Source organism: Cyprinodon tularosa, unplaced genomic scaffold (genome assembly GCF_016077235.1).
Source record: "Cyprinodon tularosa strain WSP-4 unplaced genomic scaffold, ASM1607723v1 ctg195, whole genome shotgun sequence".
Classification (NCBI taxonomy): Eukaryota; Metazoa; Chordata; class Actinopteri; order Cyprinodontiformes; family Cyprinodontidae; genus Cyprinodon; species Cyprinodon tularosa.
Genome location: NW_024038707.1, coordinates 920,304 through 980,000, shown reverse-complemented (window position 1 = coordinate 980,000; position 59,697 = coordinate 920,304). Strand labels below are relative to the sequence as shown.

At 39.3% G+C, this 59,697-nt stretch overlaps 1 protein-coding gene across 1 annotated transcript; it reads right to left on the bottom strand.

Moving 5' to 3' along the window:
* Positions 1 to 5,885: 5,885 nt before the first annotated feature.
* On the bottom strand, positions 5,886 to 55,890 carry mfsd8l2 (major facilitator superfamily domain containing 8-like 2). The gene is made up of 11 exons (XM_038283522.1): positions 55,473 to 55,890; positions 51,907 to 52,092; positions 51,582 to 51,644; positions 48,124 to 48,243; positions 47,807 to 47,886; positions 47,183 to 47,453; positions 34,906 to 34,979; positions 21,527 to 21,740; positions 20,531 to 20,653; positions 20,274 to 20,404; positions 5,886 to 6,476 (listed from the first exon to the last, which is right to left on the bottom strand). The coding sequence occupies exons 1-11, from the start codon at positions 55,546 to 55,548 to the stop codon at positions 6,396 to 6,398; spliced, it is 1,419 nt and encodes a 472-aa protein (XP_038139450.1). The 5' UTR covers positions 55,549 to 55,890; the 3' UTR covers positions 5,886 to 6,395.
* Positions 55,891 to 59,697: the final 3,807 nt, after the last annotated feature.

Below are 59,697 nucleotides of genomic sequence, written 5' to 3'. Positions count from 1 at the left end.
AGGATAAAATAAAACTTATTTGTGAGGAAAAAACTCTAGATTTACAAAACAAAATAATATGACAGGCAAAATAACAAGCCTTGCAGAGGAATATAGATTGCATTTAATCATTTTCATCGCGTTTTTAAACCCTTAATTGTCAGGTTTGTAGAGGTTAGATGGAGACCCAAGTGCAGAGACTGAGGCTGCTGATGTTTTGGAGATTTATTGGTGGAAATGGTAAGAGCAGGATAAATCCAGAGTGAACTGGGACAGGAATCAGACCAGCGAAGAGCACAGAAGGTAATGAAGTAATGACGACAATCCAGCGAAGACAAACTGCAGAGGAGGGATATATATACACTGAGGAGGAGACTAACAGGACAATGATCTAAGTAATTATCTAAGTGGTAACAGGTGTTCAGAGAAGGAACCAGAAGGAAACTAAGATGGAAGGCGGCACTAGGGGGAAACGGAGAGTAACTGGGAACCAAGATGAGACAAGAAGGAAAAAATGAACTATGGGAAACAGACTTGATCAACTAGAAAACTAATTTGTAATTGGGGAGCATAATCTAAAGATGATAGAAACAATAAATGTGAAAAACTAGACCAAAAAATAAATACACATAAAAAAATAGATTTAAAAGATAACTGAAAGAAATGAAAAGGTTTGGCAACAACACAGGATGACATAAATCAAAGCATAACTGAGAACCAAAAGGTCCAGAACGGCAGATCATAACACTAATGTGGAAAAAAAAGAAGAAAAACAACATTAGGAAAAAAATCCTTTTTGTTTTGCCAGTTTTGGGAACTCTAGCCAAGCTGAGTTTGCTGAGTTAAACTGAGTTTTTTGTTTACCTGAGTTTTAATCTTGCTGTTTTTGTCTTTACCTCTCGGCAGGAAGTCATCCTGCAAACTGGATGTTTCGGACCTTCTCTCCCCTGGAAGGATCTTCTGAGAACCAAACTGAGCTGAGGATTCAAGTTTGTGGTTTGGATTAACCTTCCCCCACCAAGGATTGGCTGGGGCTTCTTTCTGAGCAGGGGATTCATCTCCACAATAACGTATTCAAGTACCGCAGGAAATCTAAGTGGCAGTCAGCTTCTCACCAAGGAACAACCGCAGTCTGGGTAAACCCTGTCTTGTTTGATGGTGGGTAAACCGACCATCAAACAGGACAATCACTGGAACATCCCACACAGACTGGATTCCATAAAGGACACCTTTTTCTGGAAACGTAAACTTCAACCTATTCCTCCTCTTTAAGTCGAAGAATCTAATTCCCCACTGAGCCTGAACTAACCGCAGTGTCTTCCCCTCACTTTCCAGTTCCGGTTTGACAGTGTTTAAAGCAGCACTGGACTCATCTCATTATACTAAATAAACCTGTTCAACTTTTCCCTGGTCTCTCTGTTTGGTCTTCTGCATTTGGGTCAGATCTTTAGTTAAATCATGACACAAGTATTTCTATTAGCTTGCTGGTATCTGAAATCTTAGATGCAGGCAGATGTATTCCGATATTTGTTTCTATTTTGGATGACATTGCAACAATTTCTGATATTAAAATTGAATCGGGACATCCCTAAATGGGTGTCGGTCATGTAAAGATGTCTGTAGGGCTGAAGGCTATCTGGTTGTAGCACAGCAGTCAGCAGCTTCTTTCCTACCCTGGATAGAGTTTTTTCCTGTTGACCCTGCAAAAGGTGAAGGGAAGGAGCTATGAACAAGAAGCCGGAGCTACAATCTGAGGAATTCAGAGGGAAACTGCATTTTGGCTACTACAAACACCACAACATGGCTCACTAAAGCAAAGCAAGAAAACAGGAAATGTTTAATCGGGGACTTTGTTAAGGATTATTTTAATTGGATCCTGAGATGAGACCTTCAATTGAATCTATCATCCTGTTAGAGTTATTGTAATTGATAATGTGGGGGTCTGTTATGCCCTGGTAATACCTGCTTGTTGCGTGTCAGAACTAATGTTTTCCCAAGTAGTTTCTCTAATTGGGACAGTTCCTCTGTCAGGATAAAAGGTCGTATTCATTCTGTATGTGGTAAAGATTTGGGAGAGGAATGAGAGCGGTGTCCTTTAGCTAAGAAGAAAGCGTAATATTTTGATAAGGCTGGAGCCATGGATGTCTCCTCATCTGCAAATTTGTATTATGTAATGATTTGATGATGTGGCTACTTACTAGAGTTGTATAAAATGCTTCTTTAACTGTGAATCATGCCCTCTTCAGGAGATGTGAGCCCAGTTGGCAGAGGTGTCAAGTGACAAAGTACAAATTCTTTCATACTGTACTTAAGTACGCTTTTTAGGTATCTATACTTTACTCCATTACTTAATTTGCTTCCTATTTCTGACTTCTACTCATTACATTTTCACACAAGTATCTGTACTTTCTATTCCTTACATTTTTAAAACAAATGTTACTCGTTACTCATAGCTTCGGTTTAATGTTTATAAATATTTATTTCCCGTCATGTGCTCCATCCAATGCAGATCATTGGCTCCACCCACATCTAGTGAAAACTAGTGTGAGTGGATGAGTCATAGAACGCAAACACTCACTGGTTAGCTAAAGGAAATCATCAGAAGCAAGCAGGTGTTCTTCAAACTGCTAACGTGAATTGTCTATGCCATGCTACAATGTGGGATTCAGAAAAAGATGCTGAAATGTCTGAAAGGTCGGACACAGGCGAGAGCGTATCGGGAGACGGAGACCAACAAGACCTTCCTCATCCTTGGCTTTATTGAGCTTCCAATTCATATAGTGGCATCTGACGTTTTTTTGTTTTTTTTTACCTCTTAACATGCACCTAATTTTGGGTAATCCTCGCCTATTTTGCATACCTATTTTGCAATTAAAACTGGGTAAGTAGAACACAGGCCTGCATCAGTTCAAACATGAATCAAAGTTGTTGTTTTTTTATTCTCGGAAATGATAGATCTTTTTTGAATAAAAGTAATAAAGACATTCTCGAGAAAAAGCAGGTTGTATTGTATTATATTTGTTCTACATCATGTCAACCACAAATGCAGAAAATTCCAGACCTCTATAGCTACAACGGTTCCAGAGCTGTGGGGTTTGGAAAATTTGGTGTCAGCTTGGAGCTGCGCGCAATGGCTCCACCTGCTGGTAAAAATTTACCGGTGGAATTTTATGCATTCTGAGTTATTAAAGAGGTTAAGGTTACTTTATACTTTTATACTTTAAGTAGTTTTTGGAGCACATACTTTTTCACTTTTACTTGAGTAAATCGATCAAGTTGATACTTCAACTTTTACCAGAGTGTTTTTAAACTGCAGTATCTATACTTCTACTTAAGTAACAAATGTGTGTACTTTTTACAACACTGCTGGTTGTTAAGCATTACCTTCTGCAACTTCTCTGATCTGAGTAAGATTACAATTTCTATGAGAATCTATTTTCCTGTCTCACGGTTATTTAATACATACACATTATGAAGTTATTTAAAGAGTTTGTTCTGAGTAATCTCTTCTAAAGAAAAGAACCGGAGAGAGAAAGCTTCAAGGGGTAAGATGCTGGTGGAGATTCTCAGTCAACCAGGAAACAGTCATTCCAAAAAGTTAAAGTTAAAAAACAAACCACTGGACTTTGTTTTGTTTTTTTTAAATTTGAAGACGTTTCACTTGGAACTAAATGCTAATCCGGACATTTCGAATTGAAAAAGTTTCCTGTTTGGGAAGCGAAACGTCTTCAAACTTGGAAAACAAAGTCCATTGTCTTTTTTTTGTTTTTTTTTACTTTAACTTTTTGGAACTTCAAGATTTAAACCCAGAGCTTTCCATAACAATCACCTCAACAGAGATCCATACTTCAGTGTAACAGTTCCCTTCCTAAGTGAAATAATGTGCAAAAAAACACGTTGGTGATTTGTGAGTTCTGTTTTATTTTCCGTAAAGTAAGGCAGTGTGAAAAAAAAAGCAAACAGAAAATAAATGCTGTTTATGGATTTATTCTAACCTTCCAAATAAACCTAACATGTTTTACAGTACATTGTGATGGGCTACAGACTGGTGTTAAAACCACTTAAAAGATGATCAATTATAATGCAATAGAAGAAATATGCGCTTTGGGCTCAGCTTTAACAAACCATTAGGCCAGGCTTTTTTTTTTCTTTTATCAAAACTAATAGAAATACAATACTTATCTATAGAAGGTTTAAAAAATACAGTGATTTACAACTTTTCTGCAGAACCTACTTCATATAAACCCAACTTTCTTCTTTTAGTCCCCAAAGCTTTGATTTCAGAGTGAAGCTGACTTCATTTGACCTGAGATGACAGAAAACAATGTGAGCTTTTAAAATAAGTGGAAAAGCAGCAGCAGAATCAGCTCTGGTTATTGTCTTTATAATAGCACAATATGTTGAAATGTTCCTCCCAACAGGGGAAGGTATGACCGGCTGCAGCGAATGGTAATTACTGCACCGTTTTTTTTCCTGCTTCGTCTCCATCGCAGTAACATGTTCCAACGCTCTGATCCACCAAAACATCCTCCCCGTCCACTCTTCCCTGGCTTTGCCATCTAAACTTCCCCCTTTGCACGGTCCCATCTCCATAGCGACGCACGCTTGTCCTTGGCTAACAGAAATAATTGGTTGCCCCTACATCAAATGGTTGTTCTGTATATCTTTAAAAATTTTATCACAGTGGATGCTGAGTTGGCTGGTATGTTTCAAGTAAAAGCACAGGGCCTCCAACCTCTTTATGTCTTCCTTCGTTTGGGGTGATATAAAAAAAACTAAAAAAAACACCCCATACCGCCTTTAGAGACATTGCATTGCTTTTTATTTAGTCACAAAAATCTTTTCTAACTGTAACAGAATAGAGAAGAAAAACCTCAGCAGTGATGTTGCTCAGCTGCAAGATGAATCCAAGGTTTGTTAACTACCTTAAGCTTCTGTCATAGCAGAGTGAGTAAAGCTGCAGCAACAAAACCCCTGAGACCTGAAAAAAAGCTCAACATTAACTTCTTATTCGCAGGAAGTGTGTTTTTGTCTGAGTTTAACGTTTTCATGCGCTGCTATCTAGCTGTGGTTTTCCCTCTCTCTCTCTATCTCTGCTTGTTTACTCATAAATATCCAAATGAAAAATAAATCCCCGCAGATTAAAATTTCCGGTTAGCTTTAAAAATGTATGTTTTAGTTAGTGGAAAAACATAAAAGAAGAGATTCATCCAAGAAGACAGAGCTGCTGTTCAAAGTGAGTCAATTCTGGCCTGACCTGAATCCGTGCACTCTGTTATCTCCCCTGGAAATGTCAAGCACCTCAATACGCTGATCAGGGCATAAAAGTACTTATATATATTATGTCCTTGAGTCCCAGAGATTAGAATTTCCATTTCAGGCAAAAAAAAAAAAAAAGCCTCTAGAAAGGCAAACATCACATGCTGAGCGTGGAAAACTGGAAAGGTTACTGAGCCTTATCTGCAATTATGCAAAAACACAGAAACTGGCCAAACCCGCAACTCGTTTCTACAAAGAGAATCTACAATGCCTTGATGGTGCTTACAGCATTCCTCTCTCATCTGCTGATGTGTAGCAGGCAGCACATCCTAGAGGAGAATACAGGCAAGAACAGCTGACTATACACTACTCACACCTTGTCAAATTGTAAATTATAAATGGATGCCATTAAAATTTTAATCTCTTCCTGTAGTTAGAAGATAAAGTTAGTAATTTAGCAAGTTTATTTGATTTAGTTTTACCTCATGAGTGTCTCATATGTGCCAGCTGAAGAAGAGGGAATAGGGATAACAAGATGCTTTAATTATAACAAAGCCTTTTTGTCTTGTTTTTCCTTTTTTTAAAGCGATAAAGGGATCCATAAATCTGTGAAGAATCACTGTCTTTGACCCTCTCCTTCTGTCAGGTTTTTTTTTTTTTTTTTTGAAGTGAAGCTGCTAAGATGTTGACAACTCCATTGCTGCGCTCATTGTGTCAGAGTGAGCTTCCCTCTTCACAGGAAGAGAATAAACCACATTCTGATACATGGGTCGCACAGAGAGAAAGAAAAAGCAAAAACAAAACAAAAAAACAACTGCTTTATTTCCACTGATACCTGCAAACATAAATAGATCTGCTTTAGAAAAAAAGAGAAAAGCTTTCATCTCTAATTATGCCTCTGAGTAGTCAACATGAGAGCAATGGTGCCCCCTTGTGTAAAATCTAATTAATAGTCTAACAGTAATTTGAATTAGTGGTTCTAATACAGGCTGGTAGCAGAGGACGTTTGCAAAGCTTCAAATAAGGAGAGTTTTGATGGTTTTTATTCCACATTCATACGCTTTCTTTTTGAAAATAACTTGGATTTATTCTCTGTGAAGTGAGAGGCGTCCATCTTCACCCTCTGCTGCTCGCCATCCATCCTGTGTCCTGCAGCCCTATCCTCCACTGTCAAGGTTCTGGGCACACTGCACCACCCTGGGCTCAGCCAGTCGCTCGTAGGACAGGACTGTCATCACCTGCAAAAAAAAAAAAAGAAATAAGGACAGCAGGATGTGGCTTCAGAGAACACAGACCGCTGAGTAATACTTGCGAGCTATTAAAGACCTGCTGAGTAAAGAAATTTACCTAAAGAAAAACTCTGTGGATGCTGCTTTTTAGCTCACTGGGTTGCAACATCTTTCCCACATAGACAAAGGGATATTGATTGAGGCAATTAACTATTAATCACAGAAAACCAGTTAAAGCTCCAATGAATGGGATGTGTAACCAGTAACACAGCAAAATGATTTAACGCCTAGAGCAGAGGCTCCCTCAGAGACCGTGTTCGGCCTGCAGGTCATGCTCTAAAAATAGAGCTCGACAGCATGCAGCTCTGCAAACAGCATTTTAATTAACCTGCTATTATTTAGAATTGGCAACATTTGCATTCTTGTAAAGTTGAGCCCAAAACTATTCATACCCCTGAGATACCCTTGAAATGCAGCTCCCTGCAAAGACTCTATCAGCTCTTAAGTCATAGAGCTACAGAACCAAGGAGAATAGGTCAAAAGTATATACAGTAGATCAATTCAATAGTAATATTTTTAAAAATGTTATAAATATTAAATGTTGTTTTTTTAAAGTCAAGCAGCCCCCCCAAAAAATTGTATGAACTTTTCCCCCTTAATTTTCTAACAGAGCATTTCACTCAAAATCAGTGCAGCATTCGATACTGTAGATCACTCCATCCTGTTAAAACGCCTGGAAAACTGGGTCGGCCTCTCTGGTACAGCTCTCAACTGGTTTAAATCCTACTTAAAGGACAGGGACTTTTTTGTGTCAGTAGGCAACTTTATATCAGAGATGACAAAAATCACATGTGGGGTTCCCCAAGGGTCCATCCTGGGTAGATGTGCGGCTGACCAGCGGTGTTGTAGAGGGCCGCACTGGGTTAACGCGGTGATTTCATGATCTGTCAGACGCGCGCTTCAAAACACTCCAAGCCACTTCTTGTATTTGCAATCATCAATTTATTCCATTTGGCCGTCATAATCCAGACTTTACATTGACTGACACATACTGACCAGGCTAAACCATTCTATGATGCCAAAATTAAAGCGACAATATAGCACGGTCAACAGAAATTACGACCACCACCGGCGCACCCGCTTCCTCATTCATAAATTCAGCGCGCCAGAATGACTCCCATTCATACCTTAGTGACACTCACGCCCACCTTAGACACACCCAATCACATGTGGGGTTCCCCAAGGGTCCATCCTGGGTCCCCTCCTATTCAATATCTACATGCTCCCTCTCGCTCAGTTAATAAAAAACAACAACATCAGCTACCATAACTATGCAGACGACACACAGCTTTACATCACCATGTCACCAGGTGACTATGAACCAATTCAAGCACTGAGGAAATGCTTAGAAGAAATCAATGCCTGGATGTGCCATCATTTTCTTCAACTGAATAAAAACAAAACTGAAGTAATAATCTTTGGACCAATAGAGGAGAGATCTAAAGTTAGCACACAGCTTCAGTCGCTTCAGCTAGTAACCACTGATCAGGCCCGAGATCTAGGTGTAGTGCTGGAATCAGACTTGAACCTCCAAAAGCATTTAAAGACAATTACAAGGTCGGCTTTCTATCACCTGAAGAACATTTCCAGAATTAAAGGACTAATGTCTCAGCATGATCTGGAAAAACTGATCCATGCGTTTATTTTTAGTCTTATTGATTACTGCAACGGTGTTTTCACAGGTCTGCCTAAAAAGTGGATCAGACAGCTGCAGCTCATCCAGAACGCTGCTGCCCGTGTCCTCACTAAGACTAAGAAAGTAGAGCATATCACCCCAGTTCTAAAGTCCTTCCACTGGCTCCCTGTATCTCAGAGAATAGACTTTAAAATACTTCTGTTAGTCTATAAATCTCTGAATGGCTTAGCACCTAAATACATCACAGACTTGCTATCAGTGTATCAACCCTCCAGACCACTCAGGTCTTCTGGCTCCAGCCTGCTCTGCATACCTAGAACCAGAACTAAACATGGAGAAGCAGCATTTAGTTCCTATGCTCCACTTATCTGGAACAAACTTCCAGAAAACTGTAAAAGTGCGGAAAGCCTGAGTTCCTTTAAATCAAGACTAAAAACACATTTGTTTAGGATTGCCTTCGACTATTCTAGTTAAACAGTTCAACTAAAACATATTTTCTTTAGTCCAACTGTTTTTATTATTCTTTTTTGTTTCTGTATTTTTTATTTTATTTTTTTCTATTTGCTTTGATTCTGTTTTATCTTCCTTTATTTTAATCATGTAAAGCACTTTGTATTGTCTTTGTATTGAATTGTGCTATACAAATAAATTTGCCTTGCCTTGCCTAAATCTGCAGGTTTACTAATGGTTTAGTTTTTTATTTCTAAAAGTACAACTAGAGGCAGATCTTTCAGTTATCAGATTTTTCTACCAACTTGAAACTGTAAGTCTAAGGCAAGGCTTAAAACGTTCATAAAGCTTCTAGTTAAAGTGGCTCAGGTTATCCTGAGCTATCTCTATAGTTATGCTGTTTTAGGCTTAGACCGCTGGAGGACATAGGGACTACTTTTCATTATTCTGCTTCATTCTATCACGGTTCTCCAATTCTGAAGTATTTGTTAGATCAACACCAAACTTTATGCACTCTTTCCCTTTTCTCCCCATAGTAGCTTTATCTGATCTTTTCCTATTTGGCTGTGACACCATCATCGAGTGAAAATATCATCCGGGCTGCTGGATGTGTTTATCAGTGCATAGTCCTGTTTCTCTCCAAAACACAGCTCCGCTTTGACTGTGACTAATTGTATGTGACCTCTTTCATCCTTTTTGACGTGAAAACTTTCTCAAACCTCATCTTCATAATTGCGTCTTTTCTTGACAGAGCCACTTATGGAGCTAGTTTCCCGTTATTTTTGCTAATATGGAAAGTATTTATGGATCAGTGTCTCTATGTTCGTTTTGTATGTCTGCTTCTGTGGAATCCCCAGTCAGCCACAGCAGATGGCAGCTCAGATTAAGCCTGTTCTGGAGGTTTCTTCTTGTTAAAAGGGAGGTTTTTTAGCCGTCACTACATGCATGCTTGTGAGGGATTTCTGTAAAGTCAACGACACAATGCAGGTTAATGTCTACTGTCACCACAAGCTCATCTGGGAGGACTAAAACCTGCAAAGATTTCTAGTTTTCTCCGGGTAGACAGTGCAATATTTTTAATAGGTAGAAACCTTGTAACCAATCTGATTGGTTGAATTAAATTGTCTCTGTAAAGCACCTTGACATATGTTGTAATTTGGCACTATGAAATGAATGGGGTTTGAATTGAATGGTTAGTTACAAGGTATATCAGAAATTAAAAGGCTTTGAGGAATTAAACTGTTTGATTCAGGTGTGTTGGAGGAGCATTAATCTAAAAGTCGAAGCATAGGACTTCACTTGGGCACCACTGGTTTAAACCTAAATCTGGATGGGTTAATAATAATCTGAGTTTTTACTGTAAACTTGAAAGTGACAGTGATGAAAACAAAACTTTACTGGAAAAAATGGTTAACAGAATGTTCTGGTTTGTGTATAAACTCAGGTTGACACAACTGCAGCAGGGATCTAGCAGTGTTACAACATCCATCCATCCATTTTCTCCCGCTTCACCCGTCAGGGTCGCAGTGAGGCTGGTCCCCATCTCCAGCAGTTTATGGTCAAAAGCGGGGTTTGCCCTGGAGAGGTCCCCAGTTGTCCAATCACAGGACAACACAGAGTATGGGAGAATTATCCTGCCATAACAGAGACTCACAACCATGCACCCACAAACTCCTAAGGACAATTTAGAAATGCCAATTAGTCATGTTTTTGGACAGTGGTATGAAGCCAGAGTACCCAGAGAGAACCCAGGAATGCACAGGGAGAACATGCAAACATTCTAACTGCAAGGCAGCAGTTCTACAAACTGTTCCACTGTGCAGCCCGTGTTAAAACATGTACACAAAAAAATTAAACAAATAGATGCTACTTCACTGCAGTTTTTGTAATAATATCTACGAGACTATGAGCTTTTGACACAATAAGCCTATTTGATATTTCACTTTAAGTGGATTCTCTCCCTCGAAGGACAGTCGCTGTCGGGGTGTGAATTTGCACGCTAAAGCAAGGTTAGCATCAGTCCTGGTTTTGAGCGCAATATACTTTACTATGTGCTCTAAGCCAGTGTTTTTCAATCCTGGTCCTCAAAGCACCCTGCCCTGCATGTTTTAGATGTTTCCCAGCTTTCACACACCTGTCATCAATTGATAGCAGATTATCAGGCTTTGCTGAACTGCAATCATCTGAATCAGGTGTGCTGAACCTCAGAAACATCCAAAACATGCAGAGCAGGGTGCCTTGAAGACCAGGATTGAAAAACACTGGTCTAAGCTAAATAATCTGCGGAATTTTTGCCCAGTGGCGCAGAGGGAAGCACTGCTGCTTTGCAGCAAGAAGGTTCCATGTTCCATTCCCGATCTGGGGTCTTTCTGCATATAGAGTTTGCATGTTCTCCCTGTTCATGCGCAACATATTCTCATTATCAGTTCGTATGAAACCGTACGAAAAGTTATGCACAGTATTTCGTGGATTTTTGACGTTTTTCTGTGAAAAAACATATCAGTGCGCATGCGCAGCCAGCCAGACGAAAAAAGCAGATCAGTGGACGGACGTAAAACTGGAACGGACAAGCTTTCGACAGTACAATAATTACTTCATGATGTCTCTCACTAGGTTGCTTGCTGTCTTGTATGTAGGGTTAGGGTTAATTGTATGTTAAATTGTATGTTATTGAATGGTGTGTAAGATGCGCAAGGATATCTTGTCTATACGACGAAAAAAACGTCAAAAACCTACGAAATACTGTGCGTAACTTTTCGTACGATTTCATAAGAACTGATAATGAGAATACACTGTCATGCGAGGCTTCTCTATGGGTACTCCAGCTTCCTTCCACAGTCCAAAAACATGGCTGTTAGGTTAATTGCCTAACAGCATAACTGATTGCTTGCCCTGTTTGTCTCTCTGTTGCCCTGCGATACACTGGCGACCTGTGCAGGGTGTACGCCACCGCCTGCCCGTAGATAGCTGGAGATAGGCACCAGCACCCCTCGTCGTGACCCCAGCAGGGATAAAGCATGATGAAAAATGGTTGGATGTTTGTTAGAAACTCTAATTTTGATATATTTGAGTTGCTCTGTTTTGTTTACAGAGGATACATGTTGGATACTCAGTAGAAATATTTATAAATGATTCATAAGCGCCGTGAGCTACTCCAACAGGCTGTTAGCTTCTAATGATGCTATAAATGTATTTGTTTTTCTTTTAGAGAATCTGAAATTAAATTTTTCAGATGGTCAAACCTGAACTGTATTTGTGAATAACATAAATAACATAAAATTGTGAGTTTTCTAGTTGTGAACACAGTATTCTGATGGATGGCAATAGAACCCATAACGTCACCTTAAAACCATCAAGTTTCCCAGCTGCTGCAACCTTCTCACTGCTGCCTAAGGGCTGGGCTAAAGGCAGGGTACTAACCTCATTGTAAAGTGATTATTATTATGTTTTTTTCCCCCCATTTCATGAGCTGGTTGCACTGCCACACCATCTGTCTTTTCATGATAATTGGGAGGATGTCTTCATTTTCCCCCCACAGTGAAAGTAAAGCAGGTTTGTCTCATTTATGACTCTGACATCAGAGATAAAGCACAATGAGGACAGATCTCAGTTTGTGAAAACATGGTTTCCATGTTAACTACACACCCTGCGCTCTGTGGACGACAGTTTCAGCCATCATTATCTGAAACCCGTGAAAACGTTTTAAAGATACACATTATTTCTGCGAATTAGAAGAAATTGATTAAGGTTTGATTCATAATGACTGTGTCAAGCCTTGTATGCGAATGTGATCGTTACATTTAAAACAATAGTTAATGGTGGCTGAATACAAATGTCAGCTTGGAGGGTTTTCTATATGTTTGTTTGTGTTTCCGGAGCTCCTAATCAGTAGACATTAGAGAGGAGACATTAATTGGATCAGATACAAATTTACTTCTGGATTTCACTGATTATCTGCTCTATTAGTTCCTATTATTTCAATAATTGTTTAGGTTTTAAAATCTCAATCCTGATAAAAACACAGTCATCTCCTTCCTTCTATTTATACAAGAAAGAAAAAAAGACGAAATCCCTCCTTTAAGCTATTTTAGATAGATTATGATTAAACTGAATAGTTTATGAGCCTCCATATTGTTTTACGGTAGTTTAAGTAAAACTACAATTATTTGGAATTCTAGTTTAATTGACAGCAAACTTGAAACGTACCACAATGAGCCAACCTGCTCATTACTGAATGCAAAGCCTTCCCAACATGACCAGTGCATCCTCCACTGGCAGCCAGTCTGTGTAAAGCTGACTGTCTTTTTTATCATGTATGGGGTAAGATAACTACCAATAAAAATGCTTGCATATGTGTTTGAATTTGTAAATGTTATTCGATGAATATTAAATGATTTCTTTTTCCTGTCATAATACATGTGACTTCAGAGGTTTTATCTGTCAGAATACTAGGAGAGAATTATCCTGCCATAATGCAAGAGCACATAATTTCAAATTGAGAAAAGAATTTCATCTTCTTGCACTCAAAACTTATAATGCTCACACTCAAAACATGCGCTCTCTCTCAAATATTTCCTCTTCTCTCTCAAGTCTTTGTTTCTTCTCTCAGATTTAATGCTTCTTGCACAAATATTTTCTCCTCTCGCTTGCCTCCTTCTCTTCGGGCACAAACGGCGCTCTGCTCGAGTCTCAGTTACGCTCGCAAACCCATAGGCTCTGCTTGCAGATTTTTTTTGCTCTCTCAGATTGGATCGGATCGTCGCCTAGCAACCTTTCCAGCCAATAGAACGACAGCCTTAGAAAGGGTGCGCTTGTCTAACTCTCCTGAGTGTGCAATAAAATGGCCTTTTAATTTAAAAGCTATCTATTTTCAGACGTGACGTGATGTGAACAGAAAACTCCCGCCTCAGAGTTGCTCGTCAGAAAAATAAATAAATAAATAAATCACAGGCACACTCAGTAGAGTTAGACAAGCGCACCCTTTCCGAGGCTGTCGTTCTATTGGCTGGAAAGGTTGCTAGGTGACGATCCGATCCAATCTGAGAGACATCTGAGTACATTCCAACTTTCAGGGTTTGGTTGTGGTTCTTGGGGACCCAAATGCAGGTGAGGAGGCAGAGGTGAGTTTTTTGTAGTTTTAATGGAGTTCTCAACAGGTAACAGAGGCAGGAATCCAAAAATCCAACACAAACCAGAACCATGAAGACATCAGGGGAAACATGCATGAAAAGCTGAGGAACGATGATGAACCAGCACAGGGAGAGTATTTATGGCTGAATGAACAAAGGCAGGACTAATGAGCTGATTGGGAGCAGGTGTGAACAGAGGCTTCTAGAAGGAGCTAAGGAAAAGGAAACCGACACAAGAGGGCAACAGAGGGAAACAGAGGGCAACAAAGAAACACCTAAGAACTCAAATATATCCAGAAAACACAACAAAATGGGAATTAAACCAAAAAATACTAGAAAACATGGAGAAAGGTAAAACTGAATACGCAAAATAAAACTTAACAGAACCAAGACCGTGACACTAACAACTTTTACACAAGAAGAAGAAGACGAAAAAAGAAACCATTGATCGAATGTTATATTTTGCTTAAATGTTGTTTTTAACACCGAATAAAGTTTGTTTAAAGGCGATGTACCTTTTTGCACCATGTTTTTTTCTCCCACACTGTTTACATTTGATCACTGTTACACTTTATGAAATGGAAATGTTCATTTCACTGCTAAGCTGCTGTTCATTTACTGTCTGAAAGCTGAAACAAACTTTCCTTTTGCATACACTCTGGGCCGGATCTATCAAAGGTTTGCGTGTATAAAAATGTGAGCTATTTCACTGCGCACGCTAAAAAATGTACAAACTGATCTATCAACAGGGTGCTAAAAGGATTTGGTCTTTAAAACGTGCTAAATAGCGCCTCTTATCGATTTAGTACTTTTTCTGCAATGAATATGCAATATGGGGCGTTTACACGCAAAAGTGCGTCTTGTGGGAGGAGAACATATAAATATATTAATTTAGCACTCGCAAAGTGATTTATCAAACCTGAAAGCATTTTTGCTAACGGTATCTGACTCTATATTTAACACGTTTCAAAAGAAGGTGCAAATGGTCTGTATGAGTAATTGCGCACACATGGCAGCGGTTATTGCCGCAAGAAGGAGACATCGAAATGAAGCAAGGAGACGCAGAGAACGTATTTTTTCACTCCGTGTGAATATTTTTGGAATGAACGAGGAAACGATCATCAAAACATATCCTTTAACCAGCATTGACATTTTGGAGCTGTTGGGGGAACTCCGAATGGATTTGGAGCCAGCCACAAGGAGGACGCACGCAATACCAGATATCACAAAACTCCTTGCAACATTGGATCTCCCAATCTAGTTTTTCAGAAGTGCTGTCCGACGTTCTAAAGGCCATGTCGCCCTGACGCCCTAACGGTGAAACCAGACCTCCCCCCTGCGCCTGTGGAGCAACATGCCAATGCTGCGGGGATGCGTACGCGCAGTAATCTCATCCACAGTCACTTCTTGTGAGCCATTTGGTATGTGCATTTTTCTACAGGCCAATACACCTGTTTTTTTATGTTTTTTTACTGCAGTGAAGTAGAAATTCAGCCACATACCACCTTAGGGAATAAAGGTTGCCAAAGTTTTTTCTTTATATATATATATATATATATATATATAGGTAAGTAATGACAATGGAAAAGATTTACGCCCCAGAATGCAAAACTGAAAGAGTTTTAGCCACTATACATTTAATCTAGAAATTACGGGTGTTTAAATATATGCATCTAATATTAGCAAAGGCTGTAGGAAAGAATAGTTTGTCTTTATTTAGAAAATATTGATGTTTTGCTTGTTAATTTTCCTGTTGGAATAGTGTAGACACACCCAGAGGTTCTGGTGCTGATCTGCTTTCAGCCACCCCTAAGTGTACATTGGTTATTGCCTGGCCACTAGAGACTGACACGGGAGTGGATTTTCACTCCTGTCCCGTCCCACTCCCACAGAAATAAATTATGTCCCGTCCCGATCCCGGGCCAGAGTAGAAATCTAAATCCTGTCCCGTCCCACTCCTGGTGAAATTACTCCCGCTCCCATCCCGCATGACTCCCGCACCCGCACCACTCCTATTCTTGTTGTTTTTGAGCGCGGGTGGAAAAACTCAGAGCGGAAGCACTGTTGGTTTTTGGGTCGTGTAGTTTTTTTGACTCGCATTATAGTGTAGGCTTCAAGGAAAAAAACTACAAAATGGCGGCGCCAGTACTGGATTTTTTTTCTTTCTATTTTATCAAATTTTTTTGGGCATCGATCCTAGTTTTTTTTTAGTTAGAATTGGTTTGCTCCCGCTCCCCTCTGCTCAAAGTCAAAGTCAAAAGTCAAGTCAAAAAGCCTTTATTGTCATTATATTCTGCGACAGATACAATGAGATTTGGGACTTCCATAACAGCTACCGTGAAATAAAAATAAAAATAAAAAATATCTAAAAAATATATAAATATATTAAAAGGAAAAGGAAATGTAAACAGTTACAAAATATATATATATATAAATATATTAAAAGGAAATGTAAACAGTGAAAAGCAAATGTAAACAGTGAAAAGGAAATGTATGAAATGTCTGCCAGGGAGGGGAGAGGGCGACCGATAATCCTCTGCGCTGCCTTTATCACCCTCTGCAGCCTCTCCCTGTCGGCAGCGGTGGAGCTGCCGAACCATACTATGATGCAGTAGGTCAGCAAGCTCTCGATGGAGGAGCGGTAGAAGGCCAGCAGCAGATCGGAGTTGAGGTTATACCTTCTGAGGATTCTCAGGAAGTGTAACCTTTGCCGGGCCTTCTTGATGATGGTGGTGATGTTCTCTGACCAGGTGATGCGGTCAGAGATGTGGACGCCGAGGTATTTGACGCTGTGAACCCTCTCCACCTGCTCGCCGTTGATGAAGAGGGGAGCTGGCTCAGGGCTGTGCCTCCTGAAGTCTATGATGAGCTCGTTGGTTTTCTTGGTGTTCAGAGTCAGATTGTTCTCTGAGCACCAATCAGCCAGCTTCAGGACCTCCTCTCTGTAGGCGGCCTCGTCGCCCCTGGAGATGAGACCGACCACAGCGGTATCGTCGGCGTACTTGATGATCCGGTTGTGGTTGTGGATCGGTCTGCAATCGTGGGTGTAGAGGCAGAAGAGGAGGGGGCTCAGCACACAGCCCTGTGGGGAGCCGATGCTCAGCGTGCGGGTGGAGGAGATGCTACGTAAACAACCACACAAGCCGCCTCTCCCGAGCCTGTTTCTCTCCAACGCCAGATCCCTGCTGCATAAAATGGACGACCTGGATTTACACCTCACAGGAAATCGCTACGTCCGGGACTGCTGTGTGTTTATCATTACCGAAACTTGGCTTAACCCGGACATTTCCGATGCCAGCATGCAGCTAGCCAGCCGTTAATGTTTAATCCTGTACCGTCCCAATCACGTGATCGTTACTAATACTGACTCCCATCCCACGGGAATCCTGTGACCCGTGGGATTCCCCAAAAAATGTCAGTCTCTACTGGCCACCCCTATAAACATTTTCTGGTTACGCCTCTGCTGGTGGATAAGGCTGTTATTCAAACTCAGGAATTTTTTAATTTCTACTTGTAAAATTGTGATCCATAACTCATAAATTTGTGTGCCGTACTGGTGAATTTGTTATTCTTCCTCGAAAAGTTGGGATCTGTACTTTTGTATTTGTGATTTGTACTCATAAATGGTAAATGGCATGTACTTATATAGCACCTTTATTCAAGTCAGGAGACTTGACCGAAGCTCTTTACACTACATTCATTCACCCATTCACACACACACTGATGGTGGCAAGCTACATTGTAGCCACAGCTGCCCTGGGTCTCACTGACAGAAGCGGGGCTTGAACCGTCAACCCTTCGATTTCAGGGCAAACTCCTACATCCAACGCCACTGTCACCCCAGTATGTTATCCATACTTTATAAATTTCAGACTTTTTATTGTAAATTTGTAATGCATACTCAAAAAATGTGTTGCACATTTTTTATTAATGTTTTATTTGTAGAGGGTAGGGTACTCTAGCCAAACTGTATTTGTAGAGCTGTAGTGCTACAGAGTTGTAACATCAAAGCTTCTAAATTTTAACTCTCACACATCTTACATTTACAGTACATTTAGGTACATAACAGCACATTACACTTCAGACACATACATTTTTTTGACATAAATCTTACCCATAGAAATCACTCTTATTGTGAAGACAATGATGTATTTACATGTATTACAATAAATAGGCATAATTTGAGTATCTGTAGTATTTGCGGCGCGCTAAAACGATTAATCCTGCAGAAGCTTTGCATCCCATTGTTGTCACGTCAAATTAAGTCTATGCAAGTCAGAGTGGGACACCTTGCTGTTGAAGACGCTGGATACTTGGATTTTAGGTTTTTAACAGACATAACAGAAAAATTAACCTTTTAAGGTTGAAGCTGAATTGTTAGTGTTGTTATAGCATTTCCAGGTGGTGTAAATGTGAAGAGATGTGAAACGCTTGAAGCTTTTCTTTTTACGTTCTCTTCACTCTTGCAGAAATGGCCATTTGTAGAATAATGCCAAATATTTAATGATATTTAAATGTTGAAAGGACTGCAGATGATTCATATGTTATACAACTTGAATTTGCAGTAGTGTCTACTGATCTATATTTATTCACTGGATTTCTGTGATTGCTGTGTCATATACCAGCCTTATGTTTACATTTGATCACCATGTTTACATTTTATCACTGCTGCTTACATTTTATTACTCCTGCAGTTTAAAAATGGAAATGTCTTCAGAGCTGTACTGCGTGAAATTTCTTTTTGTATACATTCTGTGTGTACAAAACGACAATAAAGTCTGTCTATGTCTAAGTCAAGTCTAAAGTGAAAGGTGGTTGGTAGTACACGTTGCTGTGAAGTCACCTGCCGCCATATTGGTACTCCCTATTTAAACCAGTCGGAATGTAAACAATACGTTAACTACAGCATAGAAGAAGAATGATGATGGGGCTTAAGACTTTTAAAATAAAGATACATTCATAACTTTGATACGCACCTTCTGATAGACAGATAGATAGACTATGCAACTGTCAATGGAGAGAGAAAAACTGTCTATGTTGGATAATGAGGATTTTCTTCCTCTTGGAAGGAGCTCAGCTTTTTCATCAATAATTTAATGAAGTTAGAAGGGAACTTTTATTTTATTATCTTACAGCCTATTTTATTTCAGACAAACAGGTAAAGGAAGAGTGTAGAACTGGGTTTAAAGGAAAAGCATAGCTGTGTCTCCTTCCTGTAGCAATGGAAATTGTTAGGAATCCAGTTTGTGTGTGTTGTTTTCGTGTTTTCTTTTTCCACCACTAGATGGTGCCCTGTCCTCGTTTGGGCCTCCTCGCACACCTGCGGCTCGTTGGGTCTTCACCAGAGGAGTATTTGAGCAGTGGGCTGTCACTACCTTGACGCCAGAGTGTTTGCCAGTATTGGGTACTCTAGCCAAACTGAGAGGGTCGGATTTATCAAGATCCAATTTTGCGTGCAGTAATTTGCGCTCGCAAACTGGAATTTTGCGCGAGGGGCTGAACCATGGTTTGCGGGTGATTTAACAAGAGCAATTGCGTAACTGGTTGCAGGTGCAAAACTGTTGGAGACGCCCTATTTAGATGATGGGTTTGCGCATTTTGTGGTTTGCGGCAAAGTAGTTTGTAGTTTGTGCAAACTAGTGCATTAAGAAATTTTAATCTTACAGTGACACCCCCACCCCCTCCAAAAAAAAAACAGGTGTTTTGTATTGGCCTGTAGAAAAATGCACATACCAAATGGCTCACAATGGGACTGTGGATGAGATGACAGCGCGTACGCATCCCCGCAGCATTGGCATGTTGCTCCACAGGCGCAGAGGTCGAACGTCGGACAGCACTTCTGAAAAACGAGATTGGGAGATCCCAGATGCAAAAAAGTGCAATGTTGCAAGGAGTTTTGTGATATCCGGGGTATTGCGCGGGTCCTCCTTGTGGCTGGCTCCAAATCCATTCGGAGTTCCCCCAACAGCTTCAAAATGGCAATGCTGGATAAACGATATTTTTTGATGATCGTTTCCTCGTTCATTCCAAAAATATTCACACGGAGTGAAAAAATGCGTTCTCTGCGTCTCCTTGCTTCATTTCGATGTCTCCTTCTTGCGACAATAACCGCTGCCATGTGTGCGCAATTACGCATACAGATCATTTGCACCTTCTTTTGAAACATGTTAAATATAGAGTCAGATACCGTTAGCAAAATTGCTTTCAGGTTTGATAAATCACTTTGCGAGTGCTAAATTAATATATTTACATGTTCTCCTCCCACAAGACGCACTTTTGCGTGTAAACGCCCCATATTGCATATTTATTGCAGAAAAAGTACTAAATGGATAAGAGGCGCTATTTAGCACGTTTTAAAGACCAAATCCTTTTAGCACGCTGTTGATAGATCAGTTTGTACATTTTTTAGCGTGCGCAGTGAAATAGCTCACGTTTTTATACACGCAAACCTTTGATAGATCCGGCCCAGACTGTTTTATACCATCTGTAGATTAGCAAGTTAAAGGCCTTAAAGGCTCTTGTTCTACTTACTGTGACCATGATGAGCAGAGCCAGCATCATTCCCAGCATTATGTACAAATTATTGGTCAGTCCTCCAGCCCACAAAGGACCCAGGATGGTAGCCAGGCCTCCAACCGAGCGCCGAACACCTTGGCTAAACCCTTTTAGGGAACAACACAAAAAAATTCCAGTTTCTATTTCTCTTAGGAGGTTTTATTGTTTACTTTTTGGAAAATGAAAATCTATAATCGATAGCGTGTAAATCTAGATGGCAACAATGAGCAAACCTTGTGTTTTCTCTGCAGTGACTTTGGAGAATAAAGACACCTGAGACACGGCCACGAAGGGAAGCCCCAGGAGCTGCAGAAAAACTCCCACGATGAAGGCTGAGAGCTGCCATTCATATCCGCCTGCAAAGCATGAAGAAAACGGTGAAATACAAAAAAACACATCTATGAGTTCCCTGTTTATATCTTTGGGAATAAAGCACATGTTTTTTTCTGCCTCTGTTTTTTATTTTTATTTCAGCCAAGTGTCAACGATCTGAGCAGAGTAACAGCCAGACTTCAGTTACTACCTCTCCCCTCACCTCCCACCCCTCGGTTTCTAGGTTTGCCTCCACAAACGCTCTGGCTCCTTCACAGAAAGCTCTGTCTGCGAATGAAACCGCTGCCAAGCTGGCAGTCACTCATTCCTGTTCTGTTGCCTTGCATCATGCACATGCTTGTATGAATCTGTGCCCACTCAAACGGTTGGATGTTCCTGTTTGAGCTGAACGTCTGTAATCACATGATGAAAAGACCATTTCCACAAATGAAACTGGTTCCCTCAGAGCTCCACTGCTGGAAAACAGGTACGGTATCTGTCTGCCATAAGTTTGATGCTTTTGTTTGTTTAAGTGGAACTGCAACAAATGGGGAACAAATGCAGGCTACGCTCTAACAAATAGCTTTTTTCCCTTTAATTAGGTTACTGTAATCCTGTTAAATGTACCCAGGCTGTACCCGGCTCCAGCACCTGTCACTGTTAATCAGAGCGATAAACGTGACGAGATGCAACAGACGCAGGCCAACATGAACACACAGGATCCAGCCTGCCTTTGTGATCACCACCAGAGCCTGAATAATGTCATTTACAGAACGCATTCATTTCATCTGATGGGTTACCCAACGTGACTGGGCTATACTCTGCACGGCCACACACACACACCCACACACAGAACAAAACAGCCGGCTCAGAAACACAGACAGTGCATTTGTGTGTTATCATGGGCAGGTTAGCACCTCTGGGCTTGCAGAGGAAAATTAGGCACCAGATACAGGCGGCGGAGCAGATGACCAGGCCCACGGCCAGAACCACACGGTCTGCAACCTTGTTGCTCAGCCAACGCACGAAGAAGAAGCCCACGATGACCTCCACCCCGCACAGGCTGTACATCAGGCTGTTGCCCAGCTCGCCGAAGCCGAAGTAGCGCTGCGTCAGAGGGGTCACCATGGTCTGCAGGTTTTTAAAAGACAGACAACCAGGTTAGATCTGGAGGAAATTCAAAATAAAAAAACTGAAAAATTAGCTCAAACAGGATTGCAATTTAAATTAAAAGGTGTTAAAAAACAATGAATCCCCCTTTAGAATTTAGTGTTTTAAGTATTTTGTGAAACTCTAAACCAAAACTATGGTTTTTTTTTTCAAACTTTAAGAAATATTTTCATAACTTTTGTGATTATACTATTTGAATGACCCTTCTGTCATGGCCTGAGGGCGTCTGTATCACTTTCACCTTAGAGAGAGGTACTAAGCAACTCTGAGTAGGGTGGCTGTTAACCTGACTCCGCCAGATGGATTTGCTCCGCATATCCATCTGGAAACCTTCCGTTGAAGTAATTTTGGGAAGGGGCGAAAATACTGGTTAGCTGATTGGCCTATGTTGGTGATAGACGGGCCAAATAAACCAATCAGATCAACGAAGCATATGACGTACTAACAGAGCGACGACGAAAACACAACCACATGCCAAAACTAGTCGGGAGAAGAGTAAAAACATCTTTTCCTCTGAGAAAAGCCTCCAGAGCAGTGTTTTGCTCTTCTTTCAGTGAAGAAATACTCTGTAATTCCGATAAAACTTGCTCGATAGCCACGCTAACGCTAGTTTCATCGGCTGAAGCCGCCATGTTCTTTAGACTGAACTGTCGCGCTTCTCGTTGCGTCACACCTCAACCCGCCTCAAAGCCAACACTGATTGGACGTTCGTTTGGTGAACGGATCCAAATTTTCTTTAACGGAGAGTCTCCAGACTGATCTGCGAATGAAACCTTGAAAGCTTGCGAGATCAGGATGGTCTCACAAGGCTAGGTGGCTGTAACCCTGACACACAAATCATCTATAAATTTATGCCATACATCCCCTCCCCCTCTCCCCGTTCGTCATAAAGACGAAATCCACCAAGTAAAGATTGGTTGAAAAGACATTGAAAAAATGACATCATTTACATCCAGACAACATCTACATTTGGCTGAAAAGTGAAAGGTTAAAAAGCCGTAATTTTCAGATTGTTGAAAAGACGTAGAAAACTGGGCTTGCAACGTCTTTTCAACGTCTATTATTAGACTAAAGTGAGACAAAAACCAGACCAATAAAACGCAGCACAATTTTTAACAACTATTTCTGGACGAAATCAAGACAACAATGGACCGGCCAGATTTAGCCTAAAAATCAAGCATTAATGCCTCTAAGGTTCTGTTGTACCACAAAAAAATTATTTTTTTTCACTCTCCGAGTGTTTTTCATGAATTTCTTATAGAAGCACTTTTGTCATTTTTCTTAATATATTCAGGCAAGTTGGCGTTTCTTTTTATTACATTGATATATATTTTTGCCATCAAAATATTTATATATTTTGATTTTCAAAATATAGTGCCCTATAAAGGGTCAACCCTTGCTTGTCAGCCACCTAAAAGGGCAAGAAAGGCAAGGATGGGGTCAATCAGAGAAGGCCTCTGGAGAGATTTACAGCTCATGTAGAGATTATATTGCCTACATATGTATTCGTATTAGCTTTGTTGTTCTATCAAAATGTAACTTTTTATATATAATTTCTGTGGGTTTCAGTGGGAAAAAAAAATCTGTTGTTGACAAGACAACGAAATCATGGTGTTCTGGTCACACGAGACAATAGAAATATTCTGTCCAACATCCAGATGACCTTGTGGATCACCCTGAATGTAAACAGACGGATCTGAAAGCGTGTCTGTATTTGAACGGTGGCAGATGGAGCTGGTGTGGAACAGGAGTGATGTGCTCTGGTGATACGATCATCTGAGGACGGAGGCAATTAATGTGATGTAGATGAAAATTTGCCAACAGGCTGATGTTATTAACAGGAGAGGGGGAAAGATAGACAGACTATGCAGCTGTCAATGGAGAGAGGAAAACTGTCTATGTTGGATAATGAGGATTTTCTTCCTCTTGGAAGGAGCTCAGCTTTTTCATTAATAATTTAATGAAGTTAGAAGGGAACTTTTATTTCATTATCTTACAGCCCATTTTATTTCAGACAAACAGGTAAAGGAAGACTGTAGAACTGGGTTTAAAGGAAAAGCATAGCTGTGTCTCCTTCCTGTAGCAATGGAAATTGTTAGGAATCCAGTTTGTGTGTGTTGTTTTTGTGTTTTATTTTTCCACCACTAGATGGTGCTCTGTCCTCGTTTGGGCCTCCTCGCACACCTGCGGCTCGTTGGGTCATCACCAGAGGAGTATTTGAGCAGTGGGCTGTCACTACCTCAACGCCAGAGTATTTTTCAGTATTGGGTACTCTAGCCAAACTGAGATTAGCTGAGTCTAACCTTTAGCCTTGTCTTTCTGAGTCTAAGCTTGCTTTGTCTTTGTTCTCCGGCAGGAAGCCTTCCTGATCCACTGGTTAAGCCTGGACCTTCTACCCCCCTGGAAGGATAAACTGAGTCACAACTGAGCTAGAGGAAACCTCCACTTGATCCGCTCAAGTCCTCTTCAGGAAAACCCAGTGACAGTCCGCTCTGTTGCTCCTCTGGACCCAACGTGAGTCTGCCTGTCCGCCCTCCAAAGAGTACTTTCATCTCTGGATAAGCCCCCACAAACTGGATCCAAAGATTAACCAAGAGTTCCCCAAACGTGAGTGCTTCTCCTGCAAATTACAAGCCTCGGTCTTCAGCACTAAGTAATATTTAAGTCGCACTCCCCCTACTGGTCCTTTTGAAAATAGCACTGTTGTAAACACTGACACACTCTGGAATAATGCACCACAGTGTGACTTTTCCTTCCAGAGTCAGCAGAGGAAGATACCTTGTTTTGCCCGATTATGAAAGACCGGTGTATCCTATGTAGTCTTGAATATCCCATGATTGATTTTGAGTCCAAGCAAGCCGGTTGCTCCGTTCTCAGAGGAAGAAGGTCAATGGCACAGAATAATGGGGAATATTGGAAGTGCAGTTTAATATAATACAATGATGTGAATAGTTCCATCTAAAAATGAATGAAAATTGTTTTTTTTTTTATGGTTATTTAGTCAGATATGTCGCAGGTAATGTTTGGTTTATTGAAATGTTTTATCTGTCCCTGAATTGTATGTCAACCGTCATGGTTGCTAGGCGGAACAAGGAGAAGGCTGGATCTGTTTGAATCCATAGCCAAAACCCTTCCGTCGTCCTTATCTTCAGAGACCTGGAGGATGCAGCCTCTCAAATCAAACCCATTATCTGACTTCATATGAGTTGGTATCCGACTCCCCCTAGTGGTCAGATGCTTTTCCATTTTGAGACACAACTTTCCAGCATTTTTTTAAACCAGTTGATTGCATTGACTCATTGACTTGAATGCAATCCCTCACATTAAGCATGCTTGTAGCGACAGTGGAGAGGAAAAACTCCCTTTTAACAGGAAGAAACCTCCAGCAGAACCAGGCTCAGTGTGAGCTGCCATCTTCGGATGCCGACTGGGATTTAAGAGACAGAAAAAGAGATACAGAAAGCAGCTGTAAAAGGCGGCCCTGTTGAGGAAACACACAGCCAGGCAGACGAGCTCCGAGCCAGCTCCCATTTCAGAGGATGAAGAGAGCACATCCAGCCAGTCACAGTCAGAGAAACAGGACTACACTGGAAAACAGGCCAATCTCCAACATCTATACACAAAGGTGTTGATGGCAGTAGCACGGCTGACATGTCAAAACATGCAATCTAGAAAAGGCTACCTTCAAACCTAAGATAATTGGAGCAGCTTTGCTGAAGAGAAGTGGGACAAAATCCCTGCTGAGAGGAGCAGAAGTCTCACTGACAGCTACAGGAATTGTTTGATTGCATTGATTGATTCTTGGGTTGTGCAGCAAAGTATTAAGTTGGGAACCATAATTTTTGTCCAGACCTGTTTCATGAGATTATTTTTAATCATTCTCCTAAAGCATGGTTGAGAAGCAATGTCTGCTTTGTTTTTTATTCATTTATATCTATTTTTTTATTATTAGTTTTTTATCATTGTAGTTATTTCTGTGACCATTGTTGTTTTTTTCTTTCCAAAGCAACAATGGAAAATTTAATCCAATCGTGCGCCAAATCAAATTAGGTGCCCGCACGTGGATGCACTGTGTATACTGTATATATCCCATTGACCTTTTTCTTTTTTGGCCCCTTCTTTTTCTCTTTTTGACTATTTGAGCTGATGTAACGAGTAAATTTCTCCACTGTGATCTCAATAAATCAATCAATCAATTTATATTACAACGATTTTAGTTACCTTATTTTACTTTTACTGTGTTTCTTTTGTTTTTGCTAATTCCAGAGTTTGCATTGATCATATATTCGCTGTGCATTTACACCATATTGTTGAATAAGATTTGCTTTTGTGAGTATAGAAGCAATTTTTCCATTTTCAGTTAAATCTTACAATTGAAATTATTTAGTTTGATTTGCTATTTACAGTTGGTTTTTTGGTTAGTAATTCATTTAAATATTTCATAAATTTTAGCTTGGGATGTGGGTGTTTTACAGTATAAAAGGGAAGGTTTTAGTTAGCTCATTATGCACGTGGGTGGTCAAATTTTTTTTTTTTTTTTACCATTTTTCAGTCTCAATCAGTCAGCTAATCAAATAATAGGTGCAGGAATCAGAGTGAGAGCAGTAACAGAATCGTGCGAAGCCTGTATCCTGTCTTTGTATAAACGGAGAATAAAACAAGCAAAGAACTGGATATTGACCCTTTTTTTTTATCTTTTTGGACTGCATAAGCCAGAATCAATGGTGCATCAGGTGACTGTCTGAGTTAAACTCACCTTTTGCTTTTATCACCTTTAAGTCTTAAGTTTTTTATTTATTTATTTTTAGTTTTGTACAAATCGTCACTTCAGTAAGTATTTTGCTGAAAAATGTGTCTTTACTGATCCACGTGTGCAAACAGCAGAAATGTTCCAAAATAAAGCTGCAATAAAAACAAAAATGTCAACTAAGGGATCTTAATACAAAATACAGTTTTCAGATGTGGCTTATTGGATGTTTAGAAAATAATATGATATTATCATTTTACTTTAAAGTTATGCAGTACTTTGTTTTTATTTGTCATATCAAATCCCAATAAAATGAAAATGGATGGTTGATTATAACCTCATCTGTGCTGGAGACTCTGGTCACTCTGCTTCAGAAGGTGAACAAAGAAAAGAAAGAAAGTAGATTTTCCACTTGAATAAAATTGGACAAAGAACAAACGCAATAAATAAATATATAAAAACAAAAGTTAAAAGGAAACTTGCATACATGTGTTTGTAAACTGCATAAAGCTCCAGTGAAATCTAATCAGAGAAAGTCCGTTGTAGAGTTTACCAGCGAAGCGAAGCGTTTCTACAGACATCATGTGAAGAGGACTCGATGTACTGTGACTAAATAACTGTGTGGCCTCCAGAGAGCCACTTATCTGGGAGACAAATAAAAAAAAAAGGTTTCATTATACCAGGATGAATGAAGACGGGACTCTGGTCAATGGAATAAGGTCGTGTGGTATAATGAGTTTCCGAGTGATAAGCACATTAGAATAGGAGATAATGGGTTTATCATAGCGAGTGCTTACTGTTTAAGCCTGAGAGGGCAGTATTAAGGTCTAGGGCTTCTGTAATTGGTCGGCTTTAGACTCAAATGTTTGGTGTCCATCATTAAAGTCGGCTGACTTCCAGGTTTTGCGTTGTTCAACTATTATTTTTCCCAGAGGGAAATGACATATTTCACAGCCGGGGATGAAACTGAGAGAGGCAGATTCAGGCATCATGAGATATCATTTTCACACATGGATTGGCCAGCACAGAGCCACAACCTGAACTCTATTGAAAATATTTAGGATGTGCTTGAGAGGACTTTACATGGCAGTCTGAGTCTCCCGTCATCAGTGCAGGGTGTTGGTGAGCAATCGATGCAAGTCCAAAAGGATATAAATGACTTTGGCTACATGAGCTAATTGAAGACAATCACACTGCCAGCCGTACAGTGCTTCCCCCTATAGATTTTCATTGCACTTTTTGTGCTTTTTCTCAAACATTTTTAACTTTCTGACTTGTTTTGGTTTGTAAAATAACTCCAAATATCAAATAAAGATGTAAAGTGTGTTTAAAAACCAAATCAATGTACAAATCAGTTTCATTTATTTTTCTATTTGTTGTCAAACTTGAACAGCCAGTATTTTAGTGTTAATATGGAGTGAATTTTGATCCATTATTTTTGAGAGCAAGGAACATGTTTTGTAAATGGAAATTTGAAGAAAATAAAAAATAAAAAATAATGCAAAAATTAAACTTTAAAAAGTTTTAGAAGTACCTTTGCTTTTTTTCTCAGGTGTTGTTTTTCAAAAAATTCCTTTATTTTTCCCCCATATTTTATTTTTTCAAATGTTCATTTTTTTTTTCTCCAAAGTTCTACTTTTCATAATTCATTTTATAATTGCATCCTTTTCAAATTTTATTTTCTATTTTTAGAAAATAAAAATTCTAGAATATTTTATATTGTCTTCCAATTTAATGTTGGGTTTTTCTCTAGAGTGAGGAGCAAAGAAACATTGCTATTGGTTTACATTTGCAACAATATTTTTATTGGACAAGACCAAGCATCTGTACTGGGCTTGAATTAAAGACAATTTGAACAGTAAAATGCAAGTTGAAAATAAAAGTATTAAGAAAAACAATCTAAAAAAGAGAAGTTTTAAAAAAATAATAAATTTGAAAACATAAAATTTGAAGAAAAAAAGAAAATACAATCTGAGTAAAAAGTGAGTTATATATATTATTTATTTATTAAATTAGTTTGCATAAGCGGGTTTTCAATTTCTTCAATTTCAATTTCTGCATTGCATTTTCTTTTGAAATTACCATTTACAAAACATGTTATTGGCTTCCAACTATAATGGAATAAATTCACTCCATATTTTAGTTAATTAAAATATACATTAACATCTTTACATTCAATGGCCCTATTTTGATAGGATTCTGTCTTGATATATTGGCAAACTTTATTGCTTTTACAGTATTTGCAACGTATCCTATCAGGAGTTTTGTTCTTTTGTAGATTTCATATTCATGGTAGAAAGTGATTTAAAAAGAATCCATTTATCAGTGCCTTGGCGGGCTGGATAAAGGTGAAGGACTCAAACAGAATCAATAAACTCTTAAAAAAGGCTGAGTCAGTTGTAGGGGCCAGGCTGGCTCCATTGGAAGTGGTGTAGACGGTCTCAGAAAACCACACAGCTAAAGATTACTGCAGCAACAAAGGGTTAAGGAGCGCCATAATGTCTGCCTGTTGCCCGCGGCTGTCAGAAATCTAATTTAGACGTAGCCTAAAGATATGTGTGTCTTAGACCAGTCGTTTTTCAAAATGGAGTTAGGAGGATAAGGGGCCCTCAGAAAGCTGCAGGGAAATTAACAAAAATAATACAGAAATCAATACATTTTTTTCATCATTATCAGATAATACAATTATTTTATCATATATTTTTTTGTAAAATATAACTAAAAACTTAGATTCATATTGAGTTAAAACTGAACCTTTACACTTGCCTAACTGTGTAAAAAACATACATTGAGAACCACCTTGGCCAATGATGTACTGAAATGCCTTTTCCCCTCTGCAACAACCTATCTGTGTAAATCTGTTTTTTTTTTTTTTTAGGCAAGGCAAATTTATTTGTATAGCACAATTCAGTACAAAGACAATGCAAAGTGCTTTACAAGATTAAAATATAGGAAAATAAAACAGAATCAGAGCAAGTAGAAGAAAAAAATTACATTAAAAGCAGTTGGACCAAAGAAAATTAAAAAATTAACTAATGATGTTTCAGTTGAACTGTTTAACTAGAATAGTCGAAGGCAATCCTAAACAAATGTGTTTTTAGTCTTGATTTAAAGGAACTCAGGCTTTCCGCACTTTAACAGTTTTATGGAAGTTTGTTTTAGACAAGAGGAGCATAGGAACTAAATGCTGCTTCTCCATGTTTAGTTCTGGTTCTAGGTCTGCAGAGCAGGCTGGAGCCAGAAGACCTGAGTGGTCTGGAGGGTTGATACACTGATAGCAAGTCTGTGATGTATTTAGGTGCTAAGCCATTCAGAGATTTATAGACTAACAGAAGTATTTTAAAGTCTATTCTCTGAGATACAGGGAGCCAGTGTAAGGACTTTAGAACTGGGGTGATATGCTCTACTTTCTTAGTCTTAGTGAGGACATGGGCAGCAGCGTTCTGGATCAGCTGCAGCTGTCTGATCCACTTTTTAGACAGACCTGTGAAAACACCATTGCAGTAATCGATTCGACTAAAAATAAACGCATGGATTAATTTTTCCAGATCATGCTTTTAAAGGTATATAGTCATGTTTTATGCCTCTACATAAAGAAAAAGTTTGATCTTGATAAAATAAGGTTACATACTGCCACCATCCATCCAGAAGATGTTTAGATGGTCCTTTTCGAGCCTAAACAGAATTCCAGCACAGTGTTCAATTAACTAACATGAACAGATGTGGCGCCATCTGCTGGCAGCACTGCAGAACTAACAATAAGCCAGACGAAGACTAAAGAGAACCTGATCATTCTGCAAGGCCCTGCAGAAAAGAGACAGCTCAGAGTGGTCAAAGACAGACAGATATTAGTAAAATAAATCAATGTTCAGGTGACTATTTAACTTTTAACCAATCACATACCTAACAAATGCAAACAGAGACACTGCATCAAGATAAGAACCAATCAATCTGTCAGGACTCCTGTTTTGTGTCTGGGTTTTCTGTGTTTGCCTTCCTTCACCCACCAGGAGGCGCCTGGTTCTGGTCCGCCTCCTCACACACCTGCTGATGGTTTCCTCGTTAGACGGAGTGTTCTTAAGCTGCTGACTGCCACTACTTGGAAGCCAGAGTGTTTGCCAGTTTAGGGTACTCTAGCCAAGCTGAGTTTGCTGAGTCAAGCTGAGTTTTTGTCAACCTGAGTTTAACTTTGTTTTGTCTTTGCCTCTTGGCAGGAAGTTGTCCTGCTAACTGGATCTCTCGGACCTTCACACCCTGGAAGGATCAACTGAGCTTCAAACTGAGCTGGGATTCAAACAGGAGGTTTGGATCCACTTTCCCCAAGAGATCGTTTGAGCTTCACACTGAGAAAGGGATTATTCTCCACTACGACCCATTTAAGTATGGCAAGAAATCTGAGAGGCAGTCAGTTTCTCCGTTCTTCAACAATCAACCGCATTCTGGATAAAACCTGTTCCGCCCTCCACCGAACTGGACAAACACTGGAACCACGGCACACAGACAGGAGTCAAGGATGCAACAACTTCTGTAGAAACGTGAGTCGGAAAAGAAATCCTCTTCTCCAAGTTTCACGAGTCTTATTCCTCACAGAGGCCGAACTGACCACTGTGTCTTCCCCTCACTTTGCAGTTCCGGTTGAGCAGTGTTCAGAGCAACACTTCCCTCTTTGTTTTACTTCTTCAATAAAACCCGTTAAACCTTTCCCCTGGTCCCTCTGTTCGGTTTTCTGCATTTTTGGGTTAGTACTTCGTAACATCATGACACATTCTAGCTATATATTCACAGTTCCTTTTCCTTTGCCACGAAAAAAGCTGCTGCTTTTGCAGAGATGGCAAAAGTACTAACTTTCCGTACTTGAGTAAAAGTACAGATACTTGTGTTAAAAAATACTCTGGTAAAAGTGGAAGTACTGATTAAACTTCTTTACTCAAGTAAAAGTAACAAAGTACAGGCTTGTAAATTTACTTAAAGTATAAAAGTAAAAGTAGAAACCACTTTTTTCATGCCGTTGCCTACATTTTAAATGGATGTCTGCCAATAGGACTAGATCTCCGTTGTGTTCATTTTCAATCATCTCGTCCTCCATGCTACTATGCTAACGCCACCGCCCCCAAGCTGCAAATATTTGCCGCGAATGAATACCGCCGAATCTGTCGATTCATCTTGTAGTGGTGCGTCAAATGCAACGTAGATTCCCATCCAATTAGATTGAATTTGGTATTGATGACGTGAAAAATAATAACGGTAACTCCATTGAAATGATTCAAAACTAAAGTAACGAACCAATTTTTAAAAATGTAAGGAGTAGAAAGTACAGATATTTGTGTAAAAATGTAAGGAGTAGAAGTAAAAAGTCGCCATAAAAATAAGTAGTAAAGTAAAGTAAAAATATCAGAAAAATCTACTTGAGTACAGTAACGAAGTATTTGTACTTCGTTACTTCCCTTCTCTGTGCTTTTGAAAGCCGGTGTAGAATTTCCATCAGTGGTGATTTCTCTTTGAATACTAGGGAGGCAAAACTTCACTGCAACAAGTATGTTCTAAAATGTGCTTGATGTGATTATTAAGAATGAATCAGCAGAACACTGCGTTATGATTTTTGACTGACAGTGACCAGACAGCGTGAGACTCAGACGAGAGAGGAAAAAGTGATCATTCAGTCAGAACAGTCGTCTTGTGCAGAACTCTTGTCGTAGTTTCTGGAGTTTATTATTTCAGAGCGCTTCAAAACAGCTATTTTTGCCACTGCAGTGATGTGTTTAAACTAATGGTGGGCATAGACTTGTTGGAGTTATTATGATTTCTGTTATTTTTATCATTTTATTCATTTATATGTTTTATGTTACTCTCATCATTGGAAATAGTGTATGAAGACCATAAGACATTCAAATGTTTTGCAAGAATGCTTTCCTGTTTTTCATTTGAGAAGCACAGAAGTGGAAGTTCATAACCCCGACACCTTGTTTAAAGCGTATGCTGAAACCAGGCAAGTTCCCTATCGTAAAAGTTCCTGCTATGTCTAAGAGATGCGTAATTGAAACTAACGCCTGCTGTTGTAATGTGTTGACTGCTCAATAAAAAGCCTGGCAAGTGTTGAGCCAAGCGGAGATGCAGAGATTGATACTGTTCTCCCCTTTGCAAAGCATTTCAGGAAAAATCTTTTTAATCTAAATTATTCTCACTTGGAACTAATCTTCTGATAGGTTTGTGCTACCTCCAGAATTCAAAATATCAGGTGTACTTTTTTATATTTGGAAAATCACATGAGTTCATCTTCCTACTCAGTGATGGGACTAACGGCGTTTAAAGTAACAGCGTTACTAACGCTGTTACTTTGTTTTAGTAACGAGTAATCTAAATAATTACTTTGACTGTAACTATAACGCAGTTACCATTGCAGACACCCCGTTACTGCCCGTTACTCAGGTCGCAACAATGAACCTATTTTTCATGATAGGACTCGTGCACACCTTGTCATGAGAGAGGGGAGGATGAGAATGGCTGATGTATAGTGAGATTCCGTCTGTCAGTTGGGTAGGTGGGTGTTTCTGCTGGTGGGTGTTAACGTACAGCACACACAGAGAGATGGAGAGTGAGGATGACTGCAGCAGCAAAACAGCGTTTTCCAGACGGAAATACCGATGTTACGTCGAGCTGCGTTTCCCCATAAAATACGGTTTCCTCTGCATCTCCGCACAGCGCAGGCGGCACGAATCTCCGCAGGAAACGCGCATGCTCGCTAAAGGCGCGCAGCAGTCGCCCTGTGCTCGTGCCACAGGAGAACTATGGACAGCGTGAATGATCAACTGATAGCCTATATGGAGAAAGGGAGAAATCTGGATGGATGGATGGATGGATACTCTGCCTTCTCAACCTACTGTATTTTTTATTTTAAACATTATTTGATGGCCTTTGTGGCAGGGATGGAGATCCATATTTTATGTCACACACAGAGTATACATCTAGATAGATAGATGATAGATAGATGTTGCAGTATCTATAACAGCCCAAACACACAGGATTTCAGAATTAGACATCCCCAGTTATTAATTTCATATACTCGCCAGATCTGAATGCCCTGTTAAAAACCTTTACATCGCGTTCCCCCCTGATGTCATTTACGTTGAGTTGCAATAAATGCTAAACTCTCTGCAGGTTCTTGTCTTTGTCGTCCGCTCTATTCAGCTGGCTTTGGAAACACATGGCGAGAAGGTGGGGGCTGGGTGGTGAGGGTTACGGGGGCAAGAAACGCAAAAGTAACGCAATAGTTACTTTTACAAGTAACTAGTTACTTTTATTGTGGAGTAACTCAGTTAGTAACTCAGTTACTTCTTGGGAGAAGTAACTAGTAACTATAACTAATTACTTTTTCAAAGTAACGTGCCCAACACTGTTCCTACTTTAGATTTTGACGAAGTTATACTTTTTTTTGCTCAATTGTTACAATTTTTTTTATTTTTCAGCAAACAATATAGTTTGCTGAAAAATATAAAAACAAAAAGCAAAACCAAGTATGTTGGGCACATCATCACAGAAAATCTGTCAAACGATGATATTTGTAGACAATGTAGATTGTTGTATGCTCAAGCTAATACCCTTGCTCGTAAATTCGGTTCATGTACTGATAAAGTCAAAGTGGAACTGTTTAATGCATATTGTACCTCTCTGTACACTGCTCACCTGTGGACTACATACAGAAAAGTCAACCTGCAAAGGCTGCAGGTGGCCTATAATGATGCTATGTGGTTACTGTTGAAACGTCCAAGATGGTCCAGTGCAAGTGAGATGTTTGTCACAGCAAGAGTCAATACCCTACAAGCTGTTTTACGAAAGTTAATGTATAAGTTTATTTGTAGGTTAAATGCATCTGAAAACTATATTATTTTGTCACTTACTGATACCACACGTAGTGCAATCCGATATCAGTCTAAGCTGTGGAGACACTGGTATTCCTGTCTTCTTAAAGATCCTTGTGTTTTTATCATTAACTATTTTATTTTTAATGTATGTATTTGTTGGACCATGGGTCCGGAATAAAGTTTATCTATCTAACATAGTGTCCCCAACAATTCATAGTTCATAGTTAGACGAATACTAGAGTTTTAGGACAATGGTTAAATGGTCAAATTTTCCTTCATCTAATTTCTTACACAAGCAACCATGAGAGTTATTATTTCCAACGATACACCCATATACTTTTGAGAAAAGGAGAGTCCACTTTTATCAAGTATTAATCGCATTAAGGATTTAGAAAAATAAAGATTTTTGAGTCTTTCCACAGAGGGATTCACTTCTGATTTAGCCCTGAGTAAAGAGAGCAGAACTGAGCAGGACGTTTGGAAACTTTGGCTGATCGATGTACATGGATACTGCTCTCACCTCCAGCGCTGTCTGGTTGAATAGAGTGATGAACTGGGCTGTGAGGAGAACAACCACTTCCTCTCTCAGGAACTCTGTGAAGTCGAAGACAGAGAAATCAGACAGAAAAAAAAAAAAAATCGACTAACAAGTTCAGTTATAAAGCTTTGACTGGCATACGCAGAGATAAAAGTTTACTGAGAGAAAAGAAGACTTGAGCGTCCAGCCCGAGCTTGAGATAAGCATGAATTTAGTTTTTTTTTTTTCCTTCATGAAAGCTTTGGAGATAAATAGATGTTAATAAATTTCACGTCTCGGTCCCATCTTTTCCTGGAACTAAAACCACCTTATGGACGTAGCAGGGAGGAAGACGAGCTGGGCTTGCATCTAAATTTGGATGTTACCGCCAGATGGCTGGAGAAAAAGACTTGATATTACAGCGTGTGATCTGCTCTGGTTCAGAGCTCCCTATTCACTCTTTGTTCTGTTGTTTACTAAAGTTCAGACTTTGTAAACTGCTGTTTTACTCGGTGTGTGTGTGTATATATATCTATACTTGTAGTAGCTTTTATTTTGTGCAAAAACTGATCAAAACAGGTTCAAATGTTGATTTAAGTAGAAATTTTCTCCATAAAGTTACCCGGAGGATTAAATGCATTCAAAATAACAGACCAGATGGATGAATGACTCTGTTCTAACAATTAACATCTGTTTTGTACAGGGAGTCTACTTTTATAACTCTATCAGAAGAATAGATTTTTACTAAATTACTGAATATTCTGGAATTGATACCTGAAAGCTGCAGCTGATCACACAAACAGGCCAGATGCCCTCTGGCAGGAAGCTTCTTGGCTTCAGTTACAAAAAGTGTGCGTAAGGAGTGACAGAAGTTATGTTTACATACACAAAAATTTCATAATTATGTGGCACCCGAGAGGTGCGATCATCTAAAAAAGTAAAAAACCCATAAAACCAAACAGACTGCGGCGATTGTGAGCAGGGCTTTAAAAAGTTTAATCGATTAAAATCCAATAAAAAAAAAGATAAAAAGAAAGATAAAAATACAGATGGTGAAGAGCAGCAGAGTCAATGGCCCAGTCTGTTAAAAGACGCGCACTTGGCGGGTATAATGGAGGACACCGTCCACCCCAGCGCTGGATCCTCGTTCCGGCACGCTGCGCGTGTGGGCCTCTCCAGCATAGCTGGCCTGCGAGGTCACCTCCAACACGCGCCTCTCGCCAGCGTGCCTCTGCGCCTCGCTCCATGACGGGCCTCTCTGCACCCCGCTCCGGCGTGCGTCTCTGCGCCTCGCTCCGGTGCGCGTCCCCAAACCTCTCCCGCTGCTTCTCTCTCACCCGCTCTGTCCGACTCCCTCCAAGATCAGCCTTCCCATGACCGGTGTCTCTCTCCAACCAAACCTTCCCATGTCCGGGTCTGTCTCCCCAACCAAACAGCTGCCTTTTTAATCAGCGTCCCAGTCGGCACGCTGCTTGGTTGATTGGGAACACCTGTGCCGTTACTGTGGGCGTGTCCAGGTGTGAGTGGCAATGTGGCCTCCAAACAAAATCCAAACAAAAACATGCAATACACAAAATTAAAAAGCAAGCAAACAAGTTCAAAAATAAAGAAAATCCAAAAATTAGAATACATGCAATAAACTTAAAAAGGCCACATTACCACAATTAGATTGGTACGTTTCCAGGTTGCTGGATTATACGTTAATATTATACATGATTTAAAACAGTTTTTACATAAAACACAATATTTTTCCACTGAACTGTGGAAAATTATTCAACCCCTTTTTCTCTGAGTCCATCAGATGGTCTCTATGCACAATTCCACTACATCCTCACTGCAAAAATGGTCTAGAAATAAGTTAAAATGTCTTAAATCAAGCGTATTTACCATTCTTTTTAGTAGGTAAATGGGATGATTTGCAAATGGAATGAGTATTTTTACTCTTAAAATAAGATTATTAGATAATATCCACTTGAAATAAGACAATGCGGTTGCTTTTTCTTATTTTAAATGTAAATTGTCTTGTTCCATTGGCAAAGTATCTCACTTACCTCCTCAATTCAAGAACAAATGCACTTAGTTTAAGAAAAAATGACTTATTTAGATTTCCATTTTTGCAGTGCAGCTCCTTTGTTTCCTGATTTATTTTACTGGATTAACTAATTAATCCAAGTATGTCTGGCCATTCTTACTGAAGTCAGGCACCCCTGGATTAATCAGATGATCCAATGGAGAAAGACAGAAAACAAATGAGCTGCCTTAAGTTCAGGAAGTAGATGAGTTGTGCATAAAGCCCATTGCTTTTAGAAGTGATTGCTAATGATTAAAGAGAGCCCACCTGTGGGCGATCTAATCTCAGTTCAAATAAGTTGCAGAGACGTTTAAACCCAGTTGACGCTATAAAAAGATTTCCAAGCTTTAAACGTCTCAGGGAGAACTATCAGTCCATCATCTGGAACTGGAAAGAGTTTGAGACGGCTGTAAATCTACAATGACAAGTCATTCCACCCAAACTTACAGCCCAAACAAGAAGAGCACTGATCAGAGATGCAGCCAAGACACCCATGATGAGGGGAAAATCTGTCTACTGGGAAACTACCATTAGTAATTCACTGCACAAAAGTGCAGTGAATGGCTAATGGTCCAGTAACCATAGCTCTGGTGAATTTCAATGGTGAAGTCCTCTGGAAATCTTCAATAATTGTTGTTGATTGCAGATGTGTCTAGTAGTTCCCATTGATTTTGCTTGTAAAGCGGGAAGAATGGCGCTAGGCTTACCGCACCGTGACGTCACTGCTGGAAGATGGCAGGAGGGAGGGGTTACTATATTTGGGTAAAGATGGCTTTTTTGACTCAGTGATCATAGCGAAAATTATTGTTGTCATTTTTTAACTGATTAGGGCTAAATTAATTAAATCACCCCGAATGTATTAGTTTTAGGTATAAATAATGATCCACTGATTATTCCTTGCTGATCGGACTTTTTCTTTAAATTATACTGGCTGATTTTTGTTACCTTATCAAAAGGCTGCTGATACAGGCTGTGTTTTATTTCACTGTCGCCCCGATAAGGGGGGAAAAAGGATTGTTACTGTAGTTTTCAGAGGACTGCATTTTATTTCCACGTGGAGGTTTGAAATTACAGGAGTCCTATTATGCATATTGCATATCCTCAAAATAAAAATTCTTTATCGTATTTTTATAATTCCATCGATTAACGAAAACAAAATACATTGATAGTGTAATAGAATCTTAACTTAAAACTCAAATACCATACAGCAGATTAGTAACATTATGTTATTTTCTCCAGGGTGTGTTGCAGGGGAAATAATAATTTAATCATGAATGATTTTTACGTATTTAAGCCTACTTACTCAATTTGATAGTGAGCTAATATACACTTAGAGCCCATAAGAGGCTTATATAAGCCTTTTAAATTTTTCTTTCTTTTTTTTTTTTGATCCAATATGGCTTTGAAAATTTTGCGGTTGTCCCTGCTCTAGATGTATACAACTTTGTGAAAAAGTTCAAAGGGTATGAATACTTATGTAAGCCGTTATAATGTGTACATATATAGATAGATATTGCTGAAGGTGTTTTCAGAAAATAAATGGATGCACTTATATGTTCTTGTACAGAAGTGTTGATCCAGTCCTGACCTAGTGCGACTAAATAAGCTACAAGCAAACTCTTAAAAATGAAGGTTAAAAAAAACATTGTTGCAGTTAAAAGGTAAAAAAAAAAAACTTATTTCATTTGGGCAATTTTTTTTTTTCGTTCTTTTTGACCTTTGACAGAGATAGAGACTTAATGAAAGAAAGCACATGCTTTGCCTTATTTTCAAAGGTTCTTCACAGATACACAAAAAAGTCCAAAGGAATCAATAATTCAAGGGAGCGAATACCAGACACACTGTAACAGCTAACAGCCAGAGTTTCTAGTATGGCAGATTCTCTTCAGAACAAAAAGGAATCGATAAGAACTCTGGCCACATTACCAATTCTGTCTCCATTTCATCCACAAGTCAACCACAGCAAGCCAGTCAATAAACAAGGGGGACTGCAAGCCGTCCCTTTGACTCATCTTCAAAGAGTGTGAAGATCAATAAGAAGGTTCGACACACAAACACACACACAAACCCAGTCATATACAGCTATCCTTACTGGGACTTTCTTCCAAATTTCATTTTGGCTAGAAGACCCGACCAAAGCGTCCCTGGGTCGTATCTTTTGTCATAAAGCGTTGAGCTATAGACATGGGTGATAATTCCTCTCATTTAATCACTCAGTCAGTCCTTAGAGGAAGATAAAAGACTTCTGGAGGACATAGAAACCCTCCTTTATCATTCTGCTTCATTCTATCTCTATTCTCCCACTCTGCAGAATCTATTAGTTCAATCTCTAACGTTCTGCTCTCTCTGCTTTTTCTCATAGTAGCTTTGCCTCATCTGTTCCTGTTTGGCTGTGACTTCATCCTGGAGAGAAATATCAGCTGTGCTGCTGCCACCAATTCCTTTGTTTATAGATGTTGGAGATCGGCCTGTTTTTTCCAGTGTAGTCCCGTTTCTCTGACTGTGACTGGCTCTCTTCATCCTCTGACATGGGAGCTGGCTCGGAGCTCGTCTGCCTTGCTGTGTGTTTCCGCTTCTGTTTCTGTCTCCTTGAACCCCAGTCGGCCTCTGCAGATGGCCGCTCACACTGAGCCTGGTTCTGCTGGAGGTTTCTTCCTGTTAAAAGGGAGTTTTTCCTTTCCACTGTCGCTACAAGCATGCTTAGTGTGAATTGCATTTGAGTCAATGAGTCGATGCAATCAACTGGTTTTCCTTAGATAAAAAACTTTGAATCAATTCGACTGTATGATCTGGTGAACTATAAAGTGCATTGAGATGACGTGCTGTGAATTGGCACTATAGAAATAAACTGAATGGAATTTAATTAAAACTAATATTCAAAAAAGATTTGACAAAATCTAAACCCGACAAAAGAAAGTATATGTCACATGCAGTGTTGTGCCTGAACGCGTTCATTGAACGAAAGTTCATGAACTCGTTCTTATTTTGGGCGAACGTGAACTGAACGTACTGCATTATTGCCTGATGTGAACTCGTTCATTCTGGTGTCTGTGAACGGCACGCTCTCTCAGTTCACCTCCGTTCAATCGGTTGCCAGATTTCTATAGAGCCCTCCAGGCGAAACCCCTCTAAATCACACCGTAAACAGGCCTTAATATGTAGAGGGAAAAACACCCAATCTGGCAACACCAGCTACCAGTGTCGTAGCCTACAGCCGCGTGCGTCATCAAAACAAAATGCAGCGTGGAAGCCAAACCAGCACGGAGGCTACCGTGGAGGCGACAAGGCAGCAGTATGATCACTTAAAACAGTTTTATGACCAGGTGGTCGGTGAGGACGATGGCAACAAGTTTGCCCGCCGGCTTTCAGTAAAAAAATCCGCACTTCAGTAACCTTAAATTCCTACCTCAGCCTGGTCCCTCAGTTTGTGTTAGTAAAATCTTCTTGAGCGGAGGTCTTCAACAGGGGATCCGCGACCCCTAGGGGGTCTACGGAGGTACTGCATGAGGGCCTGCATGGTTAGTTGATATTTTTATATTCCCCCCCTGCAATTTTTTCCCCCACTAATTGAAATGTCTTTAAATCCACATTAACATGAAATCAACACGCTGTAGTAAACAGATAAATGGAGACAGAAGATGTCTTTCAGTCATCAATGCACACATTCAGCGACACACAGGAGCTCTTTCAAGCTGGGCACCGTTTCCTTCACAACAACCAGGAATCAGAATCAGAAAAACTTTAATAATCCCAGGGAGAAATTAATTTCTTTACATTACTCCATCTGTAATAGAGTGACTATAGGACACAATTTCATACAATATAAATAGTTAGGGGGTCCCCGCTCCATCTCGCCATCAGTTTGGGGGTCCTTGGTCTGGAAAACATAGAGGACCCCTGTTCTTGAGGGTTTTACTATCCATGTAACTTGTTTGTTAAACCTGCCTGGTATAATTTTCCAGGATTCCAGTATTCCTTTTTAGTATGTATTGAAATGGAATTTCAAATGGAAAAAATTATAAAAAAAAAAAAAAAAAAAACATTTGCACCTTAAAGACTACTTTCCTATTTTTCTTTTAATAATTACTCATAAAAAAGACCATTCAAGCAGCACATGTTTCCTGATGTTTTTGAGAATATACTGTAGGGGTGAAAGCTGCAGCTGCTACTAGTGTGAAGTGAATGGACAGCAACAAAGCATTAAAGCAGCAATGGGGAAATGCTGTCCCCTCAATGCTAATGTAAACCCTGGTTGGATAAGGATTCAAAACTGGATAGGATGAAATCTGACGCACAGTTTCAGAGTTATAACTGATAAAATAATTGCTGTCTGTGGTTCTACAGTAGGCTATGGTGTAATTGAGCAATATATGAAAAAAAAAAAAGAACTATGAACTAGTTCATTTTTTGGTTTTGAATTATGAACTATGAACTGAACTAGTTCATTTTAAAATGTGTGAACTGAACTTTGAACTAGTTCACGTAGAAAGAGAACTTTCCCAACACTGGTCACATGTATTAGTATCTTTTAGTTAGAGATGTCGTTAGTGGCAATGGTCCAACCATAGTCTAGAAATGACCCTTTATCCATTGTCAAACATTGGTAATTGGTCTGAATAGGGTTCCCAGATCTTGTTAAAAGGAAAGCAGAGAGCAAAGAATGAATAGTTTGATGGATAAAAATATCCCTCCTCCATTTCTGAGCACATCGTAGCAGTGATGGGTGGTGCATTCAGATCCTTGAAAGCAGTGCTTTCACATGGACTTTGATAAAAGTGAAATATGGATGAATATGAATAAGCACATAACCTGTTCCTAGTCCACACAGGCTATTGAACGTGTCCATGTCTGACTAAAAGCAGCCTCTTTGTATTTTGTCCTCAAAAATAAACCCTGAATTGAAAATATGCTATATTGCCAAAAGTATTAGATCACTTGCCCCCATACACACTCACTAAATTACTAAGGTGACTTACTAAGGCAGCTTCAAGTACTGTGGAGTTGAGAAAAAAGCTAAGAAAATACAGAGATAACCATTTATCAAGTTCCAAAAAAGTTAAAAAACAATCCACTGGTTTCCAAGTTTTAAAGATGCTTCGCTTCCCATCCAGGAAACGTTTTCAATTGAAATTGTCAGAAATAGCATTGAGTTCAAAGCTTTATTCAGTGGCTTAAAAAAATAAATAAGAAACACTACGAAAATTTTATTTGAATGCCTTTAAAGTTGTAGAGAAATCATATTTAAATGTCAAATCATTCTGGCTTAAACATGTTTATAAATGTACTCTTATTTATATTGTCCAAAAATTTCTTTTTAAATTTTTTATTTTATTTTTTAAATCCGGTCTTAAAATCTGTGTGTGTGTGGGGGGGGTTCCGTTATCTTATTCGGGCCAGTTAGTTATACATCAGCCTGAACACCTAAATTCGGCATAACATATATCAACGGTCATCTGTTAATCAAATTTTTTCGGTCATAGCATCTTGATTCATATGTTGCAGCTAATTTACGAAACGGTTGAAATAAGAAATAAGAATTTTTTTTTTCCCATTGTGCTCCTGTAAACCTTTGTCACTTTTATGGCGGTAATCGTCTGAGAAAGTAAACCACCTGTAATTGGCTGCTTTTTGGGAAATCCCTCATTTTGAGACCAGCTTTTTATTCCTGGTCATGGCTAGCAATATTAGCAAAGCATCTTCTTATTAACTGCCATTTTCTTACAGAGTTAAACATTGGTTTAGAGAAATCCTTATTGAATAACTTTGTTTAAAAAGTCATGAATTTTTCTTTACAGAAGTAGCAATAGGCTTTAACATTTTGCTTTCATTTCAGTTTTTTAACTGCATGTCAGCTAAGCTAACGTTAGCTTCACTATTTCTATTGGGAAAAGAGGAGGCCTCAGTCCTTTACGCGGCCGAGCCAGGTTCAAATCCGACCTTTGCTGCATGTCTGATTCTCTCTCATCCCCTCTTCCCTGTCAGCCAACTGTATTAAAAAAAACAAGCCACTAGTGCCTTAAAAACAAAAAAAAATTAATAATATTGAAAAAAGTAAAGCTTGAATGAAGACTCGTTTATAGTTTAACACAAACAATTATATTTATAATCAGTTCAAACAAAAGTTAATAAATCATTGGCTATATTAGACAAAATTCTTTCTTTTAAACACTATACTTTACTGTATATTGTTTTCTCATTGTAGGGCCCACCATACTGTATATGAGCTATTGTCTCTTGGGACAGGCATATGAATCTGAAACTAAATGTATTTTTACTCTTAGAAAAAAAAATCAGTCAGAATAAGGAATTATTTTTCATATAATCAACCAATAAATGCAATATCTGGTCAATTTAAAGCCATAAAGCACTTATGATTTTTTTGTTTGAATAAAGTTGTCTTTATGTGCAAAGTGAAGAATTTAATATTGGCAGGAGGCGTATCATGTCTGTTTTAAAACAGCAAAAATGTCTACAGTTTGAGAGGAGAAAACATGCTGAGGAAGCCATTGGTGAAAACAAATTTTAAATGATCAGAATGATCCCACTAAAGATATAAGGAAGAGTAATTCAATTTAGACTTCTAAAAAATGTTCTGTCTCTGGTAAATATAAGAATGAAGTTCAGGAAGCAAAGAACTCTTTGCACAACTTCCCTACTTCTCAAGATTAAAGGCGGTGTAGGAGATTTTGGAAAAACGGTTCCAGCGAGCTATATTTTTGAACATACACAACCATGCCTCTGCCTCCAAACCACCAGAGATGGTGGTGGTAAAGTACTCACTTTCCGTACTTGAGTAAAAGTACAGATCCTTGTGTTAAAAAATACTCTGGTAAAAGTGGAAGTACTGATTAAACTTCTTTACTCAAGTAAAAGTAACAAAGTACAGGCTTGTAAATTTACTTAAAGTATAAAAGTAAAAGTAGAAACCACTTTTTTCATGCCGTTGCCTACATTTTAAATGGATGTCTGCCAATAGGACTAGATCTCCGTTGTGTTCATTTTCAATCATCTCGTCGTCCATGCTACTATGCTAACGCCACCGCCACCAAGCTACAATAGCTACGTTTACATGGACACAACTAATCGGATTGAAGGCCTGATCAGATCAAAAATGTTTCATGTAAACATGTCAGACTGAAGATTCTAATCCGATTCGGTCCGATCGGATCTAAATTTAATTCCGAATGAGAGACGTGGTTTTTGCCGATCGCCATTCCGATTGGCGTCCATGTAAACACCCATTCGGATCTTAAGAGTAAAATAATCTTCACTGCGCATGTGTGCGACGTCAGCGTGACGTTTTTCTGCCTTGTCAACAACAGGAAACCACCGGTCGCTCTCGCTCTCGCTTTGAACAACATGGCGGGAGGAGTCTAGGAACGCCGACTTCTACACTCAAGTTCATTTAAAGCTGCAGGAAGCAGGAATTTATCCTCCTCCTCTTCCTCTTTTCTCTCTCCACAGCCCACTCGCTCTCCCACGCCGGTTCAATCGCTCATTCTCTACATTTTCTCTCGTACATTTCGCTGCCAAGCGCTTTTTTCCTCCTCTCTCCTTTTTTCTTTCCGCTCGCTCCGAGCGCATCGTTTGTCAGGCCTCTCAAAAACCAGACGCAGACAGAACTGCCAAGTTTGGCAGGAAGTTCTGCGCATGCTTAAAAGATTTAATCTGATCCAACGCTTGGTACATGTATACACACGTCATGATCGGATCATTTCATTTAGTGTCCATGTAAACGGAGATTTTGAATTTCCGATCAACCAAGGTTTGGATCGGATCGGGGAAATTTTGTGCATGTAAACGTAGCTAATGATTTGCCGCGAATGAATACCGCCGAATCTGTCGATTCATCTTGTAGTGGTGCGTCAAATGCAACGTAGATTCCCATCCAATTAGATTGAATTTGGTATTGATGACGTGAAAAATAACAACAGTAACTCCATTGAAATGATTCAAAACTAAAGTAACGAGCCAATTTTTAAAAATGTAAGGAGTAGAAAGTACAGATATTTGTGTAAAAATGTAAGGAGTAGAAGTAAAAAGTCATCATAAAAATAAGTAGTAAAGTAAAGTAAAAATATCAGAAAAATCTACTTGAGTACAGTAACAAAGTATTTGTACTTTGTTACTTCCCATCTCTGCAAACCACACCTTCAAAACACATGAACTCGCATGCTGTCTGCAGCGCATCTAAAGCAGCAGAAAAGGCGCGCCGCTGATGTGGGAGCTGGCAGGGAGACAGACACAGCACTGCTGATGCAGAGCGCTATGATCATTCCTTTGAAACAATTTATTAACACCTAAATTAACTTAAAATAACAAAATCTGCCAGCAAAATATCTTTGCTTTTATTATCCTGGTACTTGCAGTTTAGATTACGTACTTGAAAAACGCCTTCCAGCCCTTCCTTCCTTCTGGCTTTTTGATAGTTCTGTAGTTCTGCCAGCAGATGGCGACATTTCTATTTATCGTCGCACCCGGTGCTTAAATTCTATTTAGGCTCAAAAAGGATCTAAAAATGATAAGTATCAATGCTATGAGTAGTTATTTTAATATCATCAACTGCATTTTAATCCTTTGTTATAGCTCATAACGCTGAAGCTAATCAAGAGAATGCCAAGAGTGTGTGAAGCAACAATCAAAGCAAAAGAACCTAGAATATGAGACATGTTTTTAGTTGTTTCACACGTTTTTGTTAAGTATATAATTCCACATGTGTTAATTCATAGTTTTGATGCCTTCAGTGTGAATCTACAATTTCCATAGTTATGAAAATAAAGAAAACTCTTTGAATGAGAGAGTGTGCCCAAACTTTTGCTCTGTACTGTGCATTGTGCACCTTTAAAGGAATAGTACACCCAAAACATGATTAGCCTTCATTTTCTACTCACCCCAATGCTGAACAACACTCTGGAGTACTTTTTTGATATCTCAAATGCATCTGGAGATCTGGGAGGCTTCTTGCTGTCTGCTGACATTCAAATAATGGAGGTCTATTGTGCCCGAGACAGAAAGGTCCATAAAAGTCCACAAAAAACGTGTCAATATTCCTCCATACTGCTCGTCCAATGTATTCCAAGTGTCCTGAGTGGGTAGCATCCAGCATTTACTCGAAACGAAGTCATTTAGAATGTTTTTAGAGCATAAACAGTAGTGTATAGGATTTCCTGAAAGCGCGTTCACGAGTCTACGGAAACCGCGGCAGACCAAACCGGATGAAAGTGCGCATTCAGCTCGGCAAAGCACTCATGCTCTTCCTCAACACTGAAGTCCTCAGACATTTTTCTTTCGTTGTTTCTTTCTTTGCACAGGTAAACAGCACATTTCTTCTTCTACGCTTGCATTATCGGCAGAGCAGACGCTGAATGCGCACTTTCATCTGGTTTGGTCTGCCGCGGTTTCCATAGCGTCATGAACGCGCCGGCGCGCGCTTTCAGGAAATCCTATACACTACTGTTTATGCTCTAAAAACATTCTAAATGACTTTGTTTCGAGTAAATTCTAGATGCTACCCACTCAGGACACTTGGAATACATTGGACGAGCAGTATGGAGGAATATTGACACATTTTTTGTGGACTTTTATGGACCTTTCTGCCTCGGGCACCATAGACCTCCATTATTTGAATGTCAGCAGACAGCAAGAAGCCTCCCAGATCTCCAGATGCATTTGAGATATCAAAAAAGTACTCCAGAGTGTTGTTCAGCATGGGGGTGAGTAGAAAATGAAGGCTAATCATGTTTTGGGTGTACTATTCCTTTAAGGCCCAGTGGTTTTCAGAAGATAACTGAACCAGAAAAGATCCTAAACAGACATCATAAGCAAATACATGCATCTACACACTGACACACTCTCCAACACGCATCCATCCTTGCAAAGTACAACAAGGAGATAATCGATGATGGCACCCAATCACCGCTCTTATTGTACGTTAACTTACTGTGATGCTGATGCAGCAAGACACCTGACATCACTTATAATACATACACACACAAGTTCTGTCAATACATGAGAATCTGATTTGATATGCTGTACAGAATCCCTCTGAGTGACCTGGAACGGGAAAAGTCGATGCAGATCCGTGTGCATGTTTGTACCAATGCCAAAAAAAAAATAAAATCAATAAACAAGATTGAAAACATGCTCGATGACAGTGACACAGAGTCTCCAATGGCCTAAAGGAAAGCTCAGAATTAGCAGCCAACTCACCTCTGCTGACACTGAAGTTTTTAAAGGGGTTGGACTCTTCGTCAGCTGCTTCCGACTCGGTCAAGGTGGAGGTCTCACATTGGTCAGAGTTCACGGCTCTATAGGTAGGCGTGGCCTCCTCGTCTGACCCAATCAGGGGCACCTCCTCCTCTTTCTCTTCTTGTTTCAGCTCCAACACTATAACTCCCCCCTCTGAGCTAAGGGGTGGTACATCCCAATACGCAGCCACGATGACAAACTGAAGCAACGTCCACAGAAGACACATGAAGATCTGAAAAAATGGAGGAAGAAGAAACAGATATCTTCAAAGACTTTGTTTTCCACAGAATCCTAGAAATAAGTATCTCAGAAGGGAAACATGGAGAAATAAAGGTGTGGAGGAGGAGGTCTGCATTTTTACAGCTACAGGTGTTTCATTTAGCCATCATGTGATGGAAACAGACACATAGAGGTTGTGAGCTTTGTGATGCGCAGCGTTTTATTTGAGCTGTTCAGAGAACAAAGTGTGAAAAAACCCAGAAGAGTTCAGAATGTAGAGCGACTATTTCTACTCCTCATTTTGTCGATTCATGAGCCTTTCAGAGAACCTCAGATTACTGATTTTTTTTTTCTGGATGTGGTTACCCCAGGAGACGTATACTTGTTCACAACAAAGGGCCCCAGTTTGAAATCACACAGCCGCAGGAACAAGTTGAACGCTGGCCCTGGAGAGACAGGAGGAAGTGCTTTAAAGATGAGACACACAGAGGAGGTGCAAAGACGCCAGCCTTAACACCTTGGTGGTTTTACTCAATGGCCTCTTCTCCTTGCAGATCAAACTGTACATCAAAGCTGCAAAATCCTTCCCAGTGTCTGATATTTCTCAGAATACAGAGCAGGGTGCAGAAAGGTGAGAGCAACACTTCTGTCATTGTGGTGAGAGGAAAAAAAAAAATACTGACCGACGAGAAGGCCAGCTTGTCGGCAGGCCATGATTGCTGCAAAGATACCGGCGCGCTCCTCTGGCAGAGTGCTCCGGGTTAGAAAACCAAAGATGGAGGACCCGGCTCCTGCACCCACACCTGAAAGGAAAGCAGCATAAATCTGTTCAGCACACCTTAGAATGGTTTCTTTGGCATATTGGTAAAGAAGAACAGATTTTTTTATTTCTCTCCAACATGGAGGCAAATGACTGAAAACATCCAAACTCTTAAAAGTTAACTCTTATGAGTTAGAGGCTGGCTTGTTCAAGTGAGCTGTCCTGCAAACAATAAGCCTGGGTTTGTATCCCAGCTGGGGGGAATGAGCTGCCAGTGTGGGTCCTCAGGCAAGACCCTTAACACAGGCTAGCAGGCCGAGCGGTTGCCACTCGGGGTCCCTGAGCAAAAGAACCTTAACCCCTACACTCCCCGGGCGCCGCAAATGGCAGCCCACTGCTCCCAGAGTGAAAATTAGGCATGACTGGTGCTTACCTAAGGATCCTTGCATAAATAAGCAGATTGTGAGAACAACTTTGCACACAAATTATTGTTGTGGAACAAATCGATATTTTTTATGCACATTATACATATTTTTTCCCCCATGTCTGTTCCCGGGACCCTGGAAGAAACAGGTCCACATGCCAGTAGAGGAGAATCTACAGGTGCATAAAAATCAAGGCACAGAGGAGGAGGATGAACCATGCTTATGATAAATATGGCGCCTCATAGTATTGAATCTGAGCAGTGTTGGGCACGTTACTTTGAAAAAGTAATTAGTTATAGTTACTAGTTACTTCTCCCAAAAAGTAACTGAGTTAGTAACTGAGTTACTCTACAATAAAAGTAACTAGTTACTAGTAAAAGTAACTATTGCGTTACTTTTGCGAGTGTATGAAATTAATAACTGGGGATGTCTAATTCTGAAATCCTGTGTTTGAGTTGTTATAGATACTGCAACATGTAGCTATATCTATCTATCTATCTATTCCATCCATCCATCCATCCATCCATCCATCCATCCATCCATCCATCCATCCATCCATCCATCCATCCATCCATCCATATTTCTCTCTTTCTCCATATAGTCTAATGATCGTTCATGCTCTCCGTAGTTCCCCTGTGGCGCGAGCACAGGGCGGCTGTTATGCGCCTTTAGCGAGCATGCGCGTTTCCTGTCGCTTGCACGGTGAATCGTGCCGCCGCGCTGTGCGGAGATGCAGGGGAAACCGTATCTGATGGGGAAATGCAGCTCAACGTAACACCAGTATTTCCATCTGGAAAGCACTGTTTTGCCGCTGGAGTCCTCCTCACTCTCCATCCTCCCCTCTCTCATGACGCGCGCATGAGTCCTATCATGAAAAAAGGTTAATTGTGCGACCTGAGTAACGTGCAGTAACGGGGTGTCGGCAATTGTAACTGCGTTATAGTTACATTAAAGCTACAGTGTGTAATTTTCAGCGACATCTAGCGGTCAGACTGCAGACTGCAGCAACATGAACATCTCCCCCCCACCGCTTCTCCCCCCCAACAGTACGGCGAGCGTTACGGGACAAAATGTCTTCCACGACGTCCGCATCACCTACCTTCTCAAGTGATGAGGTTTGTTTACATAGATAATTTTACAGATAGTATTTCATTAGTCTGTGTAGGGTATAGATTTCATGTAGACTTAAGATAATAAATATACCCGTTATTTTTTCTACGTCGTTGTGACGTTTTGGTGAGCTGCTTTGCATGGTGATATAAACAGACGAAGTAATTGTAGTCATTAGTTTAACAGCGAGATTGTGTTCGCTGGAAGAATATATATTCCCCGTTTACAGAGTCCAAGTCTTGTTTGTGGCACGGGGGTTACAAGGCAAGGAAGAGGGAAAGGAAGAGGGCAGAGAGGCCGGGGTGAGCGTGCAGCTGGGGCCAGGCGAGAGAGGGGAGCCAGCGGGGTGAGAGCAGAGGAGGAAAGGCTTGAAGATCTCCAAAGGAGCCGGAGAGAAGTAACCGAGGTATATATCCAGAAAATTATTTTACAGAAAATTACTGAATCATTACCTGTGAAATGTCATGGACGTTGCTGAATAAGTATACTGGAGAGTAACAGCATCATCACGCCGCATGTTATTGTTTTAGACAGGTCTGAGCATCCTGTACTCCAAAAACTGCAGTGATATTAGACAATTGTGTGTATAGGATTAATTACCTGTCCAAGAGAAAACTGGCAACTTGAGCGTCACTTTGAAAACCTTTTTCCTCCATCAGTGACTTCCATCGTGTAAATGCCGTGCCAATGTTGATCCGTGTTTTTTGCCGTTTCTTGTCACGCTTGCGTTTATTCTCGTCGTGTTTCCGCTTCTTAGATGACGGGGGTTCGGTGTCCGCCGCTTTTCGTTGTGATACAGAGTAGGCATGATCCTCCATTCGTCTGATGTTTGGCCACACAGTGCCAAACAGTTTGCAAAGTCACTCACGCCTGCCGCCTTGTTTACCTTTCTTGTTACCGAGGCGCAGTATACCTGCTTCTTCTTCTTCTTTGGTTTCAGGCAGACTAAACGCTTCTCAGGCATAATACTGCCATCTACTGTTCAGTACCGTCTCAGTTCATCTCTCTCAACTTGCCGTAGTTATTTTCGAGCGTCATGGGAGATCTCGCAATCGCTAGTTTGTTGCCTCTGCGCTGCCGTAGCGCAAAGATGTCAGCCTCCATGGCTGCGAGACCCGCTCCTATGTAATTATAAATAACGAATTCTAAGGCAACGCAAATGTTATGGTTAAAAGGCTGAGCTCATAGGTGATGATAAATAACATAGTTATGTATAATATATTAAATTTCTGAATTTATATGCCTGTAATTATTACACACTGTAGCTTTAAGAGTAATAATTTTGATTACTCGTTACTAAAAAAGGTAGCGGCGTTAGCAACGCCGTTACTTTCAACGCCGTTACTCCCATCACTGAATCTGAGTGCAAAAAAAGTTCATAACACAAGTGGAGAGTAGTTTACATGCATGGGAGAGAGGACTCTAATTCTTTTCTAGTTTACGTATGTTGATTCACAGCCTTCTGTTGGGGCCCGAGCACCAAAGAACATATTTCATTCATGGTTTTAACTGATTCCCTCTCCTTGAACCCCAGTGGGCCTCAGCAGATGGCCGCTCACACTAAGCCTGGTTTTGCTGGTTGTTTCTTCTGGTTAAAAGGGAGTTTTCCTCTCTACTGTCGCTACATGCATGCTCAGTGCGATGGAATGCAGAGAGTCAGTGAGTCAATGCAATCAACTGGTTTTCCTTAAATAGAAATATTTTGAAGAATATGATAGTGTTATACCTGTATAAATAAATTTTATATTTTCTAATTGCATCTTTTGTTTGCGTGATTCACTCCAGGTTGAAATGACTGACATCCATGCCAATGTGAGTTTTCTGTGTGTGTTAGTGATTGCGTTACCTGCTACAAGCCGACTGGACAACAGCAGCCACTTGGAATAGCCGATAAAGTACATGAAGTTACCTGGGGACAAATGAGACAGAAAAGGAGATATTTAAATGAGGACTTTCATGGTTAAATAAGGGTTTAAAAAAACAATGCTGGTATACAGACTCCAAAACTACAGAAAATGCTTCACTTAATTGGTTAATCGTTACTCGTCTTTAAGGATTTTACAAAATAATATCACTCAACTTGTCATCATTAACTTTCAACACAATTAATGTGAATATTTGAGCATTAATTAATCATTTTCTGAATTCAGAATTAAGAAAAGGACTCCCACCTGCTATTTCAAAAAGATTGGAGAAAAGGATGATGGATTTAGTAGTTTTGCTTCGATCTGACCAGACTCCAAAAAGTGGACCTGTGAGCAGCGCACTCAGGCTGAAGGCAGACAGTCCCAGACCCAGGAAATATGGCGGCGCCTCGAGGATCTGCAGATACCTCCATATTGTAGGCAGAATGACAGCTAAGAAAAAAAAGGGAAACTCCCAATGAAATTCAGTGAGAAAGTATTCATATACAACAACATATATATATATATATATATATATATATATATATATATATATATATATATATATATATATATATATATATATATATATATATATATATATATATATATATATATATATATACACACACTACAACATTACCTTTTACATCTGTTACATGTTGCAACTTCCATGGATTTCACTGTGATTTTATGTGACTGACGCAAAATTATGCAAAGTTTTGTTTTAAATGAACAATAATATAGTATTCTTCAGTTTATTTCTCTTCATTGCCAAAATAACTTCTCAGTATCAACATTTTGAAAACTGAGAACAAATTTTGCACCAGTAACGATGTGTATTATTTCATACAAGATAATTTCTGTAATGGAAAATAAAAATAAAAGATTTTTAGCAGGATTAAAATGAGGAAACAATGAATACAGTCCAATAATGTGAGTGAAATAAAGAACCAGGACTCAACCTTTAGGTGTTTTTAGAATAAAGCCCTATTTGCACAGGATAAATAATATCTGGAGATGTAACAAATAAATGACCCCCCCTACATTTGCTTTTATGTGGTAAATTGACACGGAATAAATAAATCCAAAGAGTTTCTTCAAATTTACTGACATCTCCCAGATGTGATGCTAATGCTCTGCATTTAGATTTAGATGTGATGTTCCTCCTTCTCTCCAGCCTTTTCTTTATAAAGTTAAAGCTAAACATAAGATTATTTTTCATGGATTGTATGTTTTTCATTTATTCATAGAACTATAGTTTTGCTTCGGTGCTGGATAAACTGCATGTGAAATATTGCTTTATGTTTTGTTTTTGGTCAACGAAGAAGAAAAAATCCAAACATTCATTTTGTTTCTCTTGCTATCTCTGAGCAAACTGAGGTGAGGTGGATAGGAGGTGGAACAGAGTGGAGCTTCCTCCCAACTTATTAAGAAATAGTAGAAAAAAAAAAAAGTAGAAACAACTGAAATTGAAAATAAAGTCCAAGCTGCAGCGTAACTGAGGTCCAAAAATCATGTGTGTTTATTACGTTTTTTATTAAGTTAATGGCATTAAAAAGAAGTTAGATTAATGTACCTTTTATTGTTAACTTTGACAGCCATAATTAGAAGGTTTTTTTTAAAAGATGTGGATGCAAAGCTGTATTTAATATTTTTCCTGTGTGAATATTTTTCTTTTTTTTTCTTTTAATGTGTAATTGTGACGATTAGCAACCATAACCTTGATAGAAAATGCTTTGTTCTTTTTCTTACTGTTCAATTAAAGTATCAATAGATAGATCTGTATAAAAATAGTACCCGTGTTTCTGTTCACTGATTCATTTCCTTTATTTTTATCCACTTAAAGCATTGGTCATTCTGAACCTCATCACCTGCCGAGACACGTGAACTCCTGCAGGATGTGGACATTTTCACATTTTTGACACACTGCTGTAGGGGTTACATTACAAAATTCACAGGGAGGCAGTGTTGTAGTACTTGAGACCGGTCTTGAGACAAAGACCGGTCTCAAGACCATTTTTTGATGGTCTTGTCTCGGTCTCAGGCGCTGAGGACTCAGCATTTTATTTCAAGACCACAACTGTGGAAATAGCGCTAATCATCGGAATATTATCAGTTTCTTTAAGATCCTTCTTTTTATTGGATGCTTGGATTCAAATCCAAGCAATAACCTGTCTCATTGGTAAATGCAGTGAAGGAGATCAATCTATTTTTTCAACAAATTATCTGTCTCATAACATATTTTCACAACTTGATGACAGATATGGATTTATTTAAGAAAAGTTATATAATATAGCTTTAATCTGTATATGAGAGAGAAACAAGAGAAATGATTGGCTTTTTTTTTAGTTTTACACATTTTACAGAATTTTGCACATTGTTTTGAAATAGCACATTTAAAAACAACATAAATGTATGTACTGTTCATGAACGGCAGAGAAAATACTATTTTTATCGACTTTGAATTATTGTTTGAAATTCTGTGATTACTACACAGAAGTACTAAATAAAGATGTTAATGTTTAGTCCAGTTCTGTGTGTTAAATATCTAGGTGTTTTTATGTGAATGTGGGTCTTTTAGATAAATTTTTGTCATTTTGATCATGTTTCACATTTTATTGTCACATACTGGCGCTGGTCTTGGTCTTGACTCGGTCTCGGACCCTAAAAGTCTTGGTATTTTCTCGGTCTGGGGTTAAGTGGTCTTGACCACAACACTGCAGGGAGGCACCACACCCCAACACTGGTGTTTGTAATTCATTTAGAGGACCACTAGATGGCAATATATCCTACACATGGTGCCTTTAATTATATTTTTTTAAATATATACATTTTTTTTACACTGTCTTGTCTGGCAATGTGGCAATAAGAATAATTCTCTTGATCCCAAAAAGAGCCCAACAGATTTTACTTTCACAAGTGCAGCAGTACGGCTATCGCCATAGTGTTCCGCTTCATTTATGCATATAAATAGCTTAATTATATTTCATGCAGGGAGTATTACAGATTTTATGGACACTGCAATGTAGGTAGAAAAGAAATGAAAAAACAGAAAAAAGGAGAAGAGATGAAAGAAAGAGGAGATAAAAGGGAGATAACGATAAAACATTTTCAGTCTGCTTCATCACCTGCAAAGAGATGTAAAAAGAACAGCACAACCAACAGATATGTATAAGAGATACAATTAAATAACACCTTTTTACTATTGCTGAACTATAAGTTGTATTATTTAATCTGACATGTATACTGTGGTAGCTGAAGATCAGAATATGGGCTTTCTGTATGGAGGTGAAGTACCGGAGGAAAAATGCTCAGTAGTGGTTGTGAAGAGCCAAAGACCCACCCCTCCAAACCACTGAGGCAAGCACCGGGGGGGCCAAAACCCCCAGACGCCCAAAGGGATCCCAAGAGCTAAGGCGCCAAGGAGCGGCCAACCCAGGAAACCTGACCCCCCACCAAGGGAGGAGGAAAGACGGCCCCGAGGAAGTCCCCCAGCCACCGCAATGCCGGAGCCCCGGGAGCCGGCAGCTGGCTTTATTAAATCTGATGTAGGTCCAAATGCTGGCCACACTACTCTGATTAATGGATGTCAAAATAAATTGAGAACCCTACATCATTTTTCTTCCCTTTTCACTGTGAGCTCCTGGCATTGGTTTACCTCTTAGAATCCCAGATACATTAAAGTTTGTGACTTTAATGTGAAGGTTGGTATAGAGCTGTTTCAACGGCCTTGGTTACCAAACATCCAAGCTGTAGCCATCATGATCTGTGATCTGCAGCTATTGCCTGACCTATTAGTTGACTGAAGGCTCAGACAAAGCAGAACTTACCGTACTCAATGCCGCTCAGCATAAATATTAATCCGATGGTAAGGAAAGTTATGTTCCTCTTCTGGTGGTTATCCATTCTACTGATTTACTCTCTGCCATGAAAACTCAGATCTGAGTGCATGTTGTCTTGAAATGTTGTTCAGCGGCACTAAAAGATAACAAGAAACATCGTGCATCCACTTACAGCCTCTGGCCTGGATCACTGGAGGAATAAGTCACAGCATTGTCCAAGTTCATAGCACAACTTCTCAAAAAAACTCAACAAAGCTGATGTGTTTCCTGCATCATCTCAGGACAGAAAAAAATATCACATCAACAGAGAAGCAGTTTGAACTGACTTGGAACCCTACTGCATTAGGCATTTATGTTAAAGATGAGATTCTGTTTGAGTCACGCTAGAAGAGTGGTGCCAAGCTGCGAGCCTCACGGTCAAGGCAAGGTCTCAGGTTGCCAGGTGAGGCAGAGTGTTCGACGCTTAATACATTTTTAATCTTGTTTTCTCTAGTTACATCAAAAGCATCGGATTCTACCGCCGTCCTGTAAGGAAATGTGTGCAGCAAAAGTTCCTAATATAAAGATGTTTGGGTTTGTTTGTTTTTTTTAACAGAAGAAACATTTTTAAATCAATTTAACTGCAACAAATACATACAGTAGCTCAGTTTTTTTCTCATTGTTGGACATTAAACCACAAACTTTTTCACTATTTTTTTTATCTTGTATTTACTAAACAATAAGGAAAGGGTTGGGAGAATGTTTTTTATACTTTATGCAAAAATGTGAAGATTCCCTTTGCTAAGATCATTAAGGCTTATAGGAAAACCCCTGAGACAAACCTTTGTGATATCATGGACTATTTTAACCCTTTAAAGCCCGATCCAAGAATAAAACAAAACAGAAAATTACTTTTTTTTGGTTTGAATTCCTTATTTGGCCTTTAAACAAAATATGTAAAAAGAAAAAACAAAAATAAATTTTTGATATTAATAATTTATTACTATGCGATTATTTTTTGTGTAGCCCCCTGTTATCAGGTATATCTGATTGTGTACAATAGGATTTTGAGGAAAGTTTTTACCATTAAATTATGCAAAAGGTGTCAGACGCAAAACATTTCAGAAACCGTATGTATCAAATACGATACATTTGGCATTACAGGGTTAAGATAATCCACCAAACATTTGGATTATTAAACTCCATACGTCTGGTTTATCATTGGGTGGAAATATGGAGTGAATTTTTTTCCATTATTGTTGCAAATACAGAACATATTTTGTAAATGGAAATAAAATTTAAAAAAAGATGTAATTCAGAAAAAAGTTATCAAAAAAAGATTTTGAGAGGTACTTTGTTGTTTTCTCTGATTCTGTTGTATTTTTTTCTTTATCAAATTAATTTTTCATATTTTACTCGTGTTTTTTTAGATTTTTTTTTTTCAAATTTCTTTTTTTACAAATTTACAAAGGGCTTTTTTAAAAATTGCATTTCACAGATTACATTCTCTTCACTTTAAGCCATAAATAATCCTCACACCAAACGTGCTTTGAACAGAAGAAAAAAGAAAAGAAGAAACATCCGCTGCTTCATCTTTGATGCTCACAATTCATGTACACATTGACCAATTAACATGTTGCTAACATCCATACAGACCAATATGAAGGAAACCCCGCCCCCAGAAGGAAACAGTGGCTCTGTTCGAAATCCTGGGCTGCATCCTCCAAGGACGCAGTCTACCTAGACTGGATCCTTCGAAGTCCTTGAAATTAAGGAGACCGGAAGAGTTTTTGGCTGTGAATTCGAACAGGTCTACCCTTCGGCGGGTTTTACCGCCGTAAGCTCTGTTGCTTAGCAACCGTTAAAGTTGACACACAAAGCAGGAAAAGAATGAATACAGAAGTTTTCAAAACTGTTTGTTTATTTATTTATTTTTTATTATAAAGTGAACAAAGACTAAACTCACAAGAATCCAGAGTAGAATAAAGGTTCCAACCAGCAGGAGCAGGAACAAATACAATCAAATGTAATGATAGAAACCTTAGTCAGTTAAATAACCTGCTGCTGTCATTCTGCACATCTCTGATGTTGCTGCTATTTTCAAATATCCATTACTGTAAAAATGTCCATAGCTGCATATTGGTTATTTATTCCCCAGTTTTATATTTTTAAAACACTTTACAGAATTTTATTGTTTATATTTTAACTCTTCCCTATTATGTTAATCTTATACTTTTTTCTAAGGTCCTCATTTGTGTGACCATTTTCAATAATCTTTCTGCTGCTGTAAATTTGCCCATTGTGGGACAATAAAGGGATTTTCTATTCTATAAAACGGTTCGAAATATATAAGTAAATCTAAACAATGTATGTATAAAAATATATCTGCAAAATTTCTAATATTCAACAACAAAAGATACTTAGTAAAGCATATAGTAAAGCATATTGTGCAAAACAGGAATAAAAAAATTAAACTCCTTTCAGATGTACGTAACGTATTTGTTTGTAGTTGATCTCCTTACTCCTCGCTTTTATTGGCCGTCTTTGTATTTAGCCTGAAAGCAGTCAGACGTTCAGTTAGCCATGAGCAGAAGTTCTTCAGGCTTTCTGCATGTTTTTAAGTCTCTCTTTGAACATTGGCTGCTTTCAGCTCTATATATATATATATATTTTTAAGTTTCATGAACAGTTTTAGAAATACAGGAAAAAAACACCTGCAGTGTCTGGCAAAACTTGTTGAATTTCCTGAACTTAATTCAACTTTTGTTCTATTAACTCCAACAACTCCAGGTTTTAATCTGAGGCAGTCAGTTTCTCTTGAAATAAATTTATATTCCTTTTATTTGAGCAGGTAAGACAATTTGCCAAACGATTAATACAATTTATGCAGAAAAAAAAACAGAGTGCTGTATATATTCCAAGGGAATAATGTCAGATTATCATATTTTAAAGGCAAAATTACTCTAGTTTATTTAAACAAAGTATCTGATTGTGTAATGATCTTGGTTCTGTTGGTTTTCAGTTTCACGCTTATCCATGTTTTTCTTTGTTTTCTAGCTTTACTGGTGTGTTCTGGAATTATTTAAGTTTCTTAGGTTTTTCTTTCCTTGTCTTCTGTTGCCCCCTTGTGTTTCCTTTTCCCTTGGATTCCTCGTCAGCTCTACTCACACCTGCTCCTTATGAGCTCGTTAGTCCTGCCTTTGTTCAGTCGGCCATAAATACACTCCCTCTGCAGTCTCTCGGTGCTGGTTCCTCGTCTTACTTTGTCTCACCCTGGCTCCTTGTGCTAGATTTCCCCTGATGTCTCCATGGTTCTGGTTAGTGTTTTTTTATTTTTATGTTGGATTTTTGGATTCCTGTTTTTGCTACCCGTGTTATCCCATTAAATCATCAGAGAACTCACCCCTGCCTCTCAGCCTCTGCATTTGGGTCCAAACAAACCCTGACAGATTAAGGGAAAATATGCAACATTAGAAAATAGAAACACTATACAGATATTAGGAATTGCAAATTGCATGTTCACAAGTACATTGAGCTAGTATGCAACATTACACTTTTGTTCAAAATGTGTATGTACATCTCTGCATAAAAAGTATTTTCATGAAAATTAAGAAACTGCAAACTGCAGGGATTTAAAAACATACTCAACTTGTCAGTAGTAGCTAACAGCTTCTAGGAGGAAAGATCTGTGATTATGATCATTTGTTCCCCCAGGAAGGTGAAGTCTGTCACTGAATCAGCTCACCATCTTTGCAACAGTTCCACACATGATATGGGGGATATTGTAGTGATGTGTTTTTTAGCAAGTCTTTCCCCCTGCAGCAATGCTGCTCCACAGAAGATGGCCGCCATCAAGTCAAAGAAGGTCTTTGGAAGTTTCTCCTGTGCTCCAAAAAATCTTTCTCCCCTATAGGTAAAGTCGGTTCTTCCTTCCCTTTTAACCAAAAGCATTGGTGTTTTTACCCCTAATGAGTTTGTTAGGGGAAACACCTAAATAATGCTCCAGAGTACGTTTCATTTTTGCCACAAGTAAAAGGACACATTTATCTGTTCTCATAAAGCTGTACAGTGAGATTAGGTTACAAACAGATCATCTTTATTCACTTGGTGAATCGGTTGATCTGATTTCATTTCATCACTGTTGCTACACTGGGGGCAAAAAGGTTTCCATCATAGGGACACTTCAATTATGAGACAAACTGGTTAAAAAAAAAAATAATCCAGGGAATCACAT

Bases quoted from the DNA above. Each gene is read 5' to 3' on its own strand.
- mfsd8l2 (XM_038283522.1), bottom strand. From the start codon at position 55,548: ATGGATAACCACCAGAAGAGGAACATAACTTTCCTTACCATCGGATTA. The intron at 51,645-51,906 runs GTGGGAGTCCTT...ATTTGTCCCCAG, and splicing joins CAATCTTTTTGAAATAGCAG to GTAACTTCATGTACTTTATC. The intron at 47,887-48,123 runs GTCAGTATTTTT...CTGTCTCTCCAG, and splicing joins ACAAGCTGGCCTTCTCGTCG to GGCCAGCGTTCAACTTGTTC.